General features: G+C 41.2%; 1 long non-coding RNA gene and 2 pseudogenes across 2 annotated transcripts; 1 reads left to right on the top strand and 2 right to left on the bottom strand.

Annotated features, from left to right (window-relative positions):
- Positions 1–19,901: 19,901 nt before the first annotated feature.
- LOC148022725 (uncharacterized) lies at positions 19,902–35,193 on the bottom strand. 2 transcript variants are annotated; one of them, XR_015693526.1, is made up of 4 exons: positions 35,137–35,193; positions 34,877–35,059; positions 24,196–34,630; positions 19,902–23,418 (listed from the first exon to the last, which is right to left on the bottom strand). It is a non-coding gene; the product is annotated as an uncharacterized LOC148022725 (long non-coding RNA). The 2 variants fall into 2 exon arrangements; XR_015693525.1 differs by lacking the exons at positions 19,902–23,418; positions 35,137–35,193 and having other exon boundaries at positions 27,584–34,630; positions 34,877–35,119.
- A 7,242-nt stretch (positions 35,194–42,435) lies between these two features.
- Positions 42,436–42,963, top strand: LOC148022726 (NADP-dependent glyceraldehyde-3-phosphate dehydrogenase pseudogene; annotated as a pseudogene).
- Positions 42,964–72,059: 29,096 nt separating this feature from the next.
- Positions 72,060–72,089, bottom strand: part of LOC148022727 (uncharacterized) — a 922-nt pseudogene continuing 892 nt past the window's right edge.

Here is a 72,089-nt window from a genome sequence, read left to right on the forward strand (position 1 = left end):
ATTTGGAGTCTCTTTTGGAGTTTTTCTGGGCCACATTGTCTCTGCACAAGGGATATCAATAGACCCTGCAAAGATTGAGAAGATCACAGCCTTAGCAACCCCAACTAACAAAGGTAGTCCCCCTACATAAGCTTCTAAGGAAAGATGTGGAGTTTTTTTGAACAAAAGAATGTGACAAAGCCTTCAACACTTTGAAGTAGTGTCAGACTGAGGAGCCCATCCTACAACCTCTTGATTGGAGGAAGGAGTTCCATTTACACAGTGATGCATCAATTGAAGGCTTAGGTGCACTCCTATGCCAGAAGGGATCCTCGAAACTGGATCAACCCATTTATTATGCAAGCAGAAAGGTCACTGACAGAGAGCAGAACTATACAGTGACAGAGTTAGAGTGTTTGGCAATGGTGTTTGCTCTAGAGAAGTTTCACCACTACCTTCTATCAACTCATTTTAAATTTTATGTGGATCATGAGGTCATGTCCTTCCTAATGAACAAAGTAGATGTGAAGGGAAGAATGTGAGATGGCTCCTTCTATTCCAAGAGTTTGACTTTGAGGTTCTCACCAAACCTAGTCGCTCCCATGTTCTGACTGATCACCTATCGCATATCCCATAAAATGTAGACGAGGAGTAGGATGATCCAAACCTCCTTGATGCTTCCTTGTTTCTAGTCGAAATTGTCACCCCTTAGTATGCAGACTGTTCCAACCTACTAGCAATCCAATAGTATCCTCTTGGCATCTCTAGTCGAGAAAGGAAGAAGCTTCTGTTAGAATGAGCCTCCTAGATCCTCTTAGGAGACACACTGTATAAGAAAGGCAAAGATGAAGTGCTCAGAAGATGTGTTACAGGAGACGAGATTGGGATTCTAAAGACTTGCCATGACGAGCCATGTGGTGGACATTTCACATGAGAAGTGACAGCCACAAAGGGTCTGTTAGTAGGATATTGGTGGCCGACCCTCCATAAGGATGCCTATGACTATTGTAAGCGATGTGATGCATGTCAACGGATGGGGAAACCCACCAAGACCAATTCCTTGCCACTACAACCTATCCTTCCCTTGAAGCCATTCGAGAAGTGGAGCATCAACTTTGTAGGTCCAATTGATCCCCCCACTAAATGAAAGCAGAACAGATACATCATGGTATATACAAATTATATCACCAAGTGGTGTGAAGCTAAAACTCTAAAGCAGGATGATGGAAATAGCATGGCCTTGTTCTTATACAAGAATATCATCACCCATTTTGGTAGTCCCTTAGAGTTGGTAAGTGACAGAGGCACTCATTTCATGAATAAGGTCATGGAAGAACTCACAGAGCTGTATAAGATTCGCCATCACAAGTCCACCCCCTATTATCCTAGAGCCAATGGCCAAGTTGAAGTCACCAATCACATCCTCTGCTTGATCCTGACAAGGATTATTGTTGCATATCACCATGATTGGGATGATCGACTTACGGAGGTCCTCTGGGCATACAAAGCTCCCATAAGGAATCTACATGACAGGCACCCTTCCAACTAGTGTATGGTATAGAAGCTATTTTTCTTGTTGAAATCGAACTACCCTCTCTATGCGTGGCCATCAATGAATTCTTGGGAGATTCCGAGTCCGTGAAATGCCATCTCTAGCACTTAGAATGTCTTGATGAGATCCATAAGATGGCTCTACAGTGCATGGAAGCCACACAAGCCCGCCGAAAGGCCTATCATGAGATCTTCATTAAGCACAATGAGTTCAAGGAAGATGATCTTGTATTGGTCTATGATTTGCGATTTGGCAAGGTTCAACAACGTTGGATGGGATATTATAAGGTACTTCCTTTGAATCCGAATGGCTCATTCCAAACAGTCGATGCTTGGAATGATCCCTTCCTTATTAATGGCTATCGCCTCAAGAAGTATTACCCCCTGGGAATCCTGACAATTACTGTCAATAGCTTCATTATTCTTTGCACAATGGTTGAGATAGCTTTACCTAATGCTCTTGATAACCCTCTTGTTGATTTTGATGATATGGTTTTGTCTTGATAGCCCCTCGTAGCCACCTTTCCCCTCCCCTTGGCCTCCTTTTGGTCTGATGCAACAGAGTAAATATATCAATCATGGGACAAAAGGACTTCGGTCCCTGTCATGCTGACCTATTCTTTGAGAAAAGTTGGAAACACCCTTGGGCGTAGGGTAAAAGAAAAGAAAAGAAAAAAATAATAAAATAAAATAAAACTGTTATGGGAGAAAAGGAAGCAATTCCCTATCATAACAGGCCTCGTTCCAAAACCAAGTGGCATATACCTTGGACTGGAAGCTGGCTGTGGAAAAGGTGGTAACACCCTGCAGTCGAGGATCACCGAATATCTAGCCGAACTCTTCCACACAAAGTTTTCAAGCCATCTCCCTTAGTGCACTAAATTTTGTAATCTCTCCAATGCTTTTGATTTCTACAAGAGACGAAGTTTCCAACATGCAATTCGAGTATCGAACTTGTTGGCTACCTCCCTGGGTAGGCTTCTTCATCAACCAGATGGAGTTGATCTTCATTGACAAACAATTGAGTGATGTGAGTTTTCATCCTAACAAGATGGGTTGTGAGTATGGGCTGCCCTTTGTATTTATCAACAGAGCCTGAGAGCAAACGGTGGGGTGAGTGACCAGTACTTTCCCTTCAATTCAAATGAGAGGTGAGCTATGTGGAATGGAGGGTTGCATGCAGGGGTTGGGCCTCTCAATGCACAACGCATGATCTGTTCATGTGCATTGCACTATAAGGCTCCCTGGCCTTCCTTCTCGCACCTTCTCGCACTGTATGTCAGCACACGGGGCAGGATACACTATTGCACCATCAAATGTGCACAAGGTATACAATCTTTGCATAACAAATTGTGAGGATAACAATAATGGGTGTAAGGATTGGGTTGCCTTCCTGTATTCTCAAATAGAGTGTCATTCAGAGGGGGGTCAAGTGTGACTAGTGTGTCCTCAAAAAATGGAGAGAGGTGAGATTGAGCGTAGACATTATGACACTTGACAGAAGGTCTGTTTTCCTTTCCCTATGCACCCACGGGATGGGTCTCTATCGTCACCACAGGACAGGTCACTCTATTCTGTACACTGCACCATAAGGCTCCTTGGCCTTCCTGCTTGCATCTATGCTGGATGGGGTTGGACACACTTATGCACCATCAACTTTGCACCTTGGCATGCTCCTTCTGTCCCATTTCCCTTGTTGATCTCTAAACCGCATGTATGTTATGGGGTTCTCTACAAGATTCATCAAGTGATGTATGTTATGGAGCGAGTGACTGTTCTTTCCTCCCCATTTGAGTGATTGTGAACTGAGTGTAATATCCTTCATCATTACCCAAATTCACGCACCTTCATCAGCAAAGCTGCCTCCCTAGGTGCTGTTGTGTAGTCCCGGCCATGCTGGACGTATGCTATGTGTTGGAAACTACGAGGAAGACAAGAGATGAAAGGAAGAGAGGAGAGAAGAGAGATATGAGACGCCAGAATTGGAACCCTAGAAGTATGTCAACTGAGCACACATGATAGGAAAATATAGAGGGGACAGGGGTGCTATATATAGACAGACTATATATAGCTAACACCCCCGCTCAAATAAAGGTCCCTTACTATGGATGAAAAAACCCTTGGGGGCTCAAGGGAAAAACCCACAGCTCTATATAGGCCTACTGTTATATTAATATTCAAAATATAAAATTACAAAGTTGAACTTACAAGAGCCTATTCATAGGCATCAAAGGAGCTACATCACTCGTGAATTACAACATCAACGGAGAAGGAGCTACATCACTCATGAATTACTATAGATAAATGAAGGAGCTACATCAATCTTGAATTACAATAGATGAAGGAATCGAAGGAGATAAAGGGCCATGAAATTTCTTTATCTTGAGTGTGGATATAATCGGCTATACAACATAATCTGTGACATAAAAAACTTAATAGAAAATGTGATATCAACATTAGAACACAATCACAATGTCATAAATCAACTCAGCAGCTAGAATATACGATGAAAATTTCATCAGCTCATCAGCTAGAATATATGAAATAGCAACTGGCATACCACCAGCAAATGGAAAGAAGAATGGATGAGATGAACATTATCAAGACGAAAACATTAGCTGCAACATCAGCTCCTTAGCTAGAATAGATAAAATATCAAGTAGAATAAACATAAGCTTGAACAGAAGAGTCAGCTGGAAATAGACAAACAACAGCTAGAAACAATGAAACATCAGCAGGAAAGAACAAAACACAACTGGGGACGAGATTAGCATTATCAAGACAAAAACATTAGCTGCAACATCAGCTCCTTAGCTAGAATAGATAAAATATCAAGTAGAATAAACATAAGCTTGAACAGATGAGTCAGCTGGAAATAGATAAACAATAGCTGGAAACAACGAAACATGAACATGAAAGAACAAAACACAACTGGGAACAACAAAACATCAGCTGGAATAGACCAATAACAGCTGGAAACAATGAAACATCAGCTGGAATAGATGAACATACTGGAAACAACGAAACATCAGCTCATATATCATAAGCTAGAATAGACAAACATTAGCTGGAATAGAATAGAAAATGAAAAGAATGAAGCATTAGCTGGAACAACTCAAGAGCTAGAATAAAGAATGAAACATGGTTTTGAACAACTCAACAACTAGCTACAATAAAAAACGAAACATCTGTTGGAACAACTCAACAGCTGGAATAATAAGGAACGAAACATGAGCTGGAATAACTCAACAGCTAGAATAAGGAATGAAACATCAGCTGGAACAACTCAACAGCTGGAATATTAATGAAACATCAGCTTGCATTAGCTATAATATAGACAAAATGATATGAAACCTAGCATGAAGAGCCAAAAATCAGCTGGAATACAATCATTAGTTGGAAAGAATAATAGACGAGATGCAAACAGATTATGAGCTTGTACTAAATTGTGTAAATGAAACATCAACAAAAATGTCATATCATTAGCTGGAATATCAAGAGCTCATCAGCTGCAACATCAGCCAAAGATCATCAGTTGGAAACATAATATCAAGACAAAACATTTGCTAGAAAATAGATCATCAACTAGAATATCATTAGCCCATTAGCTGAAACATAAAATAAGACCCTCAAACATGACAAACAGTGACTTTGGAAGTATTGTTGGTAGTGATAGGCCTACATAGACCACGCCACCTCATACCTCCTCCTCTTCATCTGATTCAATAATCATACACACTGATTTATTAGAACTCTGCTCCAATTTACTTCCAAGAAGCTTTTTCTCATCTTCGAAAGCATCACTTGTTGCATTTCCATCCTTTTTCAAGATGACAAACTGCTTGTTATCTTCCAAAGCACTGCTTGTTCCTTTCCCATCCTATTTCAAGCTGTTAAACTACTTGCTACCATCCTTCAAGGTACCAGCTGATCCATGTCCATCCATGTGGTTTGTCTTTTGAGATTTGGGCCCTTTTTGCTTCTCCTCTGATGATGCCTTTCTCTTTCTTGCCATGGCTGAGTCAAACTGCTTGATATCTTCTAAAGCACTGCTTGTTCCATTCCCATCCTGTTCCAAGCTAGCAAACTGCTTGTTATATCATGGCCCGGAGGGGATCTGGAAACTCTCCGTCCTCGAAGTAGGGGGGACCGCATGAGGCCGAAAACGAAGCAATAACACTACGAAGACATCTTGGTACCTCTTGTAGATAGCAGCTGACTGCGACATAGGATGCAATGTCAACAGTCAACTGCAATGCTCGGCAAACTAGGCCAAGTTTTCCTAACCCCACACCTTGTGTTTGCAAGTGATAGTCATGTTTTGAGTGTGGGGACACTAGCATACAATCCAGTGACACGTCTTGTGTTCATGTGGAGTCATTTTACCCTACCTAGTAAGGTTTTAAGTTTGGGGGCGTGTCCCTACTCATTTGCCGAGCATACATCTTCCATATGTCATTCATGGAATCTGTGTATATCCCATGTCTTCACTTTACCTTAATGGGTCCCTTGCCCACCCACCAACCCTCGTCTCCCTTACCTATGAGGCCATTCCTATTGCTATTTTTCTTTACATGGAATCTAGTTCATTTTCCATGTGAACACATCCTAACCTTAGAAAAACCTCAATCCAACCTTAAAATCATGTGTATCTCTTTAAATTGTACTTTTTTTGTTTTTACTACCCTCTGTTCCGAGCAACGAATTGAAAGTTATTAATTTTTGAAGCAATTCCCGCACATTGGACGTTTTTTTAGGTGAATGCTCATTTATTATTTTAGAATGCTGATCTGATGTGAGAGCCCTATCCTATACCTTCCACTTGCTATTTTTTATTTTTACCACCAATCATTGCCACGTACGGTTTGTTAGTTATTAATTTTTGTGGGTTTTCGTGTTCTTTTCGTGAGTATTTTTGTCATTTTTCCATGTGAATCTGCCTTATTCTCCTCCGAATTCAATTTTGAGTGGATAGCCTTAACCGTGCCCCCTTCTTGCCCATTTCTCATTTTTCCAACACCCTGTTTTGACCTACAAATTTTTCATTATTATTTTTTATAGGTGTTTTTGAGCTTCGTTTGATTGTTTTTCCTATGCGAAGGCCTCCTAACCCCATCGAAAGTGAGTTCTAATGTGCTAGCTCTGAAGACCATCTATGTCCTGACATTTCTCCTTTTAATTTCCCTCCATTGCGATAGAGGGATCATTAACTATTAATTACTGAATCCCTTTTTGGGTACGATTGTTGGGGTTTACCCATGTGAACCCATCTTATCTTGATTGGAAATGTGTTCTGATATGATAGGATTGTCAGACACATTGCTTGGCACATTTCTCATTCTTCCCTCACTTCGTTTGCCTACCGGATTCTCTGATATTAATTTTCATATGTATTTTCTGGCTCGATTTTCGCCTGCCCTGCATTTTCCTCGGACCCCCTATTGCATTTTTCCATTGTCTTTCCTCTGCCTTCCCGCACCTTTTCAATTTTTACAGTATTTCATTCTGATGCACGATTTTTGGTTTTATTTGATTTTTTCATGTTTTTACATGTGTACGCGCCTCCCACTTTACACGTGAACATCCAAGTTTTTCAATTTACACGTCTTTTGATGCATTCGTTGCATCGTTCGCCCCCGTGACAGTATCCCAGCCGTATATGGGTCTCGCCACTACATTTTTTTTTTAACCTCCGCCCCGCACCTGTGTACGAGACAAGGGAGAGCTACCTTTGATTTTTCTTTTTTTTAAACACACAAATCAAATATTAATTATTTTTAATTTATTTTTTAAATAAATAAATAAAAATAATACCCTCCTCTCTCTTCTTTCTTTCTTCCTTTCTTTCTTTCTCTCTCCCCCCTCCCTCTCTCTCCCCGACACCCCCTTCTCTGCTCCTTCCCTCTCCTTGTCTCTTCCTCTCTTTCTTCACTCCCTCCATCTCCTTCCCTCCTCTCCTTTTTTTCTTTCTTCTTCTTCCTCCTCCTCCTCCTCCTACTTCCTCTCCTCTTGCCTCACCTGTTTGTGGTGGGCCGCACTCCCGCCCCCGCATTGGCCGCCTACCGCCCGATGTTGCCGCCCATTCCCAACATTGGCGGTCTGTTGCTAAACGACCACCTGCCACCATGTTGGATCTTCAACTGCCCTGCTCGTTGTTTGTGGGCCGCCGCACCGTGTGAGCCCCCGCCCCAAGATCGCCGCTGCCGATGCACCTCCTCTTGTCACCGCCGCTGATGCTTCTTCTGCCGTCGCTGCCACTCTTGGGCCCCGCCCTAGTTGCCATCCCCTCACCACTGCCACCCCCTTATCCCTCCTCCATCGCTGTTTTCGCTCCCCCTCACCACCTCACCACCTCCCCCCACCACCCATCACTCTTACCCCCCCATTTCCCCTCCATTGCCCCCCATTCCTACCCCAACACTCCCTTTCTCCCACTACCCCCCATTCCTGCCCCTTCCACATTCTCCCCTCCTCCACTCACCCCTTTAACCCCCTTTTGCCCCCAACCCGTAGAAACCCCCTTTAATCCCCATGTCCTCCACCACCACCACCACCACCACCCCCACTTCTATAACCCCTCGACCACCCACCCCCTAATCCCACCCTTCCCCACGACCCCCTACTTGGCCCCCCATTCCCCCCACCTTCCCCACCACCCTCCCTTAGCCCCCTTCACCCCCCCTATCCTCCTCCCCCTTAGCCCCCTTGCACACCCACACCCTGCCACTGGTCTTATTGTGGTTGTTCGTGTGCGGAACTGTCACTAGTGTTTCTTGTGGGTTTGTAGCTCTCGTTTATATGCAATTCGTGTCTCTTGGATCATGTTCGTGATTTCCTTGTGAGCTGTTTAGTGATTGTTCACACGTGCGGAAGCGCGTCCCCTTGTTCATGCGATGGCGCGGACGTTAGCAGATGTTCACGCGTCGTAGTCGTTCGTACCCATTTCTACATAGTTCATATGTACTAGCAGCTGTCCACATGTAATTTTGAAACCAGAACCCATTAAAAAATCCATTAAAAACACCAAAAACCATAAAACAATGAAAAAAGAAAGCATAAAAAATCTATAAAATTTAAAAAATCACAAAAAATAGTTAAATTTTTTTGAATCAATTGCTCATTTTTGGAGTCATTTTTGTTTGCTGAACACACATGAATAAATGACAAAAAATATTATAAAAATTTCAAAATCCTTCCACAATTCATAAAAACTCAAAAAAGCATTTAAAAAATCAATAAAAATTTGAAAATAAATTCAAAAAAACCCCAAAAATTTTCAACACACTATTTCATATGTTTCTTAATATTTCATGAGCGTACATTGCCTATATAAATACTGAAATCATTTAAAGAAAAAAAACAAACCAACAGAACACCACACAAACAAACAAACAAAAACAAAAATTATGAATCCAATACTTAATTCATTCACTCATTTTGAAATTTCACACATTACTTGAAAAACAAAACAATCCAAACACAAACCCTCTAATGCCTCGACACATAAACTTTAAAAAAAAACAAACAAATAAACATACAAAAACAAAAACAGAAAAACAAAAAACCACAACCACCCCAACATCATTAAACCAACCAAAACTACACGAAACAAACCAAAAATAAAGCTCACAAAACCCATTTACATTTTGGAACCCTCATTTACATTTTAAAAAAAGAGAGAGAAAAAAAGAACAAAAAACAAACAAACAAACAAAAACCACAAACACACAACCTAAAAACCAATCTTATCTACATTTTTGACCCTTCCACCACCCATCTCCATAATTTAAAAAAAACAAAACCTAAACACCAAACTAAAACAAAACCAAACACACAACTTTAATGTTAAATGAAACACCCCATCCAAAATCCTATTAAATGGCCGATAAATCTTAAAACAGACCCATAAAATTTTTCCGATCCCCCTTCCATAACGATGTGATCATCCACATTGCACAAGTCCCCCATCTTTTTCTTTGGTGAATCATGGTATTCGTCTTTTTGTTTGTATTTGATAGGAGGCAGACTGTTCCCTAGTCACCTTGCTGTTACCACTTATGGATTTTTTTTCTCTTTTGTGCAGATTCTTTGGACCTAGAGTACGTTTGAGACCTTGCAGGTGTCCACCCACTGCCAAGTTCCTTTCCTTTTTCCCTCTCCCACATACACCATAATACACCATTAATTGTAATTGAAAATCTACTGACCGTTGCATCCACCAAATGAACACAATGCACATCATAAATTGTAATTAAAATGAACCCAATTATTATTTATAAAAGAAACCCTGCCATTGCATGAGCACTGTTGCACCATAACCCATGTATTTTGTAAATTAAAATCCATTCACAATGCAGGCGCACACATGCTACAAACACATATAAATTGTAATTAAAATAAATCCCCCAAAGTCACGCATGCATGCACTTTGCATCAAACATCATATAATTGTAAAACTGAACTACATTTTTAGAGATCCCCAGTCCAATTAGTTATTTTGTCAGAGAGGGGTTGGGTTATGAAATCGATCAATCATGCATTAAGGGTTTAACTAAAAATGACTTGCATACTAATTTTTCATTGATTAAAATGAATGTGATAGGAATCATCTGCTCACTTCACTACACTTTAGGTGTACGCTCAACGATTGCGCGGATTGGGATTCCTTAGTCTAGAGATCGGTCGTATTTTTGCATGATAGTCTGAGTCGATCATTCTATTTTGAGTCAAGTTAGTGTCTAGGCAATAGTATACTGGAACTTATATATTTCTTTTTGCGTGCTTGATTATGGGGATCAAGGTGCTTGATTGTCATGTGTATCATGAAACTTTCGGTCGCACGTCTATGTTAGGTCATGTTGCATTTTTTTCATAAACTGTGGTTTGTTGGGGGAAGTTTGGTCTGGTCTTTTTTTTTTTCTATTGCGACTTTTCTATGATATCCTTCTTAGTTGTGGGTTTGTTTGGGTTTTGTAGAAATTTTTCTTATTTTTCCTTGGTTGTGTGTGTGTGTGTGGATATCTTGTGTAGTCTGAATGGCATCGTCTTCCTACACTCTCCCACTTGTGATCTAGCATGTGCCATTGCTAGTACATGATTATTCCCTCCTTTTGGAGGCGGATTGTGTTCACCATGCATGTCTTTGTCCTTTTGTGGCCATGAAGTTTTTGCCAGTGGATAACAAGCTTTGCTACTCCTTCCTAGAGTCATACAAGAACCGGTCTAGCTTGGTTTAAAACCGACACTTCTGCTTATCCATAGCCAACATTAGTGATGTGTTGTGTTTGCCTCTTTCAACTTGTTTTATCCCTAGTGGAAAAGAATTATTAATAGCTGAAGAGATTGTCCCTAGTGTCCAACAAGGTTATTACCAGTTTGGGGGTTTCTATTGCTCCTCTCGCCTCCTCGATATGGAAGCGAGTTTCTCAGTTTCAGTAAGAAAGATTTATGTCGCGCAAGCCTGCGTCTAAATGTCTCTCGAAGGGGCTTTTCACTACTTCTGTTTGGATCTTGGAAGGGGCTAAATTTAATTGGTTAGCCTTCATACTATCCAAGATGGATCAACATTTCCAAAGAGTCAGAAAAGGTTAGGGCAATAATTTTTGCTATGGTGCTTTCCTTTAGAAGATTATCACTCTTGCCCCTCCTCCTGGTGGTGTGCCAATGGATGATCATGCTTCTCTTCCGAAGCAGCCACCACCTCGTGTTCCATCCTCTCGCCCATTACAAGCAAAGTCAGATTTAGAGGATGAGCCCCCTCCAAGATTTTCTCAAATTAAGCGCCAATGTACTAACTACTCCTCATGTTTCTAGCAGTTTCCTTCCTAGGTTTCTCTCATGTCCTAACCTATTTGCAGCTCAAAGGGATAGACAGCTAGATCAATAGATTTATGCTTCCTTACAGTCATTGATAGTTGTGGACCATTGCTCTCTCAGATAGTTTCTGGTGTCTAGTCTACATTGGAGACCTCCCTTACATCCTATCTTCAGTCTGTTTACAAAGGAGTGTATACTTCCTTGCAAGACAAGATGGATTCATTGACCAGCCAGTTGAATAAAGCGTTGGAGGATTTGACATTAAAAAAAGCTACCTGAGTAGCAGTGATAAGCAGATGACTGAGGCGACTGTTTTGATAATTTAAGAGCTAGAAGCTAAAGTAGCTACATTAGAAGCTAAGAATCTATCCTTAATAACTAACAAAAATGCAGCTCTTGAGGAGATGTTAGAGACATCTCATAAATTGGGAACTTGTGAAGGTCAACTGCAGCATTCCCAAGAAATTGTTGAGGTCCAACAGAAGCTTATTGAGGAGCTTAATCAAAAAGTTTCCTCTCTTTCTATTCCTCCTCTAGCCCTTGTAGTTTCTTTAGTCGTATTTTCTAGGGAGGAGCTTGACCAATTGTAGCATAAAGCTAAGCTGTGTGATGGATTTGCTACTAAAGTAGAGCACCTTCAACAATGCATGAATTGTGTGCATGAAGATTTTATTCGCTGTACTGACTTGGTTTCACCACCTCCTTTCTTTTGGGTTAAATATCATCGGCACAGATTTTCCTTATACATATCCTTAAGTAATGTGGATTTGAACCTCCAAAGGATGGATATCTCTGGTCTGTAGATCTCTTGAGAGTTGTTTTTGATAGATTCGTGGATGAGCTGGTTTCCCATGAATTTCAGTTATTATCTTTTATGTATCTTACAAGCCATTTGAAAATCCATGATAAGGAAGATCTAAATGTTTATGTGGGGGATGTGATCTTGCAAGCTGTTATGTATGTGCATTCAATGGAGCTTTTGCTAGCAAAGAGTTTGAAGACTTATCATGAGCAGGCATCTTGGTGTAAAGGACATGCTCGGCATTCACCTTTGGAGATTGCTACTTTGGAACCTTGTCGTCTCAATAGTGTATTCCATAAATATGATATCTAGCCTTTACAATCTTAGTTTTGAATTATCTTGCTGATCATCCATTATTTACTGATTCCTTTTTCTAGGATCTTCATTTTCATTGTTCTTTCTATCCATTGGATCCTACAAATCTTTTGTCTTATTCCTTCATATCTTATCGTTTTCCTTTATATATTTCTCTTCTTTCATCTAAACCTGATACCATTCCTCTTTTATATTTTACCTCTTCTGGGTCACCTCACATTCCTATGTTTACCATTTATCCTTTTATTGCTGATTCCATGATATCTCCTACCTCTTCTGAACCTCTTCCTACCATTCCTATTCCTTTTGTTTTTTCGGCAGATTTCCTTCAAACCTTTTTGATGCATTCTCCATCTTTTCCACCTTCTTTATCACTTCATTTACCCTCATTCTATGACTTATGTTTCTTCTCCATTACAATCTTCTCCTCTTATTTCACTGTCCTCTCTATCTGATTACATTAACCTTCCTTCCCAATCAATGTTGGATACACCTAGCTATGATCATGACATTCTTCATCAACGACAATTGACGCTACATGATTCTATGATAAGACTGGTGTGTAACTGGCCTTTTATTCTATGGTCATATATGGGATACATCTCTGACATGTTCGAATTCTTATCTTTATTTTGCTAGAGTACATGTTACTTCTAAGGATACCTCCGTTCGTCTTGCAGCTCATTTTTGTGGTATCTTGCCTTCATGCATCATCAATCTCATTTGAATACTCAAAAGAGTACCCTCCAACTGATCATAGATCCAAATGTGGATGTAGCTGTTTCTCAAATGGATGTACTGTATCACTTTGTATAGGACTTCCCAACCAGGTTTATCATCTTACTAGAAAGGATGTGTTGTCTCCAGTTCCTCCAAAGTGTACCTCAGTACTTTGTAGATGAGAACAAAGCCTTGGGGCGTCTTAAACTAAGTATACAACTTAAGAAGAAACATCCTCATCCCACTTAGCAGAAGAGGGTTTTCATGATTGTATCATCTCTTTTCTTAATGAAAATCTTTTCATTTTCTTTCCGTTTTGGGAGCATATGCCATTCAGACTACTTGGTTTTGTGTCAAGTGTTAGTATATGTGTATGTGTATGTATTATTTTTCTCTCAAGTGGAGTTGAAGATAAAGATGGGCCTGATCACAAAGCTAATTGATAGATGGATGGATAGAAGAAACTTATTATATCCTTTACCAATTTTTTTTAATTGTTGATTTTTAGAAGTGTTAATGGACAAAGGGTTTTCCTTTCATTGTATTATCTATCAGAGATACAGGTTATAAATTGGGGTCATGGTTGGATGGAGTTGTTGTGAAGATTGATATTGAAGATCAATGATATGAGCTCTTGAATGAACGTGTGTTTCTTTTTTCTTAGGTCACGAGGATGCTCCCTTATTAAGTGTGAGGATATGTTAAATGCTCAAATGACTAGATTTTAAAGCTGCTTTTTGTTGTTTTTTAGGCCTGAATGGTTGATTTTTTATGGATTTTGCTTGATAACTAGTTGCTTTGGAATTTTTTGAAAGTGTTTTTTATGAGATTGATTATGATTTGGAAGCTCACAATGATTTGGAGTAGAAATATAAGGTTCCACGATATTCTGATAAGTTCTGTTGAGGTTCTGATACCTTTTGTTTAGCTTCTATTTTGTTTTGTTTTTCTTCTGTATGAAGCATGGATTAATGATTGATGGAAGTTAATGTTGTTTGAAATATCATTGAATGGTTTTTGATATTTTGGAATGGTTTTGGTATGAGTTATGAGGTTCTAATGCTTTCTATTGACCTTCTGTAAACCCTCTATTGAGCTTCTATAGAGCCTCTATTCGTGCTTTGTTTCTATTATGTTATGTTGTGTATGCTTACGTAAGTGTTCTGTGGAATGTATGTGTGACTTTGGGAAAGTTTTCTAGCCTCGAAAAGAGGTGAATACAAGTTCAAAAGAGCTCAAGGAAGTGGAAGAAGCAACTGTTGAAGACTCAAGAGAAGACTGGAGTGAAGTGAGAGTGGTGAGCTATGAAGAGTCACTATAGTGGCTCTAGTGACCTTTCATATCAAACACACCTTTTGAAAGGGGCATCCATGACCAAAGAAGGGTTTTTATGAGTGATTATAGAGTATTGTAGTGAGGAGATAATGTACTATTGATTGAAAGAGAAAGAGAGAGTCAGAGATAGCCAATTCTGTGCAAAATAATGTATCTATCTATGCGAGACTGTGGGAGGAAACTATGAAGACAATGAAGATGAATATTATGTGATATTTTTCCATACAAAGTGGTGTTTTTCTTGTGTTCTCTTTGTCTATCAATGAAAAATATTGTAATGTGCCCGCCCATCGGCTGTCCAAGCACGTTCTAGCGGTCAATCGAGAAATTAATCTAAGCATCACCGCTCGGCACTCCCATGGAATGCTCCGGGGTTTATCGCCTAGGGTTTCCCGAGTCCACCTCACAACAGAACGATCGCAGCCAAACCCACTAGGATCGACTTGAAATCTGGGTTCCTAGGGCTAAGGTCTCATATTAGCATTCTAGCATCGGGTTTTGAATATCCTACTTTGCACAGAGATATCCAATCCGAAGCAAATCCATACCGCACTTGGTTCAAAGAGAATGGGAAACGAGAGGGATGTGCGCTCAACCTCTCTACCCATAGGGCATAGTCCCATTCCGATCCCCCAAAATAGCATGAATCGGGTTCTAACTTGATAATACCTAAAGTCAAATGGTGATAAATCCTTGTGAGAAGCCTCCCAGTTCTCTAGGACCACCCTACCATAGGACGGACCCATCTGGGATTCTGCCCACCTGCTTTCCTTGATAGCTTTAGTTTTCTAAATAGGTCCTACCACATTTATGTGTGACATTTAAAATCAACTTCATGAATTAGGTCTTTTAGGAAACAAGGTTCATTCACGTAATATACAACACATACACAAAAATAGAGCAAGCAGATCTTTTGAAAAACAAGTTCCTTAATTTATCTTCAAGTTAATATTTGTCTCTTGTCCATACATGAGAATTATGTATCCCTTCTGTCCAACATAAGTACCTGGTCCAAATCGTATGGCACCATAATTTCCATCCTTTATCTAGAATAGGATTTTTCAACGCCCTAGACATTGGGCTCACAGGGATCTTCAACTCCATCTTGGACAAGAAAGGGGTGTCCAGAGCTCCACCTGATCCACAAGCAGTCTAGGGTGAGATGTTATTTCCGTGGTGTTAGCTATATATACTCCTGTCTATATATAGCACCCCTGGTCCCCTCTATATATTCCTATCATGTGTGCTCAGTTGACACACTTCTGGGGTTCCACTTTCAGTGTCTCATATGTCTCTTCTCTCCTCTCTTCCTCTCGTCTCTCGTCTTCCTCACAGTTTCGAACATGGTATCAGAGCATGCCCTTGATGGAGTTAGCTATATATAGTCCTGTCTATATATAGCACCCGAGGTTCCCTCTATATATTCCTATCATGTGTGCTCAGTTGACACACTTCTAGGGTTCCACTTCCGGTGTCTCATATCTCTCTTCCTCTCATCTCTTGTCTTCCTCGCAGTTTCGAACACGTGGTTGGCCTTTTCACCACTCGACCATCGTCCTGTGAACTAAGCAGTACCCTCTTGGGGTAATCCGTGGTGCGATCTTGGAGATGATCCACACACGCAAAATATCATTCCTTAATCAATCCAATCAAGAATCAAGCATAATCAAGGCAATCAGCCCTAATATCATCTTCTAAGAAAACATTCATTTATTCCCCATGGCTACTTGTCATTACTGACCTGTGCCATGCTTTTGCCATCAAACACAAGCACTTCGAATATTTATCCAAATCACAATGTCACAATCAGTTGATTGAAAAAAAACATTTAGGGTGTTGTTCAATCAACCAACAAAACTAATTGTATTTTTCCCAAACAATACAAGAATAGACGAAATAATAATTCCATTGCATATTCACTCTTCCCCCTGGGATCAAAGAGCGATTCAATGAAAAAATTACCTAATACTTGTATGCACATTTCTTAATGTCATTCTTTTTACGATTATGCTATTCATAGCCCTTGACCAATTGCTCTATCAACAAATAAGCCTTATTCAACTAAGTGCAATTAACTTCCCTTAATATATGCACTTTGCAAATTCCATCTTTCAAATATATGAGAAGAGGCCTATCCCTTCCCATGACCTATTCTTAAACATCATAGTATGGAGCCTAATGTATCTCATGCAAGAATCAAATCAAGCATCTATCAATCTAGAAATACATTACTTACAATCGGAACCGTAGTTGGATTGACATTGACGCCTTCGCCCAAAGCTTCGTTACTAGTTGTAGGATTGCCATCCACATGCGACATTCTTTGCTTGGAGGCCATCATCCGTAAATAGACTCAAGAGATTAAGAAGGCGGAATAGATTTGAGATGGGAGAGTGTAGGAGAAGATGACTAAGTTGAGGATCGAGATAGAGGGAATTGTGTAGCCTCTCAAGGTAACTCTTTAACTCTTTAACTCTTCTCTCTCTCTCTCTCTCTCTCTCTCTCTCTCTCTCTCTCTCTCAAGCTCTCTTTCACAATATCTTGGGGGGGTATCCTTCTCTCTACCTCTCTCTTGTAGCCTCTCGGGGTCTCCTTATGCTCTCTTGTGCCTCCCCATGCCTCATATTTATAATGAAATTGAGAGGAGGGGATGAGGCTAAGAACAAGAGTGGAGGGGCTCTTGGAAGACTCAGTGATCTGATGCTCAGATCATAAATCTAATGGTTGCATTGGCTCCAAAAGGGGGGTAAAACCCGAAGACACTTGATTAGAAAGCTCTCAGTTCACTCCTTCTTTTCTCTCTTAAAAGTTATGTCTACTATCTATAGACTGTGATCGCGATGCATGTGATTTCGCCAGTCACTTTTCATTATTTATTACTTTTTATAAAATCTCCAAAACTAAATAAAATATCACTTGTCTTTTCTTTTAAATGACTTTCAGTTCTATCTTTTTAGGATAATATCTAAAATATACTAGTTTTTTTTGCCTAAAAATCTAATCTTTTTGGACCATCCAAAATATACACATTAATACTAGTGATTAATATGGCTCATAAGTCTCGTTCATGTTGTAACTTCCGCGAAGGGTTGCTATGGTCCTTGTCAATCGGAGAAAAAATTTGGTTTATTTTAAAAAATATTTTTAATTAAATAAAAATTATTAGTTATTAATGTTAGTTAGTTTTTACCTTAGTTAGTCTTTAGTTAGTAATCTTATTAACTTATTAATTGACTAACTAACTCTCAAACTAATCAACTAACTTTTATTGCGTGGAAATATTACAAATATGAAGAATATGTGATATAACTCTCATCATAGTGCTCTCACACAAACCCATTGACACATGTCTACTAGCGTATGAAGTGCACACATACACTCAAGGATTAGGATGCCTTTGCACTAGAACTTCACACCACCCACATTGTACACCAATGCACATAGATGAACTAGTGTACTCATTGCATACAAGAACCATCTTTGTACCAACCCATAAGACCCTTCACATACATAACATCTACACTTAATCGCAATAGTGTGCCAGAGACACATGGCACAAGTACATAGCAACTTAGTACCTACTTGAGATATAAGTAAATCCATGGTGAAAAGCCCCACACATGTGCACATGGGCACTAAAGGCTCTTTCTACACCAAGCACACATATACCAATGCAACTTATGTTCCTTGTGCACTGCTTATTGTAGAAACTCTACATCATACTAAACTATTGCACACATGCACTAGTGAACCTTGTGTTCCTTGTGCACTCTTTAGTATACATACGTTGTGTCATAGTACACAACTACACGTGTGCACCAATACACCTTGTGTTCCTTCTACACTCAGTGTACACACCCTACATCATAATGCACAAGTACACATGTGTACCAATGCATCATGTGTTTCTTATGCACTTCTTAGTGTGCACACCATGCACCTACCTTAGCATACCCACCATTAAGGGTAACCCTACAGCTAGCACTTGAGTCTAACCACTATGTACTTAATCATAATGCAATACCTATATCATTGAGCCCTTGTGCACTAATGCATACACCCATCACACAAGTGCACCTAACACACCATAGTAACTATCTTATTACATCTAGGCACACATGTGGTCCACCACCTATAGCAACTCAGCCCTAGTAAAACTAGCACTCTCGTGCACTCACCAATGCAGAGATGTATGCACTTGGTGCCGCAACATCCAATGTAAAACACTTGAGTGCACTTGTGTACTCAAGTTCATGCTAAGGCCCTATGCACACATAGCTTTCATGCACCAAGTAGAATACAAAGACGTAGATTACCTTTTAGAGTATGTCCATGATTTTTCTCCTAGAACATCAAAAGTAAAATATTTAAAGCCTCTTTAGAGTAAAATCCCATTTTCTAAATGCTCCTTTTAGAATCATTCATGACTTGGTATAAACTTTAAAGACCTTTTACAATACAATCCCATTCTCTAAAAGCTCCCTTTAGACTAGTTCATGATTCTTCTTCTAGATCTTCTAATTTAAGAAAATGAGAAGCAAAAGAGTTGGTTTTGATGTTTTGGTTTAATAATGCATGAAAATGATAAGAAAATATCATCGTGAAATTGTTTAAACAATTTTATATTGTTCTTGCATTGTTTCTTAAAGTTTCTTTTGTCATTACTTTTTCACTAAAAATGGAGGCCAACCAAGAGAATATCAAGTTTCTTGATGTTGCAAAGCCTAAAGATATAGATATTGGAGAGGAGATTCTAGCTTAATAAGAAGGTTTATATATTGGATAGAAGGAGGAGACAAGAGTAGTCCTTACAAAGCCTTCAGATCCTGAAATTCAGGAGGACATCTATGTTAGGGAAGAAGTCAGTGCAAGAGATGAGTGCCCACTAAAAATTCACAAGGCTCCAAAAATTACTCATTGGCCAATTTTTATTAAGAATTCATTTATGGTGATGATGGTTTCATGGCTTGTTTTAATGGCACAATAAGCACATTTGGGTAGGATTTTGTATTTGTACATTATTATCCCAAGCTCGATTCAAGATTATGGATTCTTACCACACAAAGCATTTTGATAAGTCAACAATGCCAATATTTGTTCTCAAAACTTTGTCTAGATATTTAGGGTATTCCCTTAAGTACAAATAGATACATATAAATTGAAAAGTGGATACTTCTATTGCTACAACACTTGTACCTTGGTAATTAATCCTTAAGAGAACTCCCCATTGCAAGATGGGGAAGCAAAAAAACAATAAGAAGACATGATCATTGAACAATGGAAAATAATAACACCATATGTATTATACAACCTTGTTTGTCAATACAAAAGGTTACTTGAGTGATTATTCTATAGAATAATGTGATTAGAATCACATGTCTTGTACAAAGTCATTATAGTAAATAAGATGTGTTGTATTGAGTTAGATTTGTGTCCTGTATGGTTTATTCAAATTTTTGTGTAGTGTCAATTGATTTTATACATTGAAGTTGTTTTCTACAATGTTCAACATTCCACAAAGTGATTTTCTTTTCTCATCACCATAGCTTGTGGTTCTAAAGTAGAATGTCCTTCCTTGGTAGTGAAACTTCTCCATGCCTTGTGTATTACATATTGACAATTGTCCATAATTGTTAACAAAGTATTTCCATATCTTAACAAAATACAGTGCATTAAAAAAAGAAACTCATCACAACCATGGAAAATCATGTTGTGAGATAAAGTGGTCCAAAATCATACTTACCAAGTAGAATGTATGTATTTTTAAACCAAGATTATACGATTTCTTTCACCAAAATTTTTGTGGCCTTCTTGAAATCTAAACAATAGCTCAAAGTGTTCTTATTATGGCTTAATAGTTGTACAAAGCAAAAGAGAGTGGCATACCTATAATATGCAAAAGCATGGTTATAAGTGACTTATTAAACTAATGCAAGTGCAAACACAAATAGAAAGTACCTCAGCATCCTAATTAACTTAGCAAGATTTTCACTTTCTCCAATCCAATTGACATGCCAAGTCTTTTTCCAATAGAGCATATAGATGCACAAAAATCACAAAAGCAAGAGTAAGAAAGAAAGAAGATAAATGTGTGTAGCAAGGAAAGACATGTAAAGCCCTTAAAGTCAACAATCCAATTCTCTTTACAACTTCTTGCTTATTTCAATCTAATAGATAGGATAAGCCTCTTCAAATAGAGTATGTATATACATAAAAAGAGCAAGAGTAATAGTAAGAAATAAAGAAAAAAGAGAAAGGCTTATATTAATAAAAAACATCTTAAATCCTTATAGTCAACAACCCAATTATCTTCACAACTTTCTTGCTTCTTCCAATCAAATTCACATAGCAATCCTCTTTCAATAAAGCATACAAATACATAAAAAGAAAAAAAATAATAGTAAATAAGGGAAAAAAACAGTAGGAAGGCTTGAAGCAAATACATTTAAAAAATAAGTCTTTTAAAACCCTTAACAATTTATTCAAATGAAATTGATACGTCAAGCTTCATTCAATTTCGCGAATGTATACCTCAAGACTCTTCCAATGCTACATACCAACTTAGAAAAAGAGAATTGCGAAGAAAAGAAAGAAAACAAAAAGGGGAAACTAGTATTAAAAAAATAGAGAAAATGTGTAGAAATAAGAACATTGAAAATATTAAAAATTTTAAGCCCACACAAAAATGTAATCAAAATTTGAGAAACAAACATCTAGAGGTCATAATCAAATGTATTGGGAAAGGGGACACCATTTTTGAGGTTATACTTACAAAATCCTTGGGAACTAGATGATCAAACATGAAACTAAGGGAAAGACAGAGAGAAGAGAGTGGTGACACTATTATTTAATGCTAATTTGGCCCTAAAATTAGAGAAAAATACGCAATTAATAAGGTGCCATTCCTTCCCAATTTTTATCTAGAATTTAGGATGTGATTAATAATTAATCACAATCCTTGACCATAATGCCTCGTGGCCTAGTGCTTGTTACTTCTCCATCTAGTGCATGCTCTTGTAAACATGCGCTTAATAATTAATCACAATCCTTGTACAACCCTTTTGCCCTCAAAATTAGCCATAATGCCTCATGCCCTAGTGCTTGTTACTTCTCCATCTGGTGCATGCTCTTGTAGTCATAGCTCTATTTTCCTTCCATATAGAGTGTTCTCATAGCTTTTACCTATCCAAGTATAGCTCTCCTTCATAGTATGGTGCCTTTTACTTCTCTATTTGGTGCTTGTATATGCTTTCTTTTGGTGTAAAAGCCGAATCAACACTATAGTTGAGAGCTTTCTCCCTTTGAATGTCACTTTTCCCCTCCAAAACATCATCTAGAGGCTTTCTAATAATTTTTAAAAAAGTATAGTCTAAGGGGAGCCATCCTTTCCCTTGGATGCAAATTCTCTTCTTTTTTCCTTCAGAGCCTCTCAAGTTTGCCTCCTTGTGAATCATGAAGTTGCCGCTCTCCTTCCTCTTTAAAACCCACAAGACCTTGCCTTTTATGATTTCCCTTTTCCTTTAGACTGTATCATGTTAGTTTAGCCCTCATGACTTCGAGATCTTTGGTCCAACCCTTTTTTAGGTTTTATCCTTCACATGGATCTTCATGGGCTTCTAAATTAGGCTCTCGAGGTAAGATCCTTGTGGCCCCTATTCACTAGCTTTAATGCCTAAGGCACCACTAGCACACAAATTAGCTACACTTAAACATAGCCTAGCATAAGCATTCACATAAAGCACTTTCATTGTCTCACACACATAGTATCTGCACCAATATATAATACAAAGACATTGGAAAATACCCATTGTATCAAATCCTTCGAACTACATATAAGTACTTCACATGTAATAGGCCTAGGGAAATTTTGAAAAACAATCATAGTATTTTATATAAAAATAAAAACAACTTGGCTAAAAAGGTGCGGTCTTCTAATGTTTTCCTCTCTTAACAATGGAAAATCTAAACTTAGCCCGTGCCCCTTACAATAATCATGGACCCAATTCCTTACCATTAGCATCGATAGTATGGGCTTCTACATGGGCCTTTGTGTACCTATATCACAAATATGATTAATGCCATTGATGTACAAGTGATCAAGCATAGTATGATCTTAAGAGTACACAATTTGTTGCAATCTGTTATGCATATCATATAGATTATGTTGATAAAGAAGAGATGGATGTAAGGAGGATATTGTGCCCATCCTCTACTATTGTGCTCCATGATAAGTATATATGTGCATACATAAATGTTCCTTTATTATGTTAAAGACATCTAACACAAAGAAACTTTCCTTTGATTAATTAAAAGATGGCACTCTACCCCTCGACACTTACAAGCACATCCAATAGTTCTAAAGATCTCATAAACCCCTCTCTTAATTGATGGAGGCCTACATGGACCTTTTTCTTTCCCTTCCACCTCAGTTATAATCCCCAAGGTTCCTAATTAGTGCAAGGATTTCCTTTATGTAGTGCCATAAGGTATGAGCATAAGTATGGTACTCTTTGCATTTAGTTTTGCCAACAAGTATAGCCTCAATGAGTCTCATATTGTGATAATGTATAAAATGGTTTAGTTGAGTGCATTCTCCCCATGCCATGGATGTATTTGATAAGGAGTATACAAATCCCTGGTACAATACATTTCAAGTAATGCAGTGTGGTACTCATAGTGATCAATCCCTTTATGGGTATAAGGATCTGGGATAGGAAAAAAAAATCTCAAGCAACGTTTTTTTGTTTACTTTTTTCTCCAACAAATCTTTGCCAAGCCCTCCAAAACTAATCTAAAACATGAGCATTAGATGTAAATAATCTCTCCCCTTGTCCCATGTGTCCTTCTCGAGTCCTTCTTTCCTCTCTTTAGATACACCAGTTTGTGAGGCCTAAGCCAACCTAAACCCAATTTCAAGGTCATAATGGTTTAAAGATAAAAAATTAGGGTCATCATGTATATATGCATCAACATATGTATATATACATGTTGCATATGTACATCTTCACATAGGTAGATGTGTAAATATATGCATACACATGCATTGGCTACGTATGCACATCGACTATGTGCATTTATAGGATATACATGCATGTACATAGGCTATGTACATTTATAGGATATACATGTATGCATATAGGCTACATATATGCAAAGTCTAGATATAGATTAGACACATGCATATGCTATGCATACTAAGCCTATGCATAGCCTACATCTAGGTTATGTATATATGTATGTGTATTCATAGCCTATTTGTACATGTATCTATGCATAGTCTATGTGTACGCATGTTTGTATGCAAATCCATGGCATAATATATTTATATGGATAGGGTACGCATGCATATGCATAGGCAACACATATGTATAAACATATTAGATTTTCCCAAATAGATTGTGACCATGTTTAAACATCATAATTTTAGGCTCCTCCTAATAGCTTACGCGTTATGGCCTAAAAAATAGGCATTACTTATAGCTTTGGGGATTTTCCCCATCTAAATACACAAAACCTCATATGTATACACTACACACATTCTCGCATTAGTTTTCCAAATATCCTAATGGTGCCAAACAATGGCTTAGATACCCTCATCTAGTTGACCATTACAATTACAAGCAACAACAAGTATAAGAAATCCAACTAAACATCAAAATAAGCATAAACAGCCATACCTTTGATTTCTTTTCAATGTGGAATATTCAATGTTTTTCTTCTTCCCAAACCTCTTCTCTAGGAGCCAAAGAGGGGAAATGTAAATGCAACTCTAACCCTCAACCCTCAACCCATAACAAATTAACATATAGAAAAGTTTGCAAACTAAATGATAAAGTGAGATATGATTTGAAACAATTACCAAATATAAAATCCTTTCAAAATTTGGAAAAGTTTGAAAAATAAAGATTAGTGGTCATTTGAGATATTAGGTAAATTGTCGATAGAGTGTGTTTACATGTAGGTGTACAATTATATTTCAACTCTCCCCTAATGCATTTATCAAAACTAGTAAATTTGTACTTAATCTACAAAAACTTTGAACTCTTGTACAAAGACTAGTAGCAATAAACCCATTTAATTTTACCATTAAAAAACACAAATAACAAAATTGTATAGCAACAAAGAAAGGAAACTCCATATTCTTTAGGTGGAAGAAAATGGCTTCTTCTTCTTCTCCAAGTGCTCCCCAGTACAATAATTTTTAGGGTTCTCATAGCTCTATGTGCATATGTGTGTGTATATGTCTACATGTACGTATTTATGTGTGCTTTTCTCTATTTATTTTTCTTAAGTTTTCTTTTAGTACCAATATAAAGCCAAACATAACATGATTGTACAAACACATCTACATGATTGGAAGAATAACTAATTTTAAGTTTTTATTTACAACATTGAGGATCAATATTATATAGAGATGTATTTACTAATAGTATGAATTTCCTTTTGTTGTAAAAAGTGTATTGACGCTACTCTATCTATCATTGTTTTATTGCTAAACACCATCCTAGCTTTTAATAGTTTACATACAATGGGATGAGTGAAAAAACATGATTTTCATTTTTAAACATAGTAGATTGAGTAAAACTCTTTTATAAAATAGGATCTTATATATTCTATGTAAATTTATTAGTTATTTTGCATGAAGAAGTGATCCCAACCTACTTATATGCTTATATGTAAATGTAGTCTTAATTGTTGCATAAAACACCTCAATACAACAAGACTTATATATATTCTGATGATAAATATGCTTGTATGCTCGAAACTCTAATGTAAGAACTCTAAGCTGTCAAAAATACTTCAAAAAAAATCCATTAAAGTTTATCAAAATTCAAATTGAGAACTTTTTGAATAATTACACTCTCTTTACAAATGAGTGTACATTCGTAATTAAATGCACTCCTAAAGCCACATCTTGCAGTTGTCCCCGATTTAATTATGTTGTATTGATGCATTGCATTAAGAAACATAGAGTATTCTATGCATTTTACACTGATTCGATGTGGTATATCGTTTTTACCTTGAAAAACATACATGTGTTTGCACTAATTCATCATGTTCCATATAAAGAAACATGTTTTGATAAGAGGTTACCATGATGCATCAAATTACCATGTAGCTTGTGTATGGTTTCTATGTTGCAAATAAAGTTGATGTTGCACATGAAGTGGTCTTCTTTATTATGGAATGATAATGTGTAATAATTAGAAACATTGCACTTAATTACAAATAAAATTGATACACCTTGCAAAAAAAAATGACATCATTTATCAATTTGATTCTTGAATAAATAAGATTTCATATCCGATTGGTACAATGCATTAAACAAGATTTCATATCCAATTGGTACAATGCATTAAATTCTAAAACTCTAAGTAAGGTGATCAACTATTTCATTTTGTCGAATAGTCACATTTCACAACACAAATCAAGTTTTTCATGTGTCACATGCATTCAAAAATGAAATTAATTGAGAAACTAATGTGATGTGATCAATTAGTTAACCTCTTATTGTGACTACTTGTATAAAATTTATGTTTTGAATTCTCACAACGTTCTCTTCTTGTGCATTTAGTTTCAAGAATTGTATAGACCATGTACTTGGGTTTTCATTTAAGAGATGGGGATGCTAGGATGATGTAGAGAAGAAAAGCTTAAATGTGGAGATTTAACTACCATAAAAAGAAACTAGAGACATGTAAATGCATTCAATACAATGATCAATTATAATATTGCTACTATCAAAGCCATGCCAAATCTTATTAGTACATTGCTTAAACTATTCTCAAGGGTGATCACTTGATTTTTTTGTGGTAATGGAATATAGAATTTCAATTGAAGACTTGGTTTTGAGATGTCTTTAGATAGAAAAATTTGTGTAATCAAGAACAAAATGAGTCACATTATAGAAAGAGACAATCATTTAGTTGATGTTTAAAAAGGTGCATCTCCAAGGTGTTATGAACTCATAGGAAAAGGACCATCAAGTCTTAGCTAAGGTGATAGAAGACAAGTAAACATTAGAAGGTAGAAAGAGCTTATGCCAACTATTCAAAGAGCCATGATATCTCCTATAAGAATATCATAAATAGAACTATATGTGCTACTTGAGAAACATATGGAGACAATAGAGAAAAATTAAGATAGTAAGGGAAGATAAAAAGGAAGCAAGATGACCAATACTTGATGTTTGACATTTGCATGTATAGTTGACTCATTATCAATACAACTTAGTTTACTCTCGTTCTTATATCATTAAGTGCTGTACTTGCATGAGTGCATTTTCTTATGAAGTTACTCCCCATTTCTCTCATGAAACTAGTACACATCACATGTTATAAGTCACTCAATTTCTCGTGGATACAAGCCTACTATTGTTTAACAAATATATTGTTATATATATCATAATGTTATATGAGGAAGAATCTAGGAATCTTGTTACTATTTTGGTGCTAAGTTATCTCTCTATCATATGCAAATGAACAAAGATCTAGAAAATTCAAAAATGATACAAACATTAACTCCATTTTATGAATGTATGATTATTTGTGTCATCAATATCCTAACAAATATCTACTACTAAAACACCAATTGTATTCTATAGTTTACTTGCATACATAAAAACAAATCAATATTTTGGCATATGAAGTTTGTGATGTTAAGCTATGTGTGTAAAGAAAAAAAACTAGAAAAAACCAATTTTAGTACTATGGTAGTAGCATTTTAAGACTGAAATTGTGAGTTTTGGAAGAAGTAGTTTTCAAAATGGGTTGTTTTAATGAAACACTTTGAGAAATGTACTCAAAAGACATATAAAGCTTACCCGATATGTTAGCAATAGAATTTTGGGTGTGAATTTGACCTTAACATGGAGCTTGATGACGTGATTGTCTCATCAATGCATGCAAGCACTACGTGAAGCTAACACTAACAAATTCAAATGGATCAATGATGTCCTTTCGTTCAACTTTGAGTATGATAAAGGGGACTACATCAACCAACTTACAATATTGTAGTACCAAAATGATCAAATGCTTTCTCACCCCATGCCCAAAATCATTGATATAAGAAACACTCTCTCAAGCTTGCACTGTGATTAACTCAAAGAAGAGGATGGACTCCACTCATCATATGAGGTTAGTGAATATAATCATTCCTCTTATAATTGTAGGTATTATATTTACTACATTGTATCCATGGCCACAACTTGAATAATTGCAAACCTATGGTACAAAAGAGGTTTAGACATGATCTCTACCAGAAAGAATAACTAGACAACTATCACAACAGTTTCAAGTTTAACCACATCTTTATGCACGTGCTAGAAAAGAGGACTATCAATTATTCCCTTGTGACAAGGAAAAAGTCTATACATTACCCCGAAAAATATCATGTACCCTTGTGAACACTTTAGTATATTGTAGTTGTCGTTGAATGTAGATTGGGATTGAAGTGCATATGTCCTTACATTAATAAGGATATAATTGATTGGAGGATCTAAAAATAGAGTTTACAATCATTTTATTAGTCAAATAATTTATAACATTTGTGTAAAAGGTTACAGGGAAAACTTTGTATATTTAAAAATTTTGTGACATTTATTTCCATAAATCTTTCTTACATATGACAATCCTCAAGATGCACGTACCACTTGTCCAATAGTCTAAGTAAAGACCAAAGCATGATAATGTTGAACTCAATGCATGAATTTTTCATGTTCTTGTTGCACTCTATTTTTTCATGTACCTACCATTTTAAAGGAAAGTGCATACTTCATAATAGAAAATTCCTCACAAATTTTTTTTTTGTTGTGTCTCTAGTTATTGGAACTAGAGCAATAGTTCTTATGTGAGAAATGGATGTGTTTTAGAATTTCAGAAAAGCATCCATTATGAAATCTATACTCAAACTATACTTTGAACTAGCAATGGTCAATAATTTAAAAAGTTTCAAGTGTTTCTAGAGATACATTAGTTGTGTTAGAGATAATAAAGCTGGAATTTTCTTAAAATGCCCTATTGTGCATATAATGGTAGATATATCTCGTGAAGTGCTAATAACACTTGCTTCTTGACAACACTTTGCAATACCTTCATGTTTTATTGCACTTGTGTACGCCAATATGTGTGTGTAATACATGCAACTCTTGTAAATGTCCTTTTGGTATGTGTTGTGTGCTTTCTCTTGATGCTTCTTCCTTTCTTTCTACTAATCTCAATTGAAGTCCTATTTATGAGAGAATTAAGAATTAGAGGTTTAATTGAAGTCTTATTTTTTAGGGAATTAAGAATTAGACGTTTGACTGGGCTAGTACTCTATGTGTATTTAGAAGTCACTTGCAAGTTTAGTGGGGAGGGACCAGCTAACTGGCCGATTTGGAAGAAGTTAATGCACACAGTGTGACATGGCCTGATGTGGAGACACATTCACTGGAAGTTAATGTGGAACATGCAATGCCTAGTTGCATGCAAGGGAAAAGACTATGCATAGAAGAGATGCAGGCAAAAGATGGTGGCCAAGCACTCAACTACACAGCATGCATGGTGATGATCAAAAGGGCTCTCCAAAAATATCAAGACATTCATAATACTATATGCATGGCTACAATGACTAAAGTTGCAAGAGTTCATAAGGCAACAATGGCCCTTTTTCATGATCGAGTTCCAAACAAGTATGCATCTCTTCTTGCCACAAGGGTTTACATGTACTTCATGGGCAGACCCCTTATGGAGGATGATTTTGTCAAGTGGTTTCACAGTACATATTAGGGTTGAGCCAACTTGGTCTAGTATAAGTTTACTAGGGGTGGATTCTTATCTGGTGCTTCGAGGCTCCAAAGATGGAAAAGATTGGCTACTTTCCTTAGTGGTGGGGTATAGGGAAAATGTGGTCTATGCAGTACCTTGGTCTTCCTCCTTCATTCTCAGGGGGGTTCTTAACCATGAGTGTCTTGTGTGGATAAAGCTTGTCGATCTGCCTACCTGGATGGTTGACAATATGGCTAACATTGTTGCAGCTCTAGACAGACTTCTATATGCCCTGTCATCCGCTAGTATGTGGGGTCTCATCAAATCGACTAGTCAAGCATGCATTGTCTGTGGGATAGACAAAACAAGTTTTTTTGCTTCCTCCATCTGTAGGATCCATTGAAAATGGAGATCATGCTATCTGTCAAGTTCTCTACCTTCCCTGATTTCTATTACCACTGCAAGGGAAGTGGTCACTTTGCCAAGAACTATTTTCACAAGTAATAAGGGTCCGGTAAGTGAATGGAATGTGATGGGAAATATAATAAGAATGAGAATGAAAAACCACAAGTCATGCAAAATGAGAGGCAACCAAGAGATGAGGTGATTAGCAAGGGATTCCCTTGTGTTGCAATGGATGACACTACCAAGAAAGGTAAGAAGAGGGACCCCCTACCTAACCCTTTGACCTCTCTTCAACATGGTAAAGGGCAGCAAAAGGACGTCTCGAATAAGGACAACATCCCTCCAAAATGGCATGGGATCAAAGATAATACAAAAAAATTGGTGGGAAACGATCGCTTAAGCACTTGGCTAGAAATAGATATGTTGATCAAAACAACAATGCTCCCACCAAAGATAAGGAGATGCCAGATAAATAGGCTTCAATACGCTCATAGAATAGCACTATCTAGGAAGTTGAAGTACTACTCATGGAACATAAGAGGCCTCACCTTTGATGTAAGAAATGAGATTGCCTTTTGTATTCTTACAAAGTTGAAACTTGATTTCATGGCCTTGTAGGATATTAAGTTAGATGAAGAGGCATGCAGAGCCTTAAACTTTCTAGGATATGTCATTATCTTTGATGTACAATGCCATTGGACAAGAGGGACTATCCTATTGATTAGTGAGTCCCTCAAGGCAGGAGATGGTAGCATTTGTGTGCAAGAGTAGAGGTCCATAAGGAGTTTTTTGTTGGCTCTATTTATACCCACAACTACTCTGTGCAAATACCAAAATAGTGGGCCTTCATGGAGTAGAAACTACAAAGAAAGAATGCAATATTGGGAGGGGATTAGAATATGACTAAGCATTCTTACAATAGGTTGCATGGAGGTGGCTCTATGATCTCAGAAGAGAAGGAAGCCGAGCAAGCATTGGAGACTTCTTTTGAAATTTAGGATTGGGCCCTTCTTGCCTCAGGAATAGAGTATCAGAAAATTACTTGGCACAATAAGAATTTTGGCTCAAAATGGTGGGGAAGAAAACTAGATAAGTTCTATGTAAAGAATGGAGCATGGTGGACTAGTAGTGGGATCAAGTATGCTCTGTAGTGGAGGGCTATGTGACTTTTGATCACATCCCTATCCTCTTAGCCTTCAAGTTGATTATCTTGAACCACCATAATTATGGGCCTCCACCTTTTCTGTTCAAGGTGTCATTTTTGGAAGAGAAGCCATTTGCTGAGAAATTACACCATATCTAGGAGAATGCTAATATTGCATGGTAGAAAGAAAGCTACCATGAGGAAGCCTGGGAGTCTAGAGCAAGCTATGGACATGTTTGAGGAGCCATGTTGTTGGTTCTTAAAGGCTCTCCTGTTGACCAAATGATGCACAGTGTCATAAGAATGTAGAAAACTTTCTTAAACTCCAAGAAGGCAGATGGTGTAGGTTGCAAAGGTTCAACTAAAAGGTCGATGGAACTTGCTTAGGGATGGGCCCAATCCCCTTTACTTTTCGAAGTTGAAGGATAAGAAAAAGAAGAAGATGCTTATTGGAATTGTTAATCAACAAGGTGAGTTGGTGCAAGATCAAGATCTAATAGGTAAATCCATTAAGGAGAACTTGGCCTAAATAGTTGGCATGAGACCTACAATACTGCATTACTATGAGCAAAGGGTTGAAGCCTTTTGGTGCAAGCTTTGCTATTGGACAGACCCTTTACCTTAGACAAGGTTAAGCAGGTGGACCATTAAATGAAATTTGGGAAGTCTCTAGGTATAGATGGTCTGCTGACTAAGGTGTTTTAAAAGTTCTGGCCAACTTGTGACCAAGACCTAGTGGACCTTTTGAATTATGTAAGAAGTCAGGTAATGCTAGCATTTGTCAATCAGGGTTTAATTACGCCTATCCCCAAGGCCTATGATAGAACTTGGCTCTCTAATTTGAGATTGCTCACAATATTGAACTTCAACTATAAAGATTTGGCTAAAGCCATGGCATTGAGAGTGAAATTTCTATTTGGTTGGATCATTCATAGGAAGCACTTTGGGTTTACTAATGGGCGTAATATTCATGATGTAGTCTTGAACTTGATTGTTTCAATTGATCTTGCTATTTCTCTAAAAAAGGGCTTTGTCCTCATTAACATGGATTGGGAAAGCATATGATTGTGTGAATTGTATTTTTATCTTAAGTGTCATTGCTGCTATGAGATTTGGGTCTACCTTTATCAATCTAGTCAGTTCCTTATTCAAGGAGGCCTCTATTTCCTTGATGGTGTAAGTATTAATGGCATGGTAACATCCCCCTTTGCACTTCATAGATTGAATAGGCATGGGTGCCCCCTGGCATCACTCTTATTTGCTCTCACAACAGACCCACTTCTAGGGAGGATGGATAAAGCTTTGTAGGATGGCTTGATCAGAGGGGAGTCTCTGCCCGATAGATTTCAAGTTGCTATACAATTCTTTGCTAATGACAATGCTTCTGTAGTAGAGGCACAAAAAAAGAATCTATGACTAAGTTGCTAGAGATCTATAATGAGTATTCAAATCTTATGGCTTTTGAAATTAATCTAAAGAAAATAGAAATCCTCTTTCTCTCCTAAAAACAACCTAACCCTTAGATCTCTCAACTAGGCTTCAAGATAGTATCGCTTGGGCAAATTGCTAGCTACCTAGGTGTTCCTATTGTTGTGGACATTATACTTAGTAACTAGTTTACTAAGAAATTTCAAGAGAAACTCAGAGACAAACTACAACTATCACTCTCATTTGTTGGTAATATTACACTAATTAAAAAAGTTTTATAATTGGCGACTGTGTATGTTGGTTTTGTATTGCATTTTCGTAGGCAGCTTGGACCGAGTTGGAGAGATCTTTGACAAATTTCCTATGGTTGATGGAGAAGGGATCCCTCTAATTAGCTGGGATATCTTGACAAAGGACATGAACTTGGGAGGAGAAGGCTTGGATTCAATGGTCTTGAAAGCGTAGTCCCTCTCATTGACCCTAGTTAGAAGGATGGATGGATCACAATCTTGGATGGTCCTCAATATGGCCCACTAGATTATAGACATGAAGATCAAAGGAAAGAGGTGAGAAGGAGCTCATTGTGGCAAGATGTATTAACTTGCTTACACCTAACTATCAACATGCGTGCTTCTCTAGTTGTGCAGGATATAGTGTGCTAGCGGCAAGGAGTGATTCTCAACATGTCCTAGGAAACTATGGGATCTATGAAGGATGACTCCTCCCTAGACACAAAGATATGGCTCTTTCCATTGGCTTTAAACCCCCATATGCCCCAGTTCATAGATTTCCAAGACTTGCTAGATTGTTGTTCAATAAGGGGTTGGAGAGTGGGAAGATATCTAGGATCCACTTAGTAACTCCTTTCTACAAGAACATGTGATATAGAGGAGATTTTGCCTTATTGAACAAGAGAGATTTTGTTTGAGGGCAGTCATGCACTCTTATAAGGAAGACTCGCCGACTTTTGTGATCCAAAGGAAAATTCCTAAAATTATGCAAGCACAAGAAGGATTTAAGGAAGCCTCTCTAGTGATTACTATGATGCTCCACCAAAAATAAAAGAGAGAGTGTCCTATGGCCAAGGTGCATAACTAGAAGAGGAGAGCCTCTACTGTGTGGAAGGCCTCCCCCTTCTTTAGAGTAAACATTCTTTGGTGAAAACTCATACTTAAGAAATTACCATTTCAAGTGAGACTCAACAAATGGTTTAGAGTCATGTCTAATCTATGCCCCTTTGTGGGAAGGCAGAGGAAACTAAGAAACATATCTTTTTGGATTGTGTGAATGTCAAGCCAGTGTGGGCCGCACACTCAAAAAATGGTTGAAGGAGGCTAATCTATGGAGCGAATTGGGAAAGACAAATGCATTCTTTGTTGATCACACAGGTCTAGATGATAGCACTTGGAGCTTGGTAAGTATTATTTTAGGCGCGGCTCAAAAACTTATATGGAGTAAAAGAAACAACATGGTGTTCATAAGAAATCCTAAGGAGATGGCTAATAGATGCTTACACTAGCTTAAAATTGGAGTGTTTTCTCTACTAGGTTGCTGTAAAAGAAGGTATTGGATTGCTAGGCTATTTTGGAAGAAGATCAATGTTTTGGCTTGAGCCAAGCTACATCATACAAATGTTGAACCTACTTTTTCTTCATTTTGATATAATAAAGACAGCATTATTTTATAAAAAGAAAGCTCTATGTGTATTTTAAATATATCGAAAGATATGGGTATTGAAGACAAAATTATGCATTAATGCATTCCTAGGAAATAAATTATGTAGAAGTGGTTACAAGGTGAGTAATATTCTTCGAGGTAATGGATAGACAAATTTTTCCTAGCATAGGAAAATGCACGTGCTTAAAGAAGTATTAGACTTGAAACGATTGTGATGGTACCTGATATCGTATTTATTGGTAGAGATCATGGGTTATACCTAGCCTTTTTGTTGTAGCGTCAGGTTCCAGGCATCCAAGCTGTGGTTCGAAATATGAGGTCGTTGACAACTACAGCACACAAGCTTAAGAGAGACCCTAATGGAAGTTGATCCTTCTGTTAGTATGTTGAGCAATCATTCGATTATCCTCCTCTTAGACAATATGGTAAGTAGCGTAATGCACTCCCCTTCATGGTACCCCTTATTGAAGGAAAAGATATCATAGATCTAATAGAGTTAGTTGGCGGTAGCATGGTATAATAATTGCATGCACGGTCACCAAGATCCATGTTAAGGCCAAGCTCGCACCCAATATTTCTGAGGCCGATATCAGAATTAGCTCCATCCTTGCACCAATGAAGGACAGGAATGTAGTCGTTGGGGGCTGGGAGTCTGTTTTGCTCTCGTAAGGCACCAACAGCCGGCTCGATCATGAACCCTTGTTAGGGATGCTGGTTCACCGGCAACCATGCTTGAAGTTAAGATAAAGCTTTTAACAAAGTCACTGTACTGATCAGAGTAATGGAGAAATCGACAAACCGTGCTCATGCAAGAGCCAACTAAGGCGCATTTCAATCCCTCAAATAGATATAAAAACGATTTAGGCCTTGCTCTCAATTTTGATGTTCAGGGCATTCGACTGTGTTGACGATATTAATTGTCTGAGCATGATAAAAGACAGCATGTAAATTAATTACCGCGTTGCCTGGCCTGACCGGGCCGCTGCGACGCAAGACAGCTCAAGCATGGAGTCCGGAGAGCAGGTTGAGTCTTGAGACATATGTCAGAGAGGCCTGCTTGGGAGGCTCTTGAAGCGGTAGATCTCTCTCTCTCTCTCTACACGGCGCACGCTGAACGCACGATCATTTTTATGTTGTTGACTGAAGGCAAGAAATGCGTTGCTGCATTAGGCAAGGAATGCATGTACGCTAAGATGAACAGGACTGTACGAACTCACTGATTGCAGATACAATGCCGTCTTCGCTCTGTGTCCGCGCAAGCCTGCGCGGACGAAGAAAATCACGTGACCGTCTCTTTCTCTCTCTCTCTGTGTATGTGCACGGCGCCTGTCAAAAAGGTGAGCGTGACGGGTCAATAATTGTGTCCTAGTCCCTGGATTTGAGCAGAGTCGCGAGTCGCGAGTCGCGACTCGCAAGTCTTTGTCTACCGTATTTATAAATGAAATTCGAAGCGAGGAGCTCTACAAGGCTTTGTCTACCTTCGCTTTGCTTTTTGTGATGATTTTCTATTTTTCTGTTAGAGCAAGGCGACGCGCCAGGGTCTTCACCCTCTTCTCGTTGTGCGCGGCCCACTCCTCCGCTCTTTTGTTCATTGCTTCCAGGCCCTCCCCCTATCTTAAGGTCAGCATCATGATTTTCTATCCATAATCCTCTAGTTCTCTAACTAGCCTCTCTTGTTCTTCTCGTTCAAAGGTCAGTTGATCTGTTAGGCGTTTGAGGTCCTTCTCCTGCTCCTCCATGCCCCGTTGCCTTTCTTCATCCCTAGCATTCAGCTCCACCCCGAGTGCTTCCACCTCAGCAGCTTTCACCGCAAGCTCCTGGTACTGCACTATTAGGAGCTTGTGTCCTCTTTACAAGCTCACTAACTCTTGCGTCTCATTTTCGAATAGCTGCCTCCAATGTTCCTCCCTCTCATCCCTAGCCTTCAGTTCCTGTTTCAAGTCTGCAATTTCGCATTGCTGCAAGGCTATCATTCTTGTTTTGTCTAGCTAGAAGGCGGCCACGGTTTCCTTCTCGGCTGCCAACTCAGCCACGGCTATTTTGCATTCCTCCTTCGCTCTCTCCAATTGGGAGAGCAGCTCGGCGACGTATTCGTTCTAATTAGCCAGTGGCATCATCGTTGCGTGAATGGGCGAGGTGGATGCTTCAACTTTTTGCTTTTTGGGCTCTTGCCTGGACTCAGTGTCCGTGGCTGGCCTTTTCTGTCCTGTGGCCATAGTCTCCGTGCTCTACCCTTGGCCCATTTCTTTGTTGATAAAATACTGCATCCACGCCACAAAACTTGACACGTCTGCACTAGTGGGGATGCTGGGGGTGATAGTGGTGAGTTCCGTGGGAGGTACCAGGAGGCTAGGGATCGGATGGAGCGGGGCCTTGCCTTTGCCTTCGGAGACTGGAGGTGGCACGAACTCTGGCACCTGCGTGCTGGATCTTGGCCCCTCTTCTCTGCATGGGCTCAGATTTCTTAGCTCGTCTGCTCAGCACTGTTGTTCGATGGACCGTCGGGTGGCCTCCGCCAGGTCCTCCTCATCCTTCCTTCACAACTCCTCTTCCTCCTCCGTCTTTCTCTTCCTTTCCTCCTGTTCTTTTCCCCTCCTTTTCTTCGCTTCAGCTTCTTGTTTTGACGCCTCCTTGGCTTTTTGTAACTCCTCTTTTTCCCTCTACTTCTCCCGCCTCTTTGTTCTCTCTCTCTCCTTTGCTTCTTTCAGGGATTCCTTTTTCGCCCTTTCCAGGTCTTCCCTTTCTTTCTTCCTGCCTTCATCCCCCTTCTTCTTCCCCTGCGCCGCCTTCTTCTTCATTGTCCTGATTGTCTTCTTACTAGTTTGTTCCTCCCCTTCTTCTGTTTCCGTTCTGTCGGTGGACCTGTCTTTGTCCTGTCGAGGGGGTGACTTCTCCGGCGTTTCTCATTCTCCCTCCTCCGGCTCCTATGCTGCCCTTACTGCCTCTTGAATGAGTGCAATCAAGACTCCTCCGTAGCTGATGAAAGAGGCCTTGGAGGAGGCCTTTTTCCTCTCTGACACCTTAGAAGCCGGGGATTCTCCTCCTGTTGGTGCACTTCCCAGGGCTAGTGCCTTGGCCGCTTGATCAATCGTCTTCCACATGTAGCCATTCCAATCCACCTCATCTAGAGTGTGGGCTGCTACATTCTCCAGCATTGGCACGCTAATCCGATGCATTAAGGAATCGTAACGTTGGCTGGAGAAGAGCACGTGCACCAACTTGGCTTGCAGCCTGGCGTCAGTGTCAGGGATGTCCTGGATGCTTATGCCGTCGTTCGTAAGTACCTCTTCCTTCTTCATTTTCAGCAAGGCATAAACATCCCTTTTTTATCGCCTTTCCGTCTTAGGTACCAATCCCAGATCCTTTTCCACCAAGGCTGGGTCCAATCGAACTTGCACCTTCTTTGCATCCTCTCCTCGGCCCACTGTTACAATGCCACCTTCCTAGTCCGGATTGTATGTTCTGAGGAATTCTACGCATTTAAAGTGATCCGGCTCCTATGAGAATTTTTCAATGTACTTTGCAAGGTTGCACTGCTCCACTACCCTCCTGGCTGCCTCCTCCTTTGCCACCACGACTCCGACATTGTGGATGGTTTGGAACTTGAGCTGGCCGAAGGCACGGTTCTCCAATTGGATACAATATAGCTCCCTTTCCTCATTAGTAAACGGGAGTCGATGGGCGCAGTCTTGCTGCGACATTTTCTGCTCCTGCCATAATTCGTAACTTTTGTTAGTATTTTTCGCATAGCACTGTTTATGTGAGAAAAAACTCTTGACTGAATTTTTGGAAGCCATTTCTCATACTAATGCTTATGTCTTTCACTACTTTTACTTTACCATGCCCCCTTTTTATTCATTTCTTATTTGATTATTTTCACCTTCATTACATACCCCACATACATACCCCCTCCTCTTCTGGCTAAGAGAAGAATCCTTCCTAGGATTGGGGCTAAAAGGTGAAAGGCGTGGGTCCTGTTTGGGCAGGACTTCATGTGTGAAGAAGCCACGTGTAGAATTTTGGATTGTATTCCAGTTGAGCATGACAATCAAGAGCAGTTGGTTGGGCTACCTTCGCTTTGCTAAGGGCAACAAGGATACAAGACAAGAAAAAATTTGACAAAAGACACAGATTGAGGCCAATAACCATATAAGATGGGATTGGGTGTTGGTTTATGGCAGCAATGTGTAAAAAAAGCATAGTGCCATGCATAAAGTCTCCAAATGATGGTTTGGACTCTATGTGGTAAGACATGTATTTAATAATGCTACTTATACATTAAATGAGCTAGATATGATAGCAATAAAAATTTCCATAGCAAGAAAAAAAAATCAAATTATTCAAGAGGTGGGAATCCACTACCTATGAGGTGCCATGTAAAATTTCCCGTGTTTTCTCCCCCATAGGAACACCCCCCCTTTTTTTAATTTCAAAAAAAAATTATTATCATCAATTCAAAAAAAATTTAACCCCCCTCTCTCCCCGACAACACGTCGGGGAGAGAGAGAGATGGAGTGGTAGTGATGGGGGGGCATGCAGCCCCCCAGCAGGTGGGAGGGGTGGCCATGCCACCTACCTCCTCCCCCTATATAAGGGGAGACCCCCCCTATATAAGAGAGAGATGGAGTGGTAGTGATGGGGGGCATACAGCCCCCCAGGTGGGAGGGGTGGCCATGCCACCCACCTCCTCCCCCCCTATATAAGGGGAGACCCCTACCCTCCCTCGTGTATAGAGAGAGACTGTGCCCCCACTCCCCTATGTCGCCACCTCCTCCTGCGGCAACTGCTGCGCGGGCCCCTGGGCCTTCGACTTAAGGACATCCCCCCACCTCCATTCGCAGTAATAAGGCTCTCCCCCCCTCTGGGGCTTTCGATCGTAGCCACCCCCCGATCGCTAAATGCTGCAGGTCCCCCCCTAGGGCTCTCGTCCATAGCCACCCCCCTGATTGTCAGTTGCTGCGGGCCCTCGTGAAGAAAAGAGGGTGAGAAGGAGAAGGAGAGAAGAAGGAGTGAGGAGAGAGAAGAGAAGAAGAGGGAGAGAAGGAGAAGGAGAGAAGAAGGAGTGGGAGAGAGAAGAGAAGAAGAGGGAGAGAAGGAGAAGGAGAGAAGGAGAAGGAGAGAAGAAGAAGGAGTGGGAGAGAGAAGGGAAGAAGAGGGAGAGAAGAAGGAGAGGGAGAGAGAAGAGGAGAAGAGGGAGAGAAGGAGAAGGAGAGAAGAAGGATTGAGGAAAGAGAAGAGGGAGAGAAGGAGAAGGAGAGAAGAAGGATTGAGGAAAGAGAAGAGGGAGAGAAGGAGAAGGAGAGAAGAAGAAGGAGTGGGAGAGAGAAGGGAAGAAGAGGAAGAGAAGAAGAAGAAGAGGGAGACATGAGAGAAGGAGGAGAGAAGAAGAAGGAGAGAGAGAGAGAGAAGAGGAGAAGAAGAAGAGGAAGGAGAGAGAAAAAGAAGGAGAAGAGAAGAGGAAGAAGAGAGGGAGAGAGAGGGAGAGAGAGAAGGAGAAAGAGAAAGGAAGAGAAAGGAAGAGAGTTGGAGACAAGTTACCCCCTCATCGACAAAGGATTCCCTTTCCGCTATCTTTCCCTCGCAAACCAATCATCCTGAAAACCGCTAAGACCCGGACTTCCCAAACCCCGAGTAGAAATGGCACCCAAGAAGAAAATCGTGGGAAGCGTAGGTGCCCAAGCTACCGTTGGTACCGGTAATGTGGGAGAGGCGCGCGGAGCAACCAACGCAATAAACGCCCTACGAACACGAATCAAACCCAGGTTCTTTAAGTGTTATAACTAATTATGAATTATTTCTCATGGAAAATATGAAAGGGTTAGCTACATGCATGAACAAGTCTTAGGGTTTTTTTTGTTACTCTAAGCGCTAGGTTGCCTGCATGAAATGATAGAGAATGGAATTCGTATAAGTTTATATGCATTATAGCTTTTACACACATAAAATGATGAGGTTATTGCCTTACTTCACATAAAATGATATATTTTTAACCAGTTTAGTGCATGAATAGTCATTTAGAATTCATGTTCCGCAATCATGATTAAAAGAAACACATGAAATGTTCGTTTCCATTCATAAGATACACTTGCACCATTGGACAAAAACCTAGACTTTCATATATGCAAGTCACATGTGATCCAATGCATTAGGAATAAGTACTCGTTGCCAAGAATGAAGTGAGATAAAGGTCGTTTAGGACGTTCAACTTTACTAAGCGCACCATATGCATGATGGATAAGGTTGATTGGAAAATTCTGCATAGAACCGCACTAAGAGAAATGGAAGGATCGCATGCATCTAGGCTGCATCTTGAAGGTCTAAATGAAGAATCATGTGTTGCCAAGTGTGTTAACTGAGCTTGGTTGAAACTAGAACATTAAAAGACCCTTGGTTGGGTTGCGAACAAGGCATGTCCGTTGCTTTGGCTGACTAGTTAATGCTTGGGTTAGGTTAAGATACCATAAGGAGGAACCCAAGGGAAGAGCAACTCAAAATAAGTTAAATTACATTTGCTTGCGTAATCTTATTTGAGCATTGGGATCTCGCCAAGTCGCAAACGATCCAGGATAGGATGCTGGGAGCATGCGGGAAAAAGACCTAGGATCGGATGCTGGGAGCACCTGAAAAAAAAGGAGTCACACCTTAGTAGTCGGTCGTACAAATGACCTTCGAAATGTTTGTGCTTGTACTTAGGTACATTATTTGATCTCTTTCCTTAAGGAACTAATTCAAGGAAAACACTTAATGCTTCAAGTTGAAAGCCTGGAGGGAGAGGCAAGAACAGCTACCTCTGGCTGTTTGCCTGGCCCTATCCAAGGGGGTTGTTAGTAGCTGCGCCGAGTATATGGACCTAACGCATCACGAGAGGTCTCTCCATGGGTGCTGCTTGGAGCGGGAGGATGCTTGGGTTCCAGGAGAGGCTTTGGTTGTAAATCCCTTGCCTCCAGATCCTGCACAAGAGGCCGACGTGACTCGAGATGGAATCTCGATACCCGTGTACTAGTCAACGGGCGGAACTTGCAGTAGCAATCCTGTAGATTGCTGGGATAGCCTTTGAGCATGATATTGGATATACTCTAGGATTATGATAAATAAAGAACAGATATTGGAGAAAAAGGAACTTTCTTGACATTGCTTTTGTGTCAGTGCCTAAGCTACGTGAAGGAACTCGTGATTCATTTGATTAATTAAGGAAGCTGATTTTGCATGTCAAAACATAATGTGTTAGGTAATTAGATAACTAAAGCAAACTAAGGAAAGTGCGGTGGACGTGACTTAGGTCCGTCCTACGAAAGGGTGGTCCCGGTTAGCTGGGAACTTTTCTCAAAAGATGAGATACTAAGACTATGAAGACCTAGTGTCAGTAGATGTAGAATCCCGGTTTATTCTGTTTTAGGAAAAAGAAATGGGACTATGCTGGCAGAGAGGTTGAGCTTCGCATCCCTCTCGTTTCCCATTCTCCATGAACCAAGTGCAGTATGAATCGACTTCGAGTCTGTTGTTCCTACGTTGTCATATTGCTGCGCATCCGAGGTGTGGAATCCACCAAAAAGTTGTGTGTGTGACATTTGTTACTTTGTACATACTTAGACATTGTGCTTTGCTCTACCTGAACGTTTTGCCTTCAGTTGGTTCATGTTCAATTTCACATAAGAGAGAAGTGTTGTTTGGGAGTGAATCTGGTATTTGTTACAAACAATTTAGAAGGAGAATGGGCTTTGTGAGGAAGCTCTAAATTGCTGGGAAGAGATGCATTTAGGTGGACTATTATCCAATGCTGTCACATTTATTTGCATTCTGAAAATATGCACTGTTGGGAAACTCAGAAGTAAGGGCAGAGAAGTACATGCTGAAATTGCTAAAGAAGGATTTGAGAGAGAGCCTTTTCTTGGCAACACTTTGGTTGATATGTACAGCAAATTTGGCTTCGTGGTAGAAGCACAGGACATCTTTGATGAACTACCTACAAGAGATACTATCTCATGGATAGCATTGATTGCAGGTTATGGAAAATGTGGCTTACTTAAAAAAGCATGGGAAATGTTCAATCAGGTACGGGTAAGGGATATAGTCTTGTGGAATGCAATGATCCCAGGATATGCTGAGTATGGGCTTGTTGTTGAAGCTTTGAACTATTTTGAACAAATGCAAATGGAGAGAGTGTATCCAAATGTAGTTACATGGAATACTCTGATATTGGGCTATGCTGTGCAAGAGGAAAGTGAGGGAGCCTTCCTGCTTTATGCCTAGATGCTGTGCCAAGGGAATATGCCAGATAGTGCTACCTTTTTGAATGTTCTGAGAGCCTATCATAGCAAGTCACAGCACTTGAAACGGGAAAAAGAATCTACACTCAACTAAATCATGCTGATATGTTTGATGCAGACCTTGATCTTGCACCAACAAATATCGTAAAGGGTGGTTTCTCATATAGTGGTCAGTGTTGTACTGTTGTGAAAGTTGTTTTGGTTATGGAACCAGTAGCAAATGTGCTAGTTTAGAAGGTAGTTTCAAAGATGAGTAAGCTAACTGTCAGTGCACCAGAAGAAGACTCTGACATAACTGCGGTTGTCAGTGAGTCATCTACAAAGTACATAGAAGGTTTGGTTTTGGATGCCAAGGAAAAAGGTGCTACATTCTGTCAGGAGTACAAAAGAGATGGAAACCTGATATGGCCTTTGCTTATTGATAAGGTTCTCCCTGACATGAGGATTGCGTGGGAAGAACCTTTTGGGCCTGTGCTTCTAGTCATTAGAATTAGCAATGTGGAGGAAGGAATGCACCACTGTAATGCAAACAATTTTGCTTTGCAGGGTTGTGTTTTCACAAGAGATATTAACAAAGCAATCACGATTAGCGATGCAATGGAGACTGGAACAGTTCAAATCAATTATGCCCCTGCTCGTGGACCTGACCACTTTCCTTTTCAGGGTCTTCGGGATAGCAGAATTGGGTCACAAGGAATTACAAATAGTATAAACATGATGACAAAAGTGAAGAGTACAATGATCAATTTGCCTGGTCCCTCATACACAGTGGGCTAGTTATACCATTATGAACACACCACACTGGAAAAGAGCGTAAAGAATTTGTAAAAAAAATCTCAAGAAGAAGAAATTGAGGCTAGAACGCATCTTTGTGGAGCGTGCTTTTGTGTTACAGAATGCAGAGGGAATGAGAAAATTAGCCGGCTACTTCGAAAAAAGCAAAAAGATGGGGGACGGACGCCTATTTCCAGATGAGGCTTTCCTACTTAATCACATAGAGTTTAGACCCTCCCTGATATAGAGAAATCAGAGTTTGGATAGCTGCTCTCAACTAATTCCGATTATGATTTGAGTTTCTACGTGCATCTTTGCAACCAGCAGCCTGCCCACCATAGCTTTGCAGCTAAAGCTGCAGGGCTTGCGATGAATGCACAGACCGCCCTTCATTATCAACAATAGCATCAAATCAGGTCACTAGAAAATATTGTTCGTGGGATTTGCACAAAGATTCTTCTCTGCGGAGGCAAGAATGTCCACTCCTGTGAAGGCAGGATCACAGAATTCAAAGCCAATAACCCCTGTCTCATCGATTACCAAGTTTGGGCTCGATACCCAAATTGGAGTCCCCTGTTGCAAGATCTCCCAATCCAACAAACTATCCTGTCAATCGAAGAGACAGGGTTTATCCTCGTTCCCACGGACGTGAATTGTTCCCCTAAGAGAAGAGACACACTACATCATCTCCCAATCCCAAGACCCAAACCCCACGTGATTCGGGTCTTGCTAAAGATCATGACACAGAACGAGTTTTCCATGATCCTGTAGATTCTTCATCTAATGCCTCAACCGCTTGGCTAGTGTATTGCCTCATTTCAACAGGAATGGACAAAACTTATGTTGGTGTAACTTCTAACTTGCAATGCAGACTTAGACAAAACAATGGGGAGATCTCAGGTGGTGCAAAAGCAGCCAGAGCTAGAAGGCCATGGAAGATCTTATGCTCTATCCAAGGGTTCACAACTTATTCTGAGGCCTGTCAATTTGAATGGAGATGGAAAAATGTTTCAAAGAAAACCTCTTCTACTAAGAAAGAGACAGATGGTGATTGTTCACTAGAAAATGCTTCACTTTTGTGCCCCCACATTGTGAGAAAAAGGCAGAAAGCTTTGAAGCAAGTGTAGAATGTTAATGGATGGCATTGTTTAGATATCAAGTGGCGTCTCAATGTCACTACTATCTAGATGTGGTGTCATGCTTTGCTGGTTCTTCAACAGTGAGAACTCAGAAGTATGGATTCAAGACGGACTCTTACAGCTCTTCTGATGTAAAAGAGGGTGTTGCTAAGCTAGAAAGCTAAGATCATGTTGTCACAACAAAGTTCAGCTCTTCTGATGTAAAAGAGGGAGTTGCTAAGCTAGAAAGTTGTTTGTCTCATCAGCCTTCTGAAGAGTTGTTGGAATGTAAACATGAAAGTTGTGGAGGTTGCCATTGTAAGCTAATTTGGCTTTCTATTCATCTTCAGTTATTGGCAGAAATAAAAACAAAGACTTGACATCATTTTCTCATCCTGCTTATTTTCTTGATTGATCTTCTATCTTGGAATTTCTCAAGGACCTCTATGGTCGTGACTTTGCTTTCGAAAACCCTTTGACAATGCAAAGTGGTACATCTGGAGCTCAACGCTAGCTTCTTCTTAGAGACTTTGCTGATAGGAAAGGAACCCTAACCTCAGGTTGATCCCAAGTGGGAATGGCCGGACACTTTTGCTCGGGGCAGACTGGGAAGACCTAGATTGCAAACCTTGTGTCATTCCTTGCGAGTGCCAGAGGCGGAGCCTTCTAGACCCTCCTCCCAATGGGCTGCTAAGACGTGTCCCACAAGCGGACAAGCGGACACATTACAGTTGGTATCAGAGTAAACCAACTGGATCTAAGATTTACAAGGGAACTTAACGGAGGAAAATAAAGGGAATAAGGGGACAGCCAGGGGAAGGTGGGTGGAATAGAGAAGTGTTTTCTGTTGAAAACATTCATTTACTCACTTATGGATGTTGGGTTGTAGAGTCACAAAGCATGGAGCAAACTCTTAGTGTTCCAAGTTATGTTCATGACTGCAATGCGTGATTCGGATTATCGTCAGAGGCTAGGCATGATGAATATTCTGGTGGACCGCATCTATAATCCTTCACCCCTGTATGCGAAATGGAGATGGACAGGATGATCAGGAATACACTACATAGCATCCCACCGACTCGCGTACCTTCAGACCAACTTGAAGAGAATCAAGTGGATGGAGGATTTAAAGATCGTGAAGCTGTTCATCTTTGTCAAAGCTCACGCAAATGCAACCCTGCATGTTGGTGGTCGGCAAGTCAAGCAGAACAAGTATGTCTATGAAGAAGTGACTCGGGTGATCCCTGCCGACAGGATCAAAGTGCTAGGGCACAATGAGAAGAACGGGTATCAAAGAAAGGGATACCCCAAGCTTCCTATGACTTATCATTTCCTGAAAATCCACAACCCCACTCCATATTATTACTTAGTCCTTGTAGCCGATTGTAACACAATCCTTTTTTTCCCCAAACTGATGTATCGATCAGCTTGTCCTACGTTTCCAAAATAAAATGTACACAAAGGGTTATGCCCTCATGAATAAATAAGACTTTTTACTATTGTCTATCATGATTGTAAATGTTGTCAAAGGTGTTAAGTGATTAGGTCACTTGGCTAAAAGCTGTGCAAGTCATATTAACGTAATATGGGAAACGTTTGATAAGTTTTAACATAAAGAATCTTATTGTCTAGACGCAACCCCAAGCGCAGGTTCCAAGTCCGACTCCTGCACTAAGTTCAGCTGTGATTCAAGAGAAGAAGTTCCTTCTCAAACAAATTAAGCCACCTAAGTTTGATGGCAAGGGAAAGACTGTTCAAGCCGATGCCGAGGTCTGGATTGAGTCCATGGAGGACTACTTTGAGGCAACAGGAACTGCACCTGCTAACCAAGCCATGCTTGCCAAACTTAAGCTTACAGGCGATGCGAGACTTTGGTGGAAATAGTGGTGCAGAGACCAAGCAATCTCGGAAGGGACAGTCACTTGGGAGAAGCTTAAGGAAGCTATGCGAGGGAGGTATCTACCACCTGCCTACCGCACACAAAAGATGAATGAAATCTATGAATTGAAGCAGCTTGGACTATCCCTTAATGCATATTATTCAAAGTTTGTTTCTCTCCTAAAGTACCCGCCTCCAATAGATATGACACAACAGGTGTCAAAGTTCTGTGATGGGTTGAATCCACCCATAAACACCCGATTGGAATCTATGGGCCCAACGGACCTACAAGATGCACTCATTCGAGCTGCTCCAATAATACAAGAAGTGCAAACCAAACTAAGGAACAACAGGACTTGGCCTTACAGAGATCAGAACAAGGGTATGTTTAGGGCTCAGATTAAGAGAGCGTAGGGTCAGAATCAGGGTCAAAGGAAGAAAGCTAGGGCCAATGCTATCAACAACTTTGTTCCTACACAAGGTGATGACCACAATCTACGTTGCTTCCATTGCAACAAGCTCGGACACTTCAAGAGGCAGTGTCCCAAGCTTAGCAGAATACATTACCAAGGGCAATTCCAAGGAGCCGCCCATGGCCAAGGAGCCACCGTCATGGCTAGAGGGAGAACCTCCAGTGTTTCCAACAAGGAGTTGGACAATGAAGAAGATCCATCCATGGATGCTAACATTGAGAGGGCAACAGTCCATGCCGCTCTTCACAAGAAGGGTCCGAATCGCCAATTCTCGGTGATTCAAATTCCATCAGATTATGAAGGTAGAAGATTCAAAACCCTAATTGATTGTGGCAGTACATTTCTTCATTTCACCGATCTGTGCAAAAAGGCTAGGGATAGCCACAATAGACGCACCTACTTTACTTGTGGAATTGGCAAATGGTCGTGAGGTCTCTTGTACTAGGCAAACTGCTAAGGTGAAATTCCTATTGGGTGGGAAGCCAACTTCGGTGAGATTCAGGGTAATGAACCTAGGTGTCCACGAATGTTTACTCAAAATGGATTGGCTAATACCCAATGATGCCCACATCCACTGTGGAAAGGGCCTAGTCTCCTTCCGAAATTCTGAAGAGGAACTGGTTACAACTCAAGGAGAGGTTGGTAAGCCAAAAATACAACTGGCAAAAGTAACATGGATAATAAAAGGAGTTAGAAAGGGCCTACCTATCTATCTGATTAAACTGAATAAGCTAGATCAGAATCAAGAATCTGGGGAAGAACCTTCATGGTTAAAAAGGGCCTACCTATCTATCTAATTAAATTGAATAAGCTAAATCAGAATCAGGAATCTAGGGAAGAACCTTCATGGTTAAAGGAATACGCAGACGTATTTTCTGAAGATCAGACAGAACTTCCTCCTCAAAGGGCAGTCGACTACGAAATCAAGCTAGCACCAGGAGCTGCACCAGTCTCAAAGAGGCCATATAGGATGTCCATCTCAAAAGCTATCAAACTAAAAGAGCAACTCAAGCAACCGTTAGACCAAGGCTACATCCGTCCTAGCAGTTCACCATAGGGAGCTCCAGTGCTATTCCAAAAGAAGAAACATGGAACGCTCCGTCTATGCATTGACTAAAGAGGGTTGAATCAATCAACCATCAAAAATAAATACCCCATTCCAAGAATAGATGAATGACTTGACCGTCTTCAAGGAGCAAAGATCTTATCTAAGATAGATCTCAGATCCGAATATTATCAGATAAGGATCAAGAAAGAAGATATCCCGAAGACTGCATTCAGCACAAGGTATGGACACTTTGAATTCCTAGTGATATTATTCGGGCTGACAAATACTCCTGCTACCTTCAACAGGTTGATGCAGGATATCTTTAGGCCCTATCTTGATGACTTCGTACTCGTCTTCTTTGACGATACCCTAATCTACTCTAAACAGGAAAAATACCATGAACCCTAGCTTCGCATTGTTCTTGAAACAATGAGAGCACACAAGCTTTATGCCAAGAAGAAGAAGTGTGCATTTTTCAAGCGACAGATTGAATATCTCGGATTCATTGTATCAATGGAAGGAATTTTAGTAGATTCAGCTAAGGCCAGAGATGTTCTGGAATGGCCAACACCAACTTCTGTCAAAGAAATACATAGCTTTCTTGGATTGACAAGATAGTACAGGATTTTCATCAGAGATTATGATTTAATTGCAGCACCTCTGACTGACCTACTAAAGAAGCAAGTAGTAATTGTATGGTCACCTACCGAACAGACCAGCTTTGACAAACTAAAGCAAAGCTTAATATCAGTGTTAGATATGATCAATGCCCCACTCTCATTAGGTGCTACCAATGATCCATGGTGCTCAAAGTTGTAAGGCCCCCATTATGAGGAGAAGCCAAATGTGAGCCCGGACATTGGTTGAGTCCTGACTTGTATATCATATGAGGTCTATGTGACCGGATGGCAAAAAGGTGACTATTGTGGGTCTAATCTTTGGGTTAGACGGAGTGGTTAAGCTGGTAGCAACTCGAGGCACATTGCATTGAGTTGCGTGGTAAGGGAGTTAAAAGGGGCCCCTATTGTGGGGTCCGGGGGCGCCGGAAGCGGCCCCTGGCTGGGGGGTCCCAGGGGGGCCAGCGGCCCCCATGGCGGGGGTCCGGGGCAGCGGCCCCCCTGGCGGGGGTCTGGGGCAGCGCCCCCGGCCCGATGGTAAAGGGAATATTCCCTGGCCGACTAGTAGAGGCTCATATGGTAGGTCGGTCAGCAGGCCAACCTAACGACCTTCGCGGGCTATAAAAGCTAAACCCTTTCGCAGCCATCTTACACTCATCTTTCACCTAGTCAGAGTTGTTATTCCAGCTAGCCTTAAGCTCTTCACCTATCTTCTGTCTAGATCGCCATCTAAGCTTCACACAGTGGAAGCGCACGGGTGGACAGAGCCATCTTTGTATCAGCTGTTTGGAGTTAAAGAATTTACTGATTCTCCTCTTATCTGTTGTGTACTCTCTATCTCTTTCTCAGATTCTGTTCGCTGCGCCGTGTAATATTTTACATGGTATCAGAGCCCAGGGGGCTCTAGAGATCGGAGAGCGTGCAAGAGGCAAAGGCTTCAACAGCAAAGAGAAACGATGTCGACTCCGGGAAGCGGTTCTAGCGCATCAAGAAGCGGTGCAGGAGGTGGTGCTGCTGTACCGGCTATTCAAACATTGAGGATTCGTCCACCAACCTTCAGCGAAGGCAAGTTAGATGGTACAAACTACACCTTGTGGAAGTTCAAAATTACAACTATCCTTGATTCTTATGAGCTTCTGGAGACTGTGCTGGGGACTGACGCAGAACCACAGCCTACCCCCGACCCATCAAATCCTAGTGTGATGATTCCTCCGAATGCAGATCTTCTACGAGCTTGGAAACGAAGGAATGCAGATGCATTGTGTGCCTTAGTTACAAGCTGTTCTGACAGTGTTTTGACTCTGATTCAGCATACAACCAAAGCGTCAGAGGCTTGGAATGTACTAAGGAGTCAGTACGAAACGCGAAACCAAACAAGGATTCAAAACTTGGAGAATCAACTAGCAGCGGAGAAGTTTGCTGAAGGAGAGACAGTTGAAGCATTCATCACTCGGATTAAGAATCTGCACGACCAGATGGCTGGCGCTGGGATACAAAAGACTAGCGAAGAGCTAGCTCGGAGGTGTCTTCAGATTTGTCCACAAAAGTTTGATGGACTAGTAACTGCCCTTAATACTCAGGTGAGACCTCAAGCTTTGACTTTTGAGGAGTTTTGTGCATTATTAATGGAGGAGGAGTTGAGGCTGAAAGCCCGAGAAGGAAGCAACAATGGAGATGCTGCATTCTCTGCCAATGCAAAAGGCAAAGGTGTTTCCTCCACCAAAAATGATGGTGACAAAAAGAAAAAGGGCGGCAAGAAGAAGTTTCAAGGAGAGTGCTTCTACTGTAAGAAGAAAGGACATGCAATTGCAGATTGTCGTGTCAAGAAGGCAGATGAAAAGAATGGTACCCTTAAAAGTAAAGGGAAAGAGACAGCCAATATGGCTGAAGCAAAGTTGGAATTATTCATGGCGACCATTGAGGAAGTGTGCTCCTCGGCGCAAGAAGAATCTACCACTGACTCTTGGGTGTTGGATAGTGGGGCCTCCCGTCACATGACCAACAAGAAAGGTCTATACAGTTCTATGCAGCCTCTACAAGAATCCATCACTGTGACGGTTGGAAATGATGCTAAATGCCCTGCTGTGGGCAGAGGTACTATTTCTTTTGTTGCTGCAAATGGTGAAGTCAAAAAGCTTTCAAATGTGTTGTATGTTCCCGAAATCAGGAGAAATCTCTTATCAGTTGCTGCCATAACTGATCTTGGTCATGAAGTGAGGTTCAAGAAGACAGGTGCAGAAATTATTGATAGTGCTGGCACAATTGTTGGCAAAGGAGAAAGAAGGAACAACCTGTATGAGCTAAGTGCTCTTACAGCCACCGCTAGAGTGGGCACAAGTAAGCTTTGGCATGAAAGGTTTGGACACATCGGATTTGCAGTATTGAAGGAGATGCAAAAGCAAGGTATGGTTGCTCACCTACCTACAATAACTGAATTGAAGGAACCATGTGAAGCTTGTATGATGGGCAAGCAACAAAGAAAGGCATTTCCACAAGAAAGCAAGAATAGAGCACATGCTCCTCTAGAGTTGGTGCATGCTGACTTGTGTGGTAAGATGCCTACACAGGCCTTGGGGGGATCTTCTTATTTTATGTTGATTGTCGACGACTACAATAGGAAGATGTGGGTGTACTTCCTTCGTGATAAGGCTCAAGCTTTTGGTAAGTTTAAAGAATGGCTAATACTTGTTGAGAATGAAACAGGGAAAAGTATGAAGAAATTTAGAACAGATGGTGGTGGTGAGTTCAACTCAAAGGAGTTTGAAGGCTTTTGCAAGAGCAAAGGGATCAAGCGTCAATTGACGACGCCTCACACACCTCAGCAGAACGGTGTTGTGGAACGCAGGAATCGCACCATTTTGGAGATGGCAAGATGCATGCTAAAGGAAAAGGGATTGCCTAACCATTTTTGGGCTGAAGCTGTTAATACTGCAGTCTACATTCTAAATCGGAGCTATACAAAGGCTCTCAAGGGAAAAACACCTCATGAGGCTTACACTGGTAAGAAACCATCTGTTTCACATTTCAGAATTTTTGGATGTGAATGTTATGCACATGTTCCAGATGAGAAGAGAAACAAGTTACAACCAAAAAGCAGAAAATGTATCTTCTTGGGTTATAGTGATGAGCAGAAGGCTTACAAGTTATATGACCAAGAGGCAAAGAAGATCATCGCGAGTCGTGATGTGGTGTTCAAGGAGGAGCCGCATACAATGGAGGAGGGGAAGGCAAGTTCTTCCACTTTATCATCAAGCGAAGAAGTAGTCCATTATGAACCTGTCTCGAGAGCTATCCCTATCCTTAAGGAGGAGGAAGCATCATCTTCAGATGATGAGGAAAAAGTTCACCAACCTGACATCACCCCACCGGAAAAGCCATTGCCGCGCTAGGTGAAGCAGCTCTATGACCACAATAATCCTATGCCTGCATCTGTTGAGGAGAAGGCAGACGGACCAAGGAGGTCTCAGAGAATAGAGGAGCAAAGGAGGGCTTCTGCTCACATAGTCAATATGGCCTTGATGGTTGAGATTATGAGAGAAGTAAAGGAGCCAACTGACTTAGAAGAAGCACTTGTAGATCCATCATGGAAGGATTCTATGTAGGCGGAGTATGACAGCATAATGAAGAATGACACTTGGGAGCTAGTGGATCGACCAGCAAAGCGGAAGGTTATTGGCACCAAGTGGATCTGGAAGGTAAAGTACAAGGCTGATGGTACCTTAGAAAAGTACAAAGCTAGACTGGTTGCCCAAGGATTTTCACAAGTTGAAGGGTTTGATTTTCAAGAGTCATTTGCCCCAACTGCCAGAATGACCACTATTCGCACAGTACTTGCAGTGGCTGCCCACAAGAAGTGGCCAATGCACCAAATGGATCTTAAGTCAGCGTTCTTAAATGGTGACCTCAAGAGGAGGTGTACGTGGCTCAGCCACCAGGGTTTGAGGCCCCCCATTCTGAGAACAAAGTGTGTAAACTAAAGAAGGCATTGTATGGGCTGAAACAAGCCCCCAGAGCATGGTACCAGCGGATAGATAGGTTCTTTTTAAACCTAAACTTCAAAAGATGTGCCTCAGATGCTAACTTGTATGTTTACAGGGATGGTAAAAAGTCTGTAGTGATTGTCCTATATGTGGACGACCTTCTTATTATAGGTGACTATGAAGATATGATCAACCAGACTCGAAAGGCTTTGAGTTCTGAGTTTGAAATGACAGACTTGGGCTTGCTACACTATTGTTTGGGGATTGAAGTCTGGCAAGAGCCAGGAAAGATCTTCATCTCTCAGAAGAAGTATGCATGGGAGATCTTGAAGGCATTTGGCATGACCGAGTGCAAGGAGATAGCTACACCTATGGAGGTGAATGCAAAGTTATCCGTCGAGGATACATCAGCACTAGCAGACATTGGGAGGTATAGGAGGTTGGTCGGCAGTCTGATCTACTTGTGTAACACCAGACCAGATATCAGTTTTGCTGTTGGTGTTTTGAGCAGGTTCTCAAACAAACCTCATGAGAGTCATTGGAAGGCTGGGATGCGGGTGCTCAGATACTTGAAGAAAACTCTTGACTATGGTATCACATGCAGTTTCGGAACTTCTCTTGTGGGGAACTGTGACTCAGATTGGGCAGGAGACATTGATTCCAGGAAGTCAGTTTCTCGTTATTGTTTCTCTTTGGGTTCAGGAATTTTCTCTTGGATTAGTAAGAAGCAACCAACAGTGGCATTGTCTTCTACCGAAGCAGAGTACAAGGCAGCTTGTTTTGCTGCATGTGAGGCCGTATGGTTGAGAAGGATTCTATGGCATATGGGAGTGCAGGATGAAGAACCAACTGTGCTGAGATGTGACAATCAGAGTTGCATCGCCATTGCCAAAAATCCAGTGTTTCATGCACGCACCAAACATATAGAGATCTAGTATCACTATGTGCGTGATTTGATGGAGGATGGGATAGTGGAGTTGGTCTACTGTCCAACAGAGGAGAATGGAGCAGATATCTTCACCAAAGCACTTACGAAGGATCTGCTTCAAGTTCATCTTGAGAGACTCGGCATTGGGCCGAGAAGATAGTTCACCTATGGGTGGACATTGAGGGGGGGTGTTAGATATGATCAATGCCCCACCCTCATTAGGTGCTACGAATGATCCATGGTGCTCAAAGTTGTAAGGCCCCCATTATGAGGAGAAGCCAAATGTGAGCCTGAACATTGGTTGAGTCCTGACTTGTATATCAGATGAGGTCTATGTGACCGGATGGCAAAAAGGTGACTATTGTGGGTCTAATCTTTGGGTTAGACGGAGTGGTTAAGCTGGTAGCAACTCGAGGCACATTGCATTGAGTTGCGTGGTAAGGGAGTTAAAAGGGGCCCCTATTGTGGGGTCCGGGGGCCGCGGAAGCGGCCCCTAGCTGGGGGGTCCCAGGGGGCCAGCGGCCCCCCTGGCGGGGGTCTGGGGACAGCGCCCCCGGCCCGATGGTAAAGGGAATATTCCCTGGAATATTCCCTGGCCGACTAGTGGAGGCTCATATGGTAGGTCGGTCAGCAGGCCAACCTAACGACCTTCGCGGGCTATAAAAGCTAAACCCTTTCGCAGCCATCTTACACTCATCTTTCACCCAGTCAGAGTTGTTATTCCAGCTAGCCTTAAGCTCTTCACCTATCTTCTGTCTAGATCGCCATCTAAGCTTCACACAGTGGAAGCGCACGGGTGGACAGAGCCATCTTTGTATCAGTTGTTTGGAGTTAAAGAATTTACTGATTCTCCTCTTATCTGTTGTGTACTCTCTATCTCTTTCTCAGATTCTGTTCGCTGCGCCATGTAATATTTTACAATCAGCACCCATCCTGAAACTTCCTGACCTTAGTAAGGAGTTGGAAGTGGTAACTAATGCTAGCACAATTGCTTTAGGATGTGTGCTTATGCAAGAATGTCATCCCGTAGTATACTCTCCAAGGAAATTGAAGAGCCATGAAAGGAATTATGCTACCCACGATCTGGAGTTGTTGGCTGTCATCCATGCTCTCAAACTTTGGAGACATTACTTGCTGGGTAACAAATTTTCCTTAGTGACAGACCACAAGAGTCTTAAGTGGATCTTCACCCAGAACTCAATATGAGACAACGTCGATGGATCGAAGTGCTGGAAGAATATGACTTTGAAATCAAATATAGGCCTGGAAAAGAGAATGTTGTTGTCGATGCACTCAGTCCTCGCAAGGCATTTCTGAATTCTCTTATTTTGCAAGATCCATCAATAGCAAGATCTCTAGCCACAAAGGTATCAATGCCAAACAACCCAATTCTTGAGCTAGCTAAAGAAGAGGCATGTCATGACCCAGTCTATCAGAAATTGCTAAGGAAGATCCCCATCAAGGATCAAGAAAGGAACTTTCTTGACATTGCTTTTGTGTCAGTACTTAAGTTACGTAAAGGAACCCATCATTAATTTGATTAATTAAGGAAGCTGATTTTGCATGTCAAAACGTAATGTGTTAGGTAATTAGATAACTAAAGCAAACTGAGGAAAGTGCAGTGGACCTGACTTAGGTCCGCCATCCTACGGAAGGGTGGTCCGGTTAGCTGGGAACTTTTCTCGAAGGATGAGATAATAAGACTATGAAGAACTAGTGTCAGTAGATGTAGAATCCCAGTTTATTTTGTTTTAGGGAAAAGGAATGGGACTATGCCGTTTGGCAGAGAGGTTGAGCTTCGCATCCCTCTCGTTTCCCATTCTCCATGAACCAAGTGCAGCATGAATCCTCTTTGACTCTGTTGTTCCTATGCAAAGTGGTACATTTGGAGCTCGACTCTAGCTTCTTCTTAGAGACTTTGCTGATAGGAAAGGAACCCTGACCTCAGGTCGATCCCAAGTGGAAACAGCCAGACACTTCCACTCGGGGTAGACTCGGGAAGACCTAGATCGCAAACCCTGTGTCATTCTTTGCGAGTGCCAAGCAGAGCCTTCTAGACCCTCCTCCCAATGGGCCGCTAAGACGTGTCCCACAAGTAGACAAGCGGACACGTTACATGCCAAAACTAGATGAAAATAGTGGCCATGATACAAGGGCTAGCTAGGAATATATGGAAGATAAAAGCAAAGGATATGGTTGTAGAGGATGAGGAGAACTCAGAATCCGATGAGACAATTGGGACTTTAGCACATACCAGAGGATATGTAGATTCAGAGGGGATGGATGTCATTCCACTATGATGATCTAGAGAGTCAATTCCATATTAATCATCAGTGTCAATGTCCATAGTATGGATGGTTCAAAAATATAGGATTTTTGGATAATTTTAGCCTATTATTGATCATTGGTATATTATTTTTTATAAATATCCTAAAAAAGTATAGGAAACTTCTAGAATAGGGTGACATGCAAAAAGCAAGTTGATTTTCTGGGAGATCTCATGCAAAAAGGGAGGCTTCTGAATTCGTGCAGTGCATTATCACAATTTTTAGGCAACAATCAGCATTCTGAACAAGAAAAAGAAGAAAGAGAAATCATGGAGAATTCTGAGCAAGTGTCCTAGGGTTTTACCCCCATCTCAGAGCCAATGGAATCATCAAATTTGTCGTCTAAGCAATAAAGAAGAAGCTAGTGTTTAGTGCATGTTTTTTTATCTATCAGGGAGCTCTAGGATATCTAATGCTTGAAGATTGCTTTTGAGTAGTCCTAGACAAGGATGTTTTTTATTTTCTCAAGTTCTATCAATACATAGTACTTTGAATCATTGAGCATTGTCTTTATATTGTGTAAAGGCTTTGGCATATTTGAATCCCTTGCCTATTCTTTTTCTTCTCTTCTCTGTCTCCTATTCTCTACTTCCTTCTCTCTATGATCCCTAGTGGATACGACCTTTCAACCAAAACCCCTCTAACAATGGTTCGAATGTCCCATAGAATTAGTCAGTGTTGATCAAGGCACACACTTCATCAATGAAGCGTTTGCCCACTTTCTATCCATCTTCTTAATAATACATCAAAAATCCTCACCATATTACCCTCAAGCAAATAGTTAACAAGCTAAAGTCACAAATAAAATCCTAGTGACTATCCTAACCAAGATGGTATCTACCTCTTGCAGTGACTGGCACGATAAGCTAATGGTAGCATTATGGGCTTACACAGGATAGCCTATAAAATGGCCATAAGATAGACATCATTCAAGCTAACCTATGAAATTGAAGCAATCTTACAAGTAGAGTTCTTTGTTTAGCTTGGAATAGCAATTCAAGAGAGATGGGATGGCAAGAAAGCATGGATAAAAGGCCTAGTAGAACTAGAACACCTATCTGAAACCCAATTCATTGCAACCCATGTCCTAATCTATGAGAAGGCATGATGTAAGAATTGATTTGACAAGCATATGAAATGATGTGACTTTGAATGAGGAGACTTAGTATTGTTGCACTCTGTCAAGGGTCACAAACAAAAGATGAAGTTTAGGAGGTTGGGACCTTTCAAAGCTTGTAACATTAGTCAAACTAGCAACATGGAGGTTGAAACCCTAGAAGAAGAGAGTATAGGCTTTTTCAATGGAATCACAAGCATGGAGGATGAGGACGAAGAAATGGTAGCACCAACCCACTTGTGGATAATGGTAAATGCCCAAAAGGCACATACCTTTGCTACATGGAGCTAACAGCAACATCCTCACATATGATCATTGGACCCTCATTGGTCAGCCCCAAGTGCAACCTCTGCCAATTTGGGGGGCAGTCCTATCCACTACTAGGAAAGTGCTCTCGATCATCTTTCATATACTGCGCAACCTCAGCCAATTTGGGGGGCAATCCTATCCACTACTAAGAAAGTGCTCTCGATCATCTTTCATATACTACCTAACAAAAAGGGTGTTAGCAAGGAATCACTTTCAAGTCGTGCTTTTAAGAAACAATCTCACTGCAATGTTGACTATGACTCTCAGTGCATCCACCTTGCCATAGGCACAATTTTGGAATAGTCACAATTTTTAGCAAGGGTATTGTGCCTTTGCCAAAGCCCACAATGCTACTAGTAGTTAAACCCAGTGCCATCCCTAAGGAGGGGGTAGTGAACCCGCAAAGACATCCAATGGTGGGAAATACTCGTAACACTTCAAATCCTTGACCAAAGCTACAATTCAGATAACCAAATGGATTCCCAGATATAAATCATAGCCTACCAAGGGCACATCTGCAAGATTTCATGCTCTCGTGTCCCATACACTAGACTTTAAAGAAAAACCTGGCATAACATGAATCGCGGCAAAGGACCAAACCGCATGCCAAAAGCCCTATTGCACGCCCAAGGCTTCTATGATGGAAACACCCTAGTGTGGTTGCCTAAATCCATTCATGGCACACTTGCCCATCCACCGCAACCTTCCAACCAATATACATGCATCCATAAGCTAGCAGGAGGTAAAAACCCAAACAAGAAAATGGATTCTCAACCCATGAATACTCAATGTGTTGAACCCACTAACGACAAAGCTTACCCTAATACCTCTAGTGCACCACTCACTACACAAATAGAGAAGCACACATCTCCTAAATCACAATCTCCACTACAAGTGATAGATAACCAACACTCCAATGACCAACTCATAACAAAGGCAACCATAGTTAAGCAATCCAGTGGAGTCAAACCCCAACCACCCCATAGCTTATCAACGCCAATCAATTCTTGAATTGGCATCCGATATGGCCATGAACATTGGAGATGATTTAATGACCTATATCATACGATTGGACTCAACTTTTATACTATTTGCTAGAAGCTATGAACACTTGGACCTAGGGATGCTTGATGAACAAATAGCAAATGATGTATGCTCTTCACCTTGTTCTTAGGAGGAATTTGAGTTTATATTCACAAAAACCCCCACAATTGCAAAAGAGTTTATTTCCACTTAATTCCTCAAGAAAAAGCCTTAAACCAATGATTAATCAAGTCATTCAAGAAAAGTAAAGTTCTAATGTTGCCTGATGAACTTAATGAGTTGAAAAAACTAGCTGAATCTAAATCCAATTTCCTACGGAAATGGTACTCTCTTTGTTCCATTGGGAACAAGAGGGTTTTCAAATCATGACCAATGCAGAGCAAAGACACGCTATCAAGACTTTTGAATGTGACACCACTTATGTGACCCCAACTTTGTTTAGAGTACTAGCCTTGACACAAAATAGACTATTAAAAGACAATGTCATATTGAATCCATACTTAGATAGAATCTTGACAGAAGAAAAACTTCATGTCACTACCAGAATAAACTAAAGTGATCTATTGACTGACATATTGATCTATATTGCACATGTGGGCATTGGCCCACAAGACATGGACCATCAAGCTACATTGAAATATAACCCAAACTTCTATGATTGGCCAACTCTTGAAGCACTAGAGCACATCAAGAGTGTATCAAATTCCCTTATCCCTTCATTCCCTAATCCTGCCTAACAATTTGATTGGGCATTGGTTGTCGACTCACAGGAACAACATTAGGATTCGAAACTTGGCCTCCAACATTTGGTAGAGCCAATTGACTAGCGATAGGCATAGTCACACTGGGAGGAGCTGGCAGCAAAGGTACATTTTGAACCATGCTTCCTCTCATTAGGGTTATTCATAGGAATCCCTTGACTTCCATTCATAGGAATCCCTTGACTTCCATTTGTCAATGGTAAATTGCCTCCAGGTACTAAACCCGCATTAAGATTTATTCGAGAGGAGTAGGCCGTTTGTAATCTTGACTCTACTCCTTTTGCCCCGTAATGGCAGTGTCTATATTAGCCAAAGCCACACTGCTCAATTGTACCTGAATATTGAAATCCAATCCATGCAAGAAGTATTGCAATTGGGCAGCCGGCAGAATAGGAATGTAAGTTTGTAACTTACGAAACACTTCCTTAAGCTTCTTGGCATAGGCTTTTACATTCTCATGGGGGTCTTGGTGCGTTACATTCAAAACATGCAACCAGTATTGGCCACCTCTTTCAAGGGCATATTCTCCTCACAAAGCTGCATAAAATTGGTCGATTGTGGTTATGGTTCCAGTCTCTATGCTATGATACCATACTATAGCCCTTCCTTTTAACGTCATGTTAAAGAACATCATAAGATGTCCCTCATCTTGGATGCGGTAATTAAACATTAATCTTTGGAATTCACAAAAGTGAAACTCCGGATCTTCTTCGGCTAACCCATTAAAAATGGGCAAAGGAACTCCTAAAGCTGGAAAATCCGGTGTCCCTATAGGAATTGCAGTGGGTTGTGCCATGACGACAATCGGATTAACAATACGAGTTTGAACTGATGGAATCACACCCCCACTTAAAGTGGGTTGACTTGGTGAAAGAGAGGCAGAACTTACACTTTCTCCTGCACCTAAAAGACTATATGCAGTAGTTGGGTTACTAAGACACTCCCTCTTATGCGTATCGGGCTACTCCTTTGAGGAGAATAGCGACTTACGATCTCTAACCACCGTCTAGCCCTCTCAGTACGTTCTGCTTTTTGTATTTTAGCTTAACGGTCCTTGTCAGAGGACATAAACCAACTTTTTGGTCCCTAAAAATCCTAGATTCGAGAACCACCACTTATTGGTAGCTCCCGACAGACGCACCACTGATGGGACCTAAAATGGGCCGGCACTGGCTATGGCACTAGCTAGACCTCATGCTCATAACAGACAAACACACCCTCACAGCCTCGCGGACCAGGAGTGTCAATCTACTGCTAAAGAACAAACTGCCCTAAAGCCTAATCTATGCATTTATAGTTTTGTAGTTTTGTAGTCCAACGTTTCCCTTTCTATAAACTCCACAGAGGGGAGAACCCTTACACACTGGCCATAAATGCCACGATAATCACATACATGGGAGGCAACCTCTCTGTAGAAACACTACGGCCCCACTGCAGCTCTCCTACATCGCAGGGATTGGCCCCTTAATGCGCTACTCAACATATAAAACAAGCAAACAAACTCCACTCTTCATTTCAAACGTCTCCAGGAGATATCATGTTTCCTCACTAAATAATCCCCCAAGAAACGAATGTCTATCCTACGGCTTAGGATGCCTTTCCACACTCAACGTGGGTCATTGTCATTGAAAACAGGTGCTATGTATCCAGGTTTTTTTATTTTGATACCACAGTTTCATGCATATGCAAAGATGAATGGTTCTAAAGTGCTCAAATATCATTTTCAAATCAACAACGTGCTTGTGCATAAACAGGCTTTTATAATGCTTATTCTCTAACCCGTTGCAGCGATGAAAGGATAGCACCAAGACAATACTCGTGCCACTATCCTCTTTATTAAAACACACGGACTCTATGTCATGATGTGCATCAGAAAATCAGCAACAATCAGCATGCAAATCACACCATTCAAACATCCCAACCCCCTACGTTTAGGTATTGCTTTCGTTGCACATGTGTAGAGGTTCATTTTGTCATATTTTGATGTATAGAAAGCAATAAATCACAAACTTTGACAAAGAGATAGGGCAAACTGAGGCTAAACCTCATGCTTTGCCACTACCACACATCCACAAACAATTCTTATATTTTTCCTTATTCTTTCAAGACGCATTTCTATTTTTCCACCTTATTTTTTCCATTTTCTTGATTTATTTGACAATAAAATATACTATTTTCTAGTTTTTCTTATTTCAATCACTTCAGCATACTAACATTCAATTTATCTTCCATATTCCCCCCATGGGAACACCTTTCCCCCACCCGAAACGGAAAAAACTACAATTTTGCCATTTAAAAACCGCATTTCGGGTTTACGGGAATTAAATAAAGCATATAAATCATTGCAAAAACCAGGATTTTCCGATACATAGAAATTACTCATAATGCAAACAGCCCACAAACAAATTTTCATCCAATAAGAATACAATTATCATCATAAACTATCAAAAATCCTTCATTTTTTCATAAAAATGGTCATACCGTGTTTTTACATAACCCAAGACGCCTTAAATGATTGCATAATCAGCAAACGGAGCCTCCACTACACTCAATCCAATGCTATACTTCAATCTTCAGCATCTCCATCAATTTCCATCACCACTTCCTTCTTTCTCCTTCCCCGATTCCTTCATCAAGATGGCACACATGAACAGCCCATAGGGAAGAGAGAGAGGGAGGAGAGAGAAAGACTAGAATCTGTTCTCTTCATCCACACAGCCATTCCTCGTGTGAAGGGCGGCGATAAGACCAGCCAAGAGAGAGAAGTTTCCCCCCATTGTCAGTTGGATAGGGTCTTCACAGCCCCCAATGATGAGGGAGGAGCATGATGGCGAAAAATGCGCCCTGCGCTTGATAACGTTTTCTTCATCTTCTCCAAGTTTTTTCCCACGAAATGTTGCATGAAATTTTAGGGGCGGAGGTGGTCAAAGGGCACCCCCCCTTTGGCCTTAAACTTGTCCGCCTCTTCGTATCTTGCCCAATTTGTGGCCACTTTCTCGTTCGACATCTGATTCGAGCTCTGAAAAATCCTAGGCGTCCGGCTTGACATCCTGCACTGATTGGTAGCTCCTGACATCCTGCACAGTAGTTTGAAAATTTATCAAAAATCCACAAGTGTCGCTCGGGCACCTTTTAAAAGTCATCTTTCACTCGGTGCTTAAAATCGTCCCAGCTGCAACCGCTGCCTTCGATGTTAAATATTTTTCCCCTAAATTTTGGATTTTTTGGCAAATTTTAGGCACATCTCGGGCTCAAAACTCCACTCTCAAAGCTCACTTTTGACTCAGAGTTAAACTCACAACCTTCGCCAGAAGAAGGAGTTTTCCCTGGTGGTTGCAACTCTGAGGCCGATTCTATTCTAAGGAGTGGAGTGTGATACTTGGTTGAACTAATCTAGCTTGCTCATAGTCTGTCACTCCTAGGTGGTCTAGTCTCATTCCATTATAAAGACTCCTCTTTCAATCCTAAAGATATGGGCTTTCCATGGCTTGGAGTCCAGTCGTATATATTCAATCACTTGGCCATCCATATCATACTCAATTGTCTCGACCTCTTTCTTACTTTCCTCATTTGTAGAGTAGCAATCTTCATACTCGTCATCCAAATCATTACCTTTTGAAATGACTACTCATCATCTCCTAAGTTTCTATTCTTAGCCCTCTTCTCATCTGAGATTAATGCCCAATTATACATTAGATTCAAGTCGTACACTTTGGTCCACTGCCACTTTGGCTCATCGATGAGATCCTTGAGGGTTTGAGATTGGCAGCTGGGTTACCTGCTAGCTCCCTTGTCAAGTATTCAAGGATCCCTTGGAGCTTGAGTTTGTTAGACAAAATGTGAGACAAAATGTGAAAAGGGACAAGTGTTGGTTGTTAGATATGATCAATGCCCCACCCTCATTAGGTGCTACCAATGATCCATGGTGCTCAAAGTTGTAAGGACCCCATTATGAGGAGAAGCCAAATGTGAGCCTGGACATTGGTTGAGTCCTGACTTGTATATCAGATGAGGTCTATGTGACCGGATGGCACAAAGGTGACTGTTGTGGGTCTAATCTTTGGGTTAGACGGAGTGGTTAAGCTGGTAGCAACTCGAGGCACATTACATTGAGTTGCGTGGTAAGAGAGTTAAAAGGGGCCCCTATTGTGGGGTCCTGGGGCCGCGAAAGCGGCCCCTGGCTGGGGGCTCCCAGGGGGGCCAGCGGCCCCCCTGGTGGGGGTCTGGGGACAGCGCCCCCGGCCCGATGGTAAAGGGAATATTCCCTGACCGACTAGTGGAGGCTCATATGGTAGGTCGGTCAGCAGGCTGACCTAACAACCTTCGCGGGCTATAAAAGCTAAACCCCTTCGCAGCCATTACTCACTCATCTTTCACCCAGTCAGAGTTGTTGTTCCAGCTAGCCTTAAACTCTTCACCTATCTTCTATCTAGATCACCATCTAAGCTTCACACAGTGGATGCGCACGGGTGGACAGAGCCATCTTTGTATCAGTTGCTTGGAGTTAAAGAATTTACTGATTCTCCTCTTATCTGTTGTGTACTCTCTATCTCTTTCTCAGATTCTGTTCGCTGCGCCGTGTAATATTTTACATGGTATCAGAGCCCAGGGGGCTCTAGAGATCGGAGAGCGTGCAAGAGGCAAAGGCTTCAACAGCAAAGAGAAACGATGTCGACTCGGGGAAGCAGTTCTGGCGCATCAGGAAGCGGTGCAGGAGGTGGTGCTACTGTACCGGCTATTCAAACACTGAGGATTCGTCCACCAACCTTCAGCGAAGGCAAGTTAGATGGTATAAACTACACCTTGTGGAAGTTCAAAATTACAACTATCCTTGATTCTTATGAGCTTCTGGAGACTGTGCTGGGGACTGACGCAGAACCACAGCCTACCCCCGAACCATCAAATCCTAGTGTGATGATTCCTCCGAATGCAGATCTTCTACAAGCTTGGAAACGAAGGAATGCAGATGCATTGTGTGCCTTAGTTACAAGCTGTTCTGACAGTGTTTTGACTCTGATTCAGCATACAACCAAAGCGTCAGAGGCTTGGAATGTACTAAGGAGTCAGTATGAAATACGAAACCAAACAAGGATTCAAAACTTGGAGAATCAACTAGCAGCGGAGAAGTTTGCTGAAGGAGAGACGATTGAAGCATTCATCACTCGGATTAAGAATCTGCGCAACCAGATGGCTGGCATTGGGATACAAAAGACTAGCGAAGAGCTAGCTCGGAGGTGTCTTCGGATTTGTCCACAAAAGTTTGATGGACTAGTAACTGCCCTTAATACTCAGGTGAGACCTCAAGCTTTGACTTTTGAGGAGTTTTGTGCATTATTAATGGAGGAGGAGTTGAGGCTGAAAGCCCAAGAAGGAAGCAACAATGGAGATGCTGCATTCTCTGCCAATGCAAAAGGCAAAGGTGTTTCCTCCACCAAAAATGATGGTGACAAAAAGAAGAAGGGCGGCAAGAAGAAGTTTCAAGGAAAGTGCTTCTACTGTAAGAAGAAAGGACATGCAATTGCAGATTGTCGTGTCAAGAAGGCAGATGAAAAGAATGGTACCCTTAAAAGTAAAGGGAAAGAGACAGCCAATACGGTTGAAGCAGAGTTGGAATTATTCATGGCGACCATTGAGGAAGTGTGCTCCTGGGCGCAAGAAGAATCTACCACTCACTCTTGGGTGTTGGATAGTGGGGCCTCCCGTCACATGACCAACAAGAAAGGTCTATACAATTCTATGCAGCCTCTACAAGAATCCATCACTGTGACGATTGGAAATGATGCTAAATGCCCTGCTGCGGGCACAGGTACTAGTTCTTTTGTTGCTGCAAATGGTGAAGTCAAAAAGCTTTCAAATGTGTTGTATGTTCCCGAAATCAAGAGAAATCTCTTATCAGTTGCTGCCATAACTAATCTTGGTCATGAAGTGAGGTTCAAGAAGACAGGTGCAGAAATTATTGATAGTGCTGGCACAATTGTTGGCAAAGGAGAAAGAAGGAACAACCTGTATGAGCTAAATGCTCTTACAGCCACCGCTGGAGTGGGCACAAGTAAGCTTTGGCATGAAAGGTTTGGACACATCGGATTTGCAGTATTGAAGGAGATGCAAAAGCAAGGTATGGTTGCTCACTTACCTACAATAACTGAATTGAAGGAACCATGTGAAGCTTGTATGATGGGCAAGCAACAAAGAAAGGCATTTCCACAAGAAAGCAAGAATAGAGCACAGGCTTCTCTAGAGTTGGTGCATGCTGACTTGTGTGGTAAGATGCCTACACAGGCCTTGGGGGGATCTTCTTATTTTATGTTGATTGTCGACGACTACAGTAGGAAGATGTGGGTGTACTTCCTTCGTGATAAGGCTCAAGCTTTTGGTAAGTTTAAAGAATGGCTAATACTTGTTGAGAATGAAACAGGGAAAAGTGTGAAGAAATTTAGAACAGATGGTGGTGGTGAGTTCAACTCAAAGGAGTTTGAAGGCTTTTGCAAGAGCAAAGGCATCAAGCGTCAATTGACAACGCCTCACACACCTCAGCAGAACCGTGTTGTGGAACGTAGGAATCGCATCATTGTGGAGATGGTAAGATGCATGCTAAAGGGAAAGGGATTGCCTAACCATTTTTGGGCTGAAGCTGTTAATACTGCAGTCTACATTCTAAATCGGAGCTATACAAAGGCTCTCAAGGGAAAAACACCTCATGAGGCTTACACTGGTAAGAAACCATCTGTTTCACATTTCAGAATTTTTGGATGTAAATGTTATGCACATGTTCCAGATGAGAAGAGAAACAAGTTACAACCAAAAAGCAGAAAATGTATCTTCTTGGGTTATAGTGATGAGCAGAAGGCTTACAAGTTATATGACCAAGAGGCAAAGAAGATCATCGCGAGTCGTGATGTGGTGTTCAAGGAGGAGCCGCATACAATGGAGGAGGGGAAGGCAAGTTCTTCCACTTTATCATCAAGCGAAGAAGTAGTCCATTATGAACCTGTCTCGAGAGCTATCCCTATCCTTAAGGAGGAGGAAGCATCATCTTCAGATGATGAGGAAAAAGTTCACCAACCTGACATCACCCCACCGGAAAAGCCATTGCCGCGCTAGGTGAAGCAGCTCTATGACCACAATAATCCTATGCCTGCATCTGTTGAGGAGAAGGCAGACGGACCAAGGAGGTCTCAGAGAATAGAGGAGCAAAGGAGGGCTTCTGCTCACATAGTCAATATGGCCTTGATGGTTGAGATTATGAGAGAAGTAAAGGAGCCAACTGACTTAGAAGAAGCACTTGCAGATCCATCATGAAAGGATGCTATACAGGCGGAGTATGACAGCATAATGAAGAATGACACTTGGGAGCTAGTGGATCGACCAGCAAAGCGGAAGGTTATTGGCACCAAGTGGATCTGGAAGGTAAAGTACAAGGCTGATGGTACCTTAGAAAAGTACAAAGCTAGACTGGTTGCCCAAGGATTTTCACAAGTTGAAGGGTTTGATTTTCAAGAGTCATTTGCCCCAACTGCCAGAATGACCACTATTTGCACAGTACTTGCAGTGGCTGCCCACAAGAAGTGGCCAGTGCACCAAATGGATCTTAAGTCAGCGTTCTTAAATGGTGACCTCAAGGAGGAGGTGTACATGGCTCAGCCACCAGGGTTTGAGGCCCCCCATTCTGAGAACAAAGTGTGTAAACTGAAGAAGGCATTGTATGGGCTGAAACAAGCCCCCAGAGCATGGTACCAGCGGATAGATAGGTTCTTTTTAAACCTAAACTTCAAAAGATGTGCCTCAGATGCTAACTTGTATGTTTACAGGGATGGTAAAAAGTCTATAGTGATTGTCCTATATGTGGACGACCTTCTTATTATAGGTGACTATGAAGATATGATCAACCAGACTCGAAAGGCTTTGAGTTCTGAGTTTGAAATGACAGACTTGGGCTTGCTACACTATTGTTTGAGGATTGAAGTCTGGCAAGAGCCAGGAAAGATCTTCATCTCTCAGAAGAAGTATGCATGGGAGATCTTGAAGCCATTTGGCATGACTGAGTGCAAGGAGATAGCTACACCTATGGAGGTGAATGCAAAGTTATCCGTCGAGGATACATCAGCACTAGCAGACATTGGGAGGTATAGGATGTTGGTCGGCAGTCTGATCTACTTGTGTAACACCAGACCAGATATCAGTTTTGATGTTGGTGTTTTGAGCAGGTTCTCAAACAAACCTCATGAGAGTCATTGGAAGGCTGGGATGCGGGTGCTCAGATACTTGAAGAAAACTCTTGACTATGGTATCACATAAAGTTTCGGAACTTCTCTTGTGGGGAACTGTGACTTAGATTGGGCAGGAGACATTGATTCCAGGAAGTCAGTTTCTGGTTATTGTTTCTCTTTGGGTTCAGGAATTTTCTCTTGGATTAGTAAGAAGCAACCAACAGTGGCATTGTCTTCTACCGAAGCAGAGTACAAGGCAGCTTGTTTTGCTGCATGTGAGGCCGTATGGTTGAGAAGGATTCTATGGCATATGGGAGTGCAGGATGAAGAACCAACTGTGCTGAGATGTGACAATCAGAATTGCATCGCCATTGCCAAAAATCCAGTGTTTCATGCACGCACCAAACATATAGAGATCCAGTATCACTATGTGCGTGATTTGATGGAGGATGGGATAGTGGAATTGGTCTACTGTCCAACAGAGGAGAATGGAGCAGATATCTTCACCAAAGCACTTACGAAGGATCTGCTTCAAGTTCATCTTTAGAGACTTGGCATTGGGCCGAGGAGATAGTTCACCTATGGGTGGACATTGAGGGCGCGTTAGATATGATCAATGCCCCACCCTCATTAGGTGCTACCAATGATCCATGGTGCTCAAAGTTGTAAGGCCCCCATTATGAGGAGAAGCCATATGTGAGCCCAGACATTGGTTGAGTCCTGACTTGTATATCAGATGAGGTCTATGTGATCGGATGGCAAAAAGGTGACTGTTGTGGGTCTAATCTTTGGGTTAGACGGAGTGGTTAAGCTGGTAGCAACTCGAGGCACATTGCATTGAGTTGCGTGGTAAGGGAGTTAAAAGGGGCCCCTATTGTGGGGTCCGGGGGCCGCGGAAGCAGCCCCTGGCTGGGGGCTCCCAAGGGGGCCAGCGGCCCCCCTGGCGGGGGTCCGGGGACAGCGCCCCCGGCCCGATGGTAAAGGGAATATTCCCTGGAATATTCCTTGGCCGACTAGTGGAGGCTCATATGGTAGGTCGGTCAGCAGGCCGACCTAACGACCTTCGTGGGCTATAAAAGCTAAACCCCTTCGTAGCCATCACTCACTCATCTTTTACCCAATCAGAGTTGTTGTTCCAGCTAGCCTTAAACTCTTCACCTATCTTCTGTCTAGATCGCCATCTAAGCTTCACACAGTGGAAGCGCACGGGTGGACAGAGCCATCTTTGTATCAGTTGTTTGGAGTTAAAGAATTTACTGATTCTCCTCTTATCTGTTGTGTACTCTCTATCTCTTTCTCAGATTCTGTTCGCTGCGCCGTGTAATATTTTACATTGGTTGTCTACTAGAGCGCTTGGCCATCATGCAAAGTGGTACTGATGGTGGCAGGGACTTATCCTTCGGCAACTGAGATATTGTGGCTTTATGGGACTTAGTGGTGGCTATTCTTGCAGCCTACTTATAATCCTCTTCATCATCTGAGAATGGCAGGTCGATGGTGGGCTAGCACATGCATCCAATCCCACTTGTCCTCGAGGCAAAGGATATACTTCGTTATTATTAGTGGCCTGTAAGAATTCCTAACCTTTGAGTCTCCTTTCAAGATAGCGAAGATGGCTTCTAGCTCAATTGGCATGGTCTTCTAGGTTACCATCTCGACTCTCATAGCCTCCGATCTGTTGCTTGAGAATATGAGGTTGTTGCCCCAATCTTCTATCACTCGTGCATTTCGCATCCAAGGTTGGTCTAGCAAGATGTTGTCATCCACTTCCTTCATGACTATGAAGTTCATTGAGAACTAGAAACTCCCACTATCTTCAAGGGCCACTCTTTCAGTATCCCAAATGGCCTAACTTTCATTCCATTGGCTAGCATGACATTAAACCTTACGATCTCCATAGGTGGATTACCCCAAGCCTGCAAGACTACATGGCTAAGTACACTAACTCCTGCTCCTATGTCTATGATCCCCTTTCTTATGGCGTCCCTTAATGCTATGATAGAGGCGGGATTGCATGCATATATGTGCCTTCCCAAAAAGCATTCACGTGTAAGGACTTAGGCACTAAGTTTAGGGTCAAGCTAGGTATCTACATGGTTGCATCATGGTCGGGCAAGTCGGCGGTCACTCCAGGCTCATTTAGTCTTTCTACCCACTGCTTTAGCACTTGCCATGAGGTTGGATTATGCCTAAGTAGTTCACCCGAAGGCAAAGTCACAGGAACCAATATCAACATCATGAGTAAGTTGCCAACCACTTGCTTTTCGTTAGGCTCTACACTCTTTTGCCAATGATCTTGGAAAATCTACCTACTTGTGGCATCTAGACTCTATCTATGTACGGTGCTATGTGGGGTGCGGATGCATCTCTTAATCTTAATTGAATGGTAAGATTGGTGTGCTCATGCTAGAGAGCTCATCAATCTCATCTTTGACAATGGGTTCTGCATACTTTAGGTGTGCTTGGGATTCTCTCGCCCACTCCTTGACCTTATCAATCACTTCTGATTGGTGCCTTAGATCACAACATTCTCCAATCTTGGCACTTCCCTTTTTTGCTGTCTTAGGAGCATATATCTCTACTTTTGCATCATCCATGACTTGCTTCTCCTTTGGTAATGTGGTGGCGCTATCTGTCTTAAGCATAATCTTTGTCTCAAACCTCTTTCTCCTTTTTCTACAACTTTTCTTCCCTATTGAAGCTTTGTAGATGTTGCTAGGTATAGGTAATGAAATATTAGCATGTTTTGCCTGTGCTCGGGTCATGACATTCAGTGAAATTGGAATGGCCTTGCCATCAAGTGTCTCAACTCCAAATAGTCCCAATGGTAAGGATGGCACAATAACTGAACTAGTGGAAGGTTTCTACCTAGGGCACTTGGTGTCGCACAAGTATGTCAGATGTTTGCATATTCTAGTGGACTATTTTTGGAGTCTGAATTTGGTTGTTCAAGGCTGAGGTTAGCCATCCAAACCCGAATGGCCATCTGAGGTCAAATGTCGAACCCGAATTGCCATCTGAGGTCAAATGTCATTATCTGAGTTCGAGTCTAGCTGGTATGGTTCATTTGAGTGAACTAAGAACTCAGATTGTTCGAGTTATAGCGGGACTTGGATGACTATGAATCCATCCAAGCACGGCATCAAACTTCTAAAACGACAAAAATCGTGACGAATCTCACACGCACCTTGATCAATCTCTCAACTATGATCTTGGAAACAATTATCCAACATGAAGGCACACTTGGAGCTTACCTGCGGGGCTCAAAGAAGCAGTGTTGAAGATCGCCAAGCATGAAATGGTTTCCAGCCCCTCTCTCTCTCTCTCTCTCTCTCTCTCTCTCTCTCTCTCTCTCTCTCTCTCTCTCTCTCTCTCTCTCTCTCTCTCTCTCTCTCTCTCTCTCTCTCTCTCTCTCTCTCTCTCTCTCTCTCTCTCTCTCTCTCTCTCTCTCTCTCTCTCTCTCTCTCTCTCTCTCTCTCTCTCTCAAGCTCTCTCCCTCGACTCACAAATGACAAATGAGCTCTCCCCCTATCCTCTTGGCTTCTTAAACCCCTCTTTGCTTAGTCTTTTACCTCCCCCTTCTCTCTCTTTGCCATCTTAATGCCTTGAAGCTCTCTTTTCCCTCTTTTTTTCCTATTTTGGGCCTACTATTATAGTAGAAACCCTATCATGTGTTTCTCTTTTTCCTTATTTTTTCCTTACCTAAATGCATCCAAATCACAAGAAACCACACTAATCCAACTTGCTTACCTGAATCCAAAAAACCAAAAATTTAATTACAAAGGAGATCGAATACCTCTTCAACTCCCTTGTTTCTTGCCTATCTCAAGCATTGGTTGGGGCAAACCCTACTTTAATGCTCAATTTGGAGTGTGCAAGCACTCAAAGCTTGAATCCATTGATCCTAACAACGGAACCAAAATGTGGGAGTGCATGCTCAACTGCCAAGACCCATGGACCACTTATTATTTTAAGCATTTCAAGCCAAGTGCAATGACTACCTCTCACATAACCGTGCACACTCACACCTAGAAGCGTAGTGAGCTTACCTTCATGCTCAATCGAGTTGCCTCCTCTCTCAAGCACTTCGGTGGCAAGCTCGATCCTCAAGTTCAAAGCTCCAAGCTCCATGCTCCATTGTTGTGCGCGAGACAAGAGAAGAGAAGAAGAAGAAAGAAAAAGATGGAGAGCTATGGAAATGTCCTTGGCAGTCTGCAATGTAATGCGTCATGACCGAACCTACCATAGTTCGAGCATGGCCTAGATCTAGGATCTTGGCACTCGGCTGGGAGGTGGTTACCGCCACAGTGTATACAGTACACATGCGACCACACAGGTTTTCTCATTTGTTCTTGCAATCGTGCAAGCTCCATTCTCACCTCAGCCAGTTCCTAGCCTTGGTCAACACTCTTTCCCTTATCCTGTATGCTAGAGTTCTCTCTCTCTCTCTCTTGAAACTGTTGACCGCTCTGGAGCTCTTTGACTTGTACTATCCCGACTGGCGTTCCTCATGCTTCGCTCCCTAAGCTAATCGTCCACCCTTATTGCCTCTTCAAAGACTCTAGCTAACACGTCTCGGTGTAGAGTGGAGTTACTAGCCAAAGCCTTGTAGAGCTCCTCGCTTCGAATTTCATTTATACACTACAAGGGATCGGGCTCATACCCGCGCTCCTAGCCGCACAAAATGACTTGGGAAAAAAAGTGTCGGGCCCGTGTAATAGCACGTGTATCATCGTGGCCAGAGACATGCGTGTAAAAGCGCGTGTACAGTGACAGCCAGTCGCGCGAATACACGACCCCATACACGCGTTTTGCGCAGTTTTGCTGCAAATTTACACGCGAATCTATAGACTATCCGCGCAAATATACGCGATTTTGACAGATGACACGTGCTTATACACGCGATCGCAGAGGGAAAAAAAAAATCCAGAGAGTGCTTTTGGGTGCCTGGATGCTGTTCCAGCGTCCAGCCACCCAAAGGCACTCTCTGGATTTTTTTTTTGGTGCATTGCACCATAAAAAAAGAGCGATTTAGATTTCAAGACTCACTCTCTATGAATACACGATTCAATATTACTATCTAAAACTTAATACACGACTCAAGACTCACGATTCAATACATTGTCAATACATGATACATTTGTGTACAAGGGAGTCCATATGTCAAAATAGCCCATGGCTTTAATTAGGAACAAATATATACAAAGTCAAATAGGGAGCTAGGTGCAAAAAAGCCCATGGCTTCAGTTACAAAAATTTTTTGTACAACCACATCCTACAGTATTCTGAAAGCTAATCAGAGGATGATGAGGACCCTGTGCT

Source organism: Lygodium microphyllum, chromosome 16, assembly GCF_053477565.2.
Source record: "Lygodium microphyllum isolate KBCC chromosome 16, Lygodium_microphyllum_v1.1.10, whole genome shotgun sequence".
NCBI classification, from domain to species: domain Eukaryota; kingdom Viridiplantae; phylum Streptophyta; class Polypodiopsida; order Schizaeales; family Lygodiaceae; genus Lygodium; species Lygodium microphyllum.